Here is a 72089-nt window from a genome sequence, read left to right on the forward strand (position 1 = left end):
GACAGTTACCGTATTTTTTGCTCTATAAGACTCACTTTTTCCCTCCTAAAAAGTAAGGGGAAATGTGTGTGCATCTTATGGAGCGAATGCAGGCTGCACAGCTATCCCAGAAGCCAGAACAGCAAGAGGGATTGCTGCTTTCACTGTGCAGCGATCCCTCTTACTGTTCTGGCTTCTGGGATTCAGAATATTTTTTTCTTGTTTTTCTCCTCCAAAAACTAGGTGTGTCTTATGGTCTGGTGCGTTTTATAGAGCGAAAAATACGGTATATCTAAATGGTGTGCCAGGAGTGACTAGCTTCCAGCTCTGGTGGTGGATCAGGGAACCCAAGCAATTTTAGCTCCCCTGTTGCAGGCCACAAATAGTGGTGGCAGTGGCAAAAAAGAGAGAAAAGAACAGATGCAATCTTAGGGTGGGCAGAGAAGTTTGAACTCTCAGTCCAACATCCTGATGGGGATGAAATCTCCCCTTCCCCAGTCATCAGACTGACCAAGGTGAACCAGGATTTTTTAAAGCAAAGACAGGACTAGAATTCCAGTCCTTTTCGAAAGAACCCATTTCTTTTTTCACAGGAGCATTGCTAGTGTTCCTTCTTGGCTTGCTCCAATGATATAAGCAAACACTTCCTGTATCTAGATATATTATAGACACCCTGCCCTCTGGCAACATAATTTGATGAATGTGTAAATCATGTGCTCCAACAGGAAAAAGATGTGCAAAAAAATCTAACACTGTTAATAATGTGTCTAATTTATTAAATTGCTTATGTTTGCTTTTCTATCCTCTCCATGATTTTATGGCCATAGATGCCTATCAACTTCTTCTCAACTTCCTCCTTGGCCAAGTTAATAAGAAAGTATGAACCCTAAGGGTACAGTGGTACCTCGGGTTACAAACACTTTGGGTTACAAACTCTACTAACCCGGTAGTAGTACCTCGGGTTACAAACTTTGCCCCAGGATGAGAACGGAAATCGTGTGCTGGCAGCACAGCAGCAGTGGGAGGCCCCATTAGCAAAAGTGCACCTCAGGTTAAGAACGGTTTTGGGCTAAGAACAGACTTCCGGAACGAATTAAGTTTGTAACCCAAGGTACCACTGTATTGCGCTCAGATTCCCAATCTAGACTCAAGAACAAGGTGAAGAGAGACCATAAGAAGAGCCTTGCTGAATGGCCCATCTAGTCTAGCATCCTGTTCTCACAGTGGCCAGCCAGATTCCTCTGGGAAACCCACCACAACCAGAACCTGAGTGCAACAGCGCTCTCCCCACTTGTGAGTCCCAGTAGATGGTATTCCGAGGACATACTGCCACTTGATTACTCGTAAACTTGCTGTTTTATTCAACAGCATTGTCTGTGGATAGGGGGCTTGCTACATATGAAGGTGCAAATCTTCCACAGATGATTCAGAAAAGCAGGAAGAAGAACCAGCTATATTCAATTCTGTAGCCATATCAAGAGCCATCCTTGGGCCACTAAAAATACCACAAAATAGTGTGAAAGCTTTTGAGTTCTCCAGAACTCTTCATCAGGCTGAGGGAGCCTCAGGACCAGGGGTCAGATACAACCAAGTCTTCTCTGACTGGTCCTCAGAACTCTCTCTTTTCCCCCCGCCCCAAGGCTACACCTACCTGCTCCACATTCTCCTTGAGTACTCTTGCTTGGCTGGATTGTGTCCTTGAACTGTGATAATGTCTCTAACTTGCTGGATGGAAAGAGAAAGAGAAGAAACCTCTGATTTTTGCATGGCTCGAATGTAGCTTATTGGACATATCCGTTGCTCCACCACCGGCTAGGTGGTAGGCAAAGCCAGGACAGGGAGAGGAAAAGGTAGCAAATGGCAAAGTAATGGGAACTGCATCTGGTCATGGTTCCAAGATGGAATAGGGGAGGAAGTAGCAGAAGTTCAAATGAGGCTCTGTTAGGTTTCACATTGCACCAAGGGATGCTGGGAAGAAGGAACATGCAATCTAGTTGTTACCTAACTAAAGATGGGAGAGAAATTTGGTTTGGGCTGCATTTTGATGTGAACCTGTCCAATTCTTCAAAGTTTGTACTTCTTTGAATTTTGCAATGCAGGTCTCTCCCCAAATAAATCATGCAAAAAATGAATAGATGCATATACAGTATTGGAGAAAGGCTGCATAAAAATGCAAATATTGGTGAAAATGAAATACAAACATGCATTATACAGTGGGAATTTCTAGCAAAAATGTGTGTGTGTGTGTGTGTGTGTGTGTCACAATTGCAGACAAAAATGTCTGTATTAGGAGAACTATGCACCAAAATGCTGACAAATTTTCATGAGGACTAATAAAGAGAGAGAGAGAGAGAGATGCAAACAGATGCAGAAATGTGGAGGACTAAACATCATCCTCATTTTTCATTGGAAGAATGAGAAACTATGAGAAACCAAAATGGACAGGTTCGTCTTTTCCTATCCCTAACCCAGGTCAGTCTCAATGTCTGAGAGAATGAATTCAAAGCAAGGAAGCAACTTAAGAACCGTTCTACTGTGAAACAGACTCCCTTTCGGAAGGTGGTGGATTCTCCTTCAATGGAGGTTTTAAAGCAGAGGTTGGATGGCCATCTGTCATGGATGGATTAGTTGAGATTCCTACTGCAGAGGGTTGGACTAGATGACCCTTGGGGATCCCTTTCAACGCTATGATTCTGTGATTCTAACTTGGATTTTTGAAGCAAAGAAGAGCAGCTCATCTCTCAGAGATGAATTTTAAAGGACAAAAATTCCAGAGTCCTCTGGATAATATTATTAAGTGCTCTCACATGAATACAGGACTGGAATCTTGTTCATAAACACAGACCATAATTCAGAGGTAAATCTTCCAGCGTTCCATAAGGATTACTCCAAAATGAGTGTGGATAGGCTTAAAGCCATCCCATACCCTAGTATTTATGAAGACTCAAGTTAGATTTCAAGAGTACACAATATTAAAACCAAAACCTGAGCCTACTGGTCACTTTCAACCACAGTGACTCATCCATCTGATCAATATGTAAAAAAGTATCATGACATTGATTTATTTGGATTTTCATGTTGGGATATAAAATGCCAGCTTTTGTATTTGCTATATGAGCTGTAAATTAGATTACAGATGTGTATCTGCAGAAGCTGTTAATACTTGCAAATGGGGCGTCAAAAGGAAAAAAATGGGTGGGGGTGAAGATGGCAAGTCCTCAACTAGACTAGAAAATGAAATCATATTGAATGATATTAGAACCTGCAGAAGAAGTGATAATTTCTTAAGTGTATCAATATGTAACAGCAGCACAGCAAGGCAGCCACCTTCCCCTCATTTGTTCCTGACAAATCAGGTGCAATGTATGCTGATGTTAGAGGAAAATGAGAAGTTGGCAGGTTTCAGGAGGGGAAAATCTTCTTATGATAATATATTTTGAATCTTGCATGGTAAACCTGGCTACCCTTGCCCTGTTTCAACCAGTCCTAAACAGGTATTTGTTTCCATTGTGATTCCATTGAAATGTATGTGATGCACAGTGCAAGCCTAAGCATGTTTACTCAGCGGTAAGCCACTGAATTCTTTATGCCTAAGAGAGTGTACGTAGAAGTTCCTCCTTAGAGCAATATCTCTCTTTTTTGTGCCCATGGTTTCTGCCTGCTTGCAATCAGTGGATGATCTTGTTTGCTACAAGCACTGAACCTTTGCACACACTGGGCAGGGGGCACTATCCATTAACATGGTGTGCATTTGTTTGTTTTTCCAAGTAAATATATTGAGCACCAAAGCATTAGCCTAGTTGGCTAATCTTGTTTGAGTGTGGGATGGCATCATGCTGTGAAGGATCCGAAACTTTTACCTCTGTGTGCAACACAGCAAAGAATGGAAGTTATATGGAAAGTCATAGAATGGTACAGTTGGAAGGGACAACCAGGGTCATCTAGTCCAACCCCCTGCAATACAGGAATCTTTTGCTCAACAAGGGCCTCCAACCCACAGCCCTGAGATTAAGAGTATCAAGCTCTACCAAGCAATGGACCAGTTTCAACACCACTAAACTACACTACTTATATAGACATTGGCCTCATGCATTTCTTATTTCTCCTCTGCTGTAACTGCAAAGAAGAGTTCAGAAACACTGGCCTCAGCTTTTAAGTTCTCTATTACATGTGAGCTCTGGTTAGGCTAGGCTTAGTGAACAAGCCAAGAGAACAAACCATGGTTTGATCCTGATTCACTGATTGTTTAATGATTGTTTAAGCTGATTGTTTAAACTGGCCAGAGTTTCCCCAAGTTCAGATGTAACAAGGAACTCAGATAAGTTTTAAAGCTGAAGTGAAACTTTCCAATCTCCTCACGTTGGTGGTTCGAATCCGCACAACGGGGTGAACTCCTGTTGCTCTGTCCCAGCTTCTGCCTACCTAGCAGTTCAAAAGCATGCCAGTGTAAGTAGATAAATAGGTACCGCTGTGGTGGGAAGGTAAACGGCGTTTCTGTGTGCTCTGGTGTACATCACTGTGTTCAGGGACACGGACTTATAAAAAATATTGGGGGGGCCCGGGAAAGCTCATGAATAATAAATAAGCTCATGAATATGCAAATAAAGTGGCGCCGCCTCCTCGTGAGCCAATAGGGGAGAGCGTGCTGCGCCTATTAATCAGCTCCGGAGCGGAAATTGGGTGGAGCTTTTGCTCGGGAGGGAGGGCAGGAGGCATGCAGCCCGACCCTGTGCATTTTGGGCTGGGGGAGGGGCGGCGATGGCGCTCTGCTGGAGGGGCGCCAGAGATTATTGGGGGGGCGGAGCCCCCCAAACGAATTTTTGAGGGGGCTCGGGCCCCCTCAAGCCCCATGGAGTCGGCGCCTATGACTGTGTTCCATTGCTCCAGAAGCGGTTTAGTCATGCTGGCCACATGACCCAAAAGGCTGTCTGTGGACAAATGCTGGCTCCCTCGGCCTGAAAGCGAGATGATCGCTGCACCCCATAGTTGCCTTTGACTGGACTTTACCATCTAGGGGTCCTTTACCTTTTTACCTAAACCATAACTTGGTGCTGTGTCTGAAACTGGCGCAAGAGGACACAATGATGACAGCATATATCCAGCTAACCTACACTGGTTCTGTAGTGACTTCTCTCTCCTGAGCAGGTGGGGGATTAGTAGACCCATAGTCCCAAAGGGACTGTGTAGTCCTTGTTTCCTAGGTATAGGGAACAAGGCCAGCTAAGAGGGCAGGCATCTTGCAAAAGAGGGAAACTCAGCATGACAAGCTACAGCTATTAAAGGTTTGGGAGCCTTGTGTCCACTTTTGTGGTAGAATGTTCAGCTTTCTTTAAAAAAAGTAAATATGTAGCCCTTTTATTTGTGAATGAGTAAGGAAATGTATGTATGCAGTATCCCGCCCTGGCCAATAAGAAGTAATACAACACTAGCACGTATATTTGAAGGGGAAGGGTTGTAGCCCAGTGGTATAAGCATCTGCTTTGCATGCAGAAGGTTGCGGGTTCAATCCCTGGCATCCCCATGTAAGATTGAGAGAGGCCTTGGAGAGTCTTTTGCCAGTCAGTGTGGTCTGGACAATACAGAGCTAGATGGAGTGATTGACCAGGTACGAGGCAGTTTCCTACGTTCCTTTATTCACCTTACCTGTACACTCAAGCCGTTACGCAACTATTCCTCACCTTTTATGCCCTTTCATCACAAAATTGTTGGCTCCTGGCCAGGGAATAAGCAAGCCTGGAGGTTCTAGGAAGATGCCAACGATCTGGGCTTCATTGGTTATGCCTCTAACCCCTGTAAAAATGCCTTTGGTGTATACACCTAATAGTGTTTATATTTTTCATCTGTTTCTTTCTTGCAGTTTCAGACCCCAAACCTCAACGTATGCCAGAGGGTAGCAAGAGAGTGCTGAGCTTTCAAGGTGAGGAGGGGCAACGAGGGGCAGTCTGCTGAAATGTTGCTGTGGGCTGGAAGATAGTCTTAAGAAGCTTCTGATCAGATGTGATTTAATCTGTTTCTGTCAAGTGAGTAGAAATCTGATCTGGAGATTGGAGATTAACCCAGATTTCTGCTAGGAGGGTCATAGCACTTGACCCAATTACCTCATGCAGGTGGCACCTCTGGCACCATGACCATGAAGGAGGCTGGGAAGACCCAGTTTCACCTCTTCATCTTCCTTACACTTTGCTGTGTTGTTGGGGGCTTCCTGCTGAAGAAAGTCAATAATAATAATAATATGCATTGCAAGAAGCTTCCTAATGCAGGTTGCTGTCTGAGAGCACTTTTAGGAGTAAGTCCGTGGGACTTTTAAAACCCCTAAGGTGTGCTTCTTAAGTAAATGACACAGAAGAGCATGGGAGAGGGATGGAAATGGCACCGGGCTGCCTCTGCATCAGGAGTAGCCAACATCTCTCCAGATGTTGCACTCCAGCTGCCACCATCCCAGACACATTGGCCATATTGGTTGCTGCTCATGGGAGTTGTAGTCGGGAGAGCACCACCTTGGCGACGCAATCCAGAGGGTTATTAGATTGCACAATGAGCGCACGTGTGTTCACGCGCGTGCAACTTTATTATGAACATATCTGTTTGCCATCACACGCCTTGACGCGGCGCCGATGCTAACATAAAACTGCCCTAGAAGGAGAGGGAGAAAAGGCGCATTCAGACAGCTGGCCCATTTCCAGCTGTAAGCGACAGGCGGAGCCCTTTGCCTAAAGTTTCCATGCCAGAGGCTGCCTGCCGCCGCCGCCGCCGCCGTGGTATCGCGAAGACGATCGCTCGCCTGCCTGTGCCCGGCAGCGTCGCTTTCACCTGCTTTGTAAAGCAATCACCCCACCCGGGCCGAGGCTTGAGCCCCAAAGGGAAAAGGCGCCTGCCCTGCCCACAACAGCAGGTGAGCAAACTGCTGTTTCTACAAGCGCAGAGCCTTGGCATACTCTCTCCCCTGCCTCTCTTACCTAGCAGGTGTGATCGCAGCTCTGTCTGTGACGCAATATGTGCTCCTCCCCGCCAAGCCTGTCCCGGGAATGCCCTTTGAGTTATGGGCAACGTGTGTATGTGCGTGTGAGGAGAGAGAGTGTGTGTGTGGTATTTCTTCGGTGTCATCCTGCCTGTGCGTCCTTCCTGGCGCGTTGTGTTCTGTGGCGGCCTGTCCGAGGGAGGCGCTGCTGGTGATGCTGAAAACCGGAGCGCGCGCCAAACAGATCCAAGCGGCAAAATGAAATAGCCACGCGAGCGCTGTCTGACTCCGGATCAGCTAAAAGTCTCGAGACAATCCGAGGCATATTTACTTGGAAGTAAGTCCCCTCGAACTCAGTGGGGCTTGATTCTGAGTAAACGAGCTATGGGATTGCTCTGCAAGGCTCTTTCCCTAGGCACTGGACCCGGGAGAAAGCCCCATTGCGCTCAGTGGGCCCGTACTTCTGCGTTGACCCCATAGGACTCCGTGGCATGTCTGCTTCAAATCACAATGGTGGGAACACTTCTGAAAGGCGCATGGACGGAGCCAAATGATAAAGAACGACCGTAAAAGTTCCAGCACTTTGATTTAACTCACGTGCGTGGCTAGTTACAGGTAGCTTCCTCCGGCATGAGCGTAGCCAGGATTTTTGTAGGGGGGGGGGCAGAACCTCAGGCTTGTATTAATTTGTATTGATGGGGGGCAGCTGCTCCCTGCCCCTCCCCCGGCTATGCCCCCCGGTGCTAAAAGTGGCGATTATAATATCAGCCACCCAACTTCACTCCCCTAGAGCAGTGTTTCCCAACCTTTTTTGGGCAAAAGCACACTTGTTTCATGAAAAAAATCTCGAGGAACACCACCATTACAGCCCCGTGACGTCAGCGCGCAGCGTCACGCCGGGAGGGACATGAATTGCTAGCAAATTACATAATCACCTCCTTGAGGGCTGGCTCATCTTCTCCGAAGGCAGAACCCCATTAATTAACAGCACAGACTCACACCATAGCCAAGACGAGGGGGGAAAACCTCAGTCATGCACAGTCATGCACATGTGGGGGCTAAATGAGGACGAAGACCGGGCAGAGAGCAGGGTTCAAATCACCCCACCTGGCCAGGACAATCCCTGGGTGCTCCCTTGGGCCACTCGCCTGACCCACCTCGCAGGGCTGTTGTTGCGAGGATAACACGGGGAGAACCACGTGCCCCCCCGGGAGCTCCTTGGAGGAGAAAGCGGGTGATGAATGCAATGCACGAAATATATGAGAGGCGACCAGGTTTTGCAGGTGAGGGGCCCCCGCCAGCCTCCGCTTCCAACACCCGGCGCAAGGAAGCCGAAGTTTCCCCCCGGGCTCGGCTCGGGGAGCAGCGCTGCTCCCCCCCGGCTCCCCTTCGCCCTCCCCGCTCTCTCTGCCGCCCACTGGGGACCCCCCTCACCTGCCAAGTCCGGAGCGCCGGTGGAAGTTGCATGCATGCATGCAGGGCGCCGCGTTGCCATTGCATTGCACTGCACTCCATGCAACGCCTGCACGCATGCACTGCCTTGCACGCCCGCCAAGGGGTCTCCCCGCGGTCCGATGCATCCCCTCCGGCGCGGATGCAGCATTGCAAAAATAAAAAACCCCCGATGCAGCCCTACCTGGGGGGCAGCCTCCGCCGCTCCGCCTCTGCGGGGATCCCCGGGCTCCATCCTGCCGCCCGATCTCCACGGGGGCGCAGGCAGGTTGCGCGGGGTCTGCGCGGAAGAGCCCCTGCCCGCCCGGCCGCCGCCGCTGCGCTCATTCCATGGCCGGGAGAAGAGCGCTTCAAACAAAACGCCCGGCCCGCCAGGCCACGCTGGGAAACGTAGTTTGCGCACCCCGCGCGGGCGCGGAGCCCAAGGGCGAGGGGACTACGGATCCCGGCAGCCCCCGCGCCAGGGACGGAGGAGGAGAGGCCGGGTGCAGGGATGGAGGGACGGGTGGGCGAGCGAGTGAGTGAGTGGCAGCCGCCAAGCCTTGGCCGAGAGCCAGGAAGGGCCTCCCCGGAGGAAGAGGAGGGAGGCGCAGAGCGGGAGGGAGGGAGGGAACCCCAGGGGTCATCTAGTGACGGCACCCCAATCGAAAATTTGACTTTTAAAAAAAATCTTTCGAATTTTTTAATTTTTCCCGCGGCACACCAGGCAACATCTCGCGGCACACTAGTGTGCCGCGAAACAGTGGTTGGGAAACACTGCCCTAGAGAGACGGATGCCAACCATTCTACTAGCCAGAGTTGCCAACCGATCAGGTTTTGCATACTGCAGGGGAGGGGGAGCCTGTGCGTGCAATTGGGCTGACGTTGTGTTTAGGCTGTGCGCTCTTTTTGTTTTTATTGTGGCTCGTAAATGCTGCTTTGCCGGGAAGGACTTGGTGAGAGAAGCCCTGTTGGGGAAAGTAAACTGGAGGGGGAAGCGTGCTGAGGATGTGACGTTGCACCGTGTGTGTGTGTTCGTTTCTGGCCAGCGCTCTCTCTTCGCCTTCCGGGAGCGCTCGCCTTTGTGCGGTGTTTTGTGCGTGTTGGCTTCGTGCGCTCGCTGGGTGGGTGTTCGTTTCTTTTGGCTCGCTGTCGCCCGAGCTAAGGGCAAGATTCCCACTGGCGGTGCCAGGTGCAAGCGCAGCGCCGCCCCCCCTTCCCTGAGTTTCTCGGCTGCCCCCTCGAAGCTCGAGGCTGGCCATTAAGGATTCCGCTAGGCAAGCCAAAGGGACGCACAAGGCTGCACAGCCCAGCGCGCTGAGGCGGTGCCAGGCTGGGGGTGGGGTGCACAAGCAGGCCAACCCCTCCGCCCTCCGCATTAGATAGGGGGAGAAAAGGACCGGCGCTGGGTTCCAAGGAGGTGGGGGAAGCACGGCGGACAGTTGAGAAAAGCCAGGGATTTCCCCGAGGAGAGAGGAGCGGCTCAAGAGGCAGCGGCGACTGAAGCGAGAATGTCCCCAGAATATCAACAAGCAGAAAAAGCGCGCAGGGCACCAGTCAGCCCCTCGCCTTCTCTTTCTCTTCTCCCATTCTCCAGTCTTCCTCTCCACTTTTAGGAGCCTAGCAGTGGTTCCTCCCCACGCTTTCTCGTTGCATCTGGATAGGGAGGGATATCATTCTCGAGGTCAATTCTGTGAGCAAAAGCGACCAGAAAAAATGGTCCTCTGCAGGGAAAAACAAAACTTTGGCGACCCCTTTGCCCAGTGCCAGACCTCCGAGTAGCGGAGGATTAATTCCCACCCTGCTATTTTCCCATAGAAAGAGGCGGTATATATAGATCTCATGCTGAGCGCATCCACCCACGTGCAGTTGCGCCTTGTTGCACTTCCTACATACAGGCAGCCTCTGCGCACCTGCGTGCAACTCATGGGCGAGGCCTTCTTCGGACACTGGCGATGAGCTTTCCAGGCTTGTAATGCTCATCTCCAGTCAAGAAGGGTAGGGGACTGTTATTTCTATTTTGACATATGGGGAACAAGGCGGAGTGACGTGCTCCAGGCCACCCAAGCTGCCAGCCCCCGCACCCCGCTGCAATGGGATTTGCACCCAGGTCTCAGTCTCCACGTAACCATTGATAGCATGCCCGCCGACACACGGGTCCATAGACCGAAACATCATACTGAACATACTTCGGCTGGAACTGCACTTATCAGTATGGTGTGTGTGTGTGTGTGTGTGTGTGTGTGAGAGAGAGAGAGAGAGAGAGAGAGAGAGAGAGAGAGAGAGAGAGATTGATTGAGGGGCCGGCGGGCATGAATATGCTTGTTTAGAAGCAGGAATATACACTACATTTGAAACTGCTTTTGCCAAACATGCTCCAAAACAGACAAAAGCAGCGCTCCTAGAGAGAGGTCCCAGTCCTGAAAAACTCAAGGGGCAGCCGGATGATCCCCTCCAGATGTTTCTGGACTACATCTGCAATAAGCCCAAGGCAGCATGGCCCACGAGATCAGGGGGCTTGTATACCATAAGAAACTGTTTTAGGTTCTGAAAGTGCCACGGACCTCTTCCACGTTTTAGCCACCCCTTTGGGCATTAGCTCAACGATGGGAGCAATAAAACTGCTAGCACATTTGCAAAGCTAAGCAGCGTCCGGCATGGTTTCAAACTGGATGGGGAATCGCGTGTTGAGATTTCTTGGACTAGCTGACCCTCAGAGTCCCTTGCAACTCCACAATTACCTGATTCTATGATTTTGACAGCCCTGCAAGGTAGGCTAGTGCTGTTGCCATTCCCCATATCGCACAGAGAGGGCCCTGAAAGGGGAGGGCGAATGCGGCTTCCCCGAGACCACCTCGCTTCGACTGAGCTGGAGTTTCAGCCAGAGACATCGCAGCTCATGCTCTCAACCACCGCCCCATTCACCGGCTAATTAGTTTAATTGCGCTGCTGCTAACTTTATCCAGATTCCTCCTTTTCGCTGGCAATGAGTGTTGGACAAATGAGTGTTCCACGTAATATCCTTCTCTCCCTCTCAGTATTGAATGGCTGTCGCGGGGTGGGTGGGGGCGTAGTTAAAGGAACAAGCATAGTTAATATTTCCACATCAGGAAGTTGCTGCTGCAGAAGCCTGCAGGCGAAAATGCTTAATCTCGACAGTGCAGAGCCTGTGGCGCCTAGTCTGTTATAGGTTGGAGATCCCACGTGGTTTTAACTTCTGTATAAAAGTTTCTGTAGAAAAGTGGCCCAATGTTGTGATTTGGCAGGTCAAAAAGAAATAAAGAAAAGAAAAGAGAAAGAAAGAAAGAAAGAAAGAAAGAAAGAAAGAAAGAAAGAAAGAAAGAAAGGGGGGTTAAACCCGTCGCCAGGAGATTAGAGGCAGATAAGCGAGGAAGAACAAGGCGCTTCTCCAACCGAGACCTTCCACTTGGCGATCGGAGGCGGAACGTCAGGTTCAGGAGCTGGAGAGAGAGAGAGAATAAAACACAAGAAGGCACAGGCAAAGATCAACCGCGGCAGGAAGGCAGCGCGGTGGGTCTGCCTTTTTACTCACGAGAAGCCCAGTGCCAAATAACAAGAAGGGCGGGATTTGCTGAATGCGAAGGAAAGCCAGAACGGACGGCTACTTTTAAACAGAACCTGCTGACTTCGATTTCCAGTCGCTTCTGGAGCTTTTCTTGCCCGCTTGCTTCCGGGGCTTTAAACACTACTACTACTACCATTACTACTTGTATGTTTTTTTATTTAACTGTTTTAATGTGGACAGCTGCATGATCGCGGGATCTCCAGAAAGGGCCCCCATCGGCTGGGCTGGAGCCCCAACTTGACCCCCCTCCCGCAAAAGAGGGGAAAGTGTGGGGGAGAGGGAGTACCCGCCTTTGTGGATCGGACTGAGTGTCCCCCCCCCGCGCGCGCCGCCGCCTTCCCCTCCCCTCCTCCTCCTCCTGCGCGCTGCCCGCTCTTGGCTTTCAGGTTAACTTCGCTTTGCCAGAGGCGGGCGAACCGAGGCTGCGGCGGCGGGCGCAGAAGGGAGAGCGAGCGAGCTAGGGAGGGCGCCGCTCCCCGCGCCGAAGGAGACGCAGCCGCGGAGCGCAACGAGGGACCGCTCGCTTCGCGCGGACGGGAGTTGGCTTGCTTCCCCTTCTCTCTCTCCCCCCCCCCCAGCCTTGTGGCAAAGGGACAGAGGGAGGCACCGCTGCCGGGAGTGCGCCCAGCTCGCCGCGATAAATTGGATTGACTCTCTCAAGCTGCCCAGTTGATCCTCCGCGCCACCCCTCCCCCCTCCCCTCTGGCCTTCCGATGACTCTGGACTAAAAAAGATCGCCCTCCTCCCCACCCACCCCCGGTGTCCGCACTCCCCCCACCCCTCTTTTTCCTTTTTGGCTGGACTGCGCGAGCTGGAGGCGAACAAACTGAAACCATGAAGCAGGAGCTGTCGGCTTCGGAGATGCCCGCTGGCAACTGACCGCCGGGAGGCCGCCGGGGGACTCGGGCTCTCCGGGATCGCACCCTCTCCGCCCGCCCCCCGCCCTGCCGCTCTCGGCGGACCGGCTCCCAACTTGCCGCCTTGCCTCCCGCCGACCTGCTCCCTGGCTGGCCAGCCGAGGGGGACGCCCGGATCCGGCTCGCCGGCCTCCCCCCGTCCTCCCCAACATAGCGCCCCCTTGAGCGCCGCGCACCCCTCTCGGGCGCTCGCCGGCTCGGATCGCCGCGCCGGACCTGCCTGGAGCTCGGCATGGACGGGGCGGCTCGGAGGGGGGCCCTGGCCGCGCTGCTGCTGCTCCTGCTGCTGGCCGCCTGCTGGCTGGTGCTGGGCGCCGGTGCCTCGCCGACCCCTCCCGGAGCCGCCCCGCAGCAGGACACTTGCACCTCGTGCGGCTTCCGGCGGCCTCCCGAGGAGCGCGGGGCCGTGGACGGCGATTTCCTGGAGGCCGTCAAGCGGCACATCCTGAGCCGCCTGCAGATGCGAGAGCGGCCCAACATCACCCACGCCGTGCCCAAGGCGGCCATGGTCACGGCGCTGCGCAAGCTGCACGCCGGCAAGGTGCGCGACGACGGCCGCGTCGAGATCCCCAGCCTGGACGGCCAGGCCAGCGGCGGCCCCGCGGCGCACGAGCAGCTCTCCGAGATCATCAGCTTCGCCGAGACAGGTGGGCCGCCCGCGCGTCGACCTAGCCCGCTTTGACCTCTTTGCCCTCCGCACCCATCACCTAGCCTCCTCGGTCTGTATGCCCTAAGCATCCAGTCTTCCACCCCCAGCAGTTTCTCGACCTCCAGCAAACCCTTCTCGGCCTCCCACCCAGGCACATGTCCCCGCCCCGTACCTTACAACCTTGAAGTTAAACATTTCTGTTTTGGACGCAGTTTGTCCAATCCAGCACTGTCTACCCGCCCAACCTATCCTGTGCTATCCGTTTTCCTTCTTTTGCCGATTATTTTCTGTTAGCTCACTTCTTGTTGTTTAGTCGTGTCTGACGCTTCATGACCCCATGGACCAGAGCACGCCAGGCACTCCTGACTTCCACTGCCTCACGCAGCTTGGTTAAACTCATGTTGGTAGCTTCAAGAACCAACCAGCTTCAAGATGTCCAGCCATCTCGTCCTCTGTCGTCCCCTTCTCCTTGTGCCCTCCATCTTTCCCAACATCAGGGTCTTTTCCAGGGAATCTTCTCTTCTCATCAGGTGGCCAAAGTATTGGAGCCTCAGCTTCAGGATCTGTCCTTCCAGTGAGCACTCAGGGCTGATTTCCTTCAGAATGGATAGGTTTGATCTTCTTGCAGTCCATGGGACTCTCAAGAGTCTCCTCCAGCACCATAATTCAAAAGCATCAATTCTTTGGCGATCAGCCTTCTTTATGGTCCGGCTCTCACTTCCATACATCACTACTGGGGGAAACCCTAGCTTTAACTATACGGACCTTTGTTGGCAAGGTGATGTCTCTGCTTTGTTAGCTCACTAGCATCCCATTAATTTATTTGCCCTGCAGGCCGGATTCCTGCCTCACTGGTTTTTATGTAAATCTCATTCTTGCCTTCATCCCTTCATTTGTTAGCTTGTCATGCAGATCTAGTCATTGTCTCTTTGACGTGTACAGCACCCTTCTAGACCAGGGGCGCATCCCTCTCACTTACCTTGTTTATTCATCTGCATTAGCTGCTTCACTCTGTGCTCTCCTTCACTTTACTGGTCCTTATTCCAGCACATCTACTGTGCCAGCTCATTCACCCATCCAGCTAAGAAGAGCCTTTCCTTCCCCAGACTTATACATCCATGTAGGGTATTCTCAGGCACCTCTCCTATACTCACATGGGTATATCCTTCCCACGACCCATTCACTATCTCTCATGCCACCCATCTCTTCTTTTCCACCTCCTTATCTGTTCCTTATCCACACGCTCCATTTTCTAGTGTCCTATGGGATAGTTACCCTTCCATCCCTAACATTGTGTGACTTCTTCTCTTCATCCAGTAATCCACCCTCATACCTTTTTGCATCCATCCATCCTTTTTGCATCCATCCATCTGTGGATTCATCTCCTATGCTCACTTTCAATACCAGTCAGGTACCTGTCACACATAGGCATCATTTTATATGCCTGTTCAGTACACCCACTTATTTACCTTTCTACTAACATCCCACTCATTCAGTCATCTCCTTCCTCATCTCACTCAACCTCAGGTATATTCTTCTCTTCCTCCTTGCCATTCAAATCCTCTGCTGCACATACCTGTCCAACTCATGTCATCTAATCCCTTTTGTTGACCTACACTCTCCATGTATTCTAAATTTTATGATCTTGCATACAGTACCCACTTGGTGATCCCATCCATCCATCCATCCATCCATCCATCCATCCATCCATCCCACTATATATCATGTTGAGTTTTATATGCACCCCTCTATCCTTAAACCTATCACATACCTCTTTATTGTTTTCTATTTCCTTATTCCATACTCATCCATTCACACACACTTTCAAACCATGCATAGTAGTGAATTGGTACTGAACCAGCCTATTTATTTATTTCCCACAAATCTACTGTATACAGTCACCCCTGTTGTATTTTTCCATGCACTATAATTGCCACATATGACCCATTCATCAACAATATCTGTTCAACTTAATCTCAGTTTCTTGTAACATCCATTTTTCTACTTTTGGTACTACGCCTCTCCATGGTTCTTTAATGGTAATCTAGTCTTTATAGCATTGCCTCCATCCATCCACCATTCCTGGTTTAGTCAATCTAAGTTTGGTTCTGAAACAGTCATTTCATCATTCTCAGGCTGATTTTCACTCATCTATCTAAAATGCCATAAGTATCTGCTCTCCATCTTCTTTATCCACCCATCCTATCAACTTGAGCAAGATGCTCTTGCTCAGTAACCTACCCTATACCATATCTCCTTTGGTATCCCTAACTACAGAAGTGTAGATTTTCTTTTTAATGTATGCTTCTTCAGTTAGGTACTACAGCTTGTTAGCTAGTCTACCAGAATGCTTTAGTTTCTCTCTGTCTACCTCTAAGCTTCTCCACCAATGCATACAACAGATTGTCATTTTCAAAGTGTTTTACAATATAACTTGAGGGTTCATTGGAAACTTATCAGGGAATTATCAGCGAAGTTCAGCAGTGGTGAACAAGCTTTCATTCCTCACAGAATGCAGCCACAGTGTTTTAAGCTACACTCTCAGTTTGTCTAGGGCTGGGCTGGGAAAGCTTAGCTGGTCCAGAAGTTCCATCCTTTATGGCCCATCTGATGAGAGTTGGTATCAAACAGCATCAGGAGGGCCACTGATTCCCCATCCCTAACTGTGCCCACACGAGCTGAGTTTGTGCAAGGCATGTGCCTCTAAATTCATTTCCACGTGCTAGGAATCTATGGCAGATAGCCAGGAATCTTTTCAGCAGACCACGTGACATGGGAAAGGTTCCATTAAGGTAGAAAGTCCAAAAACCGCTGTAAGAGCTGCAGGTTCAGGGGAGGGGATAGCTGAATGGAAGAAGAGACGTGCTGCAAGAATAGATAGGTGGATGGTGGATGGCTCTATTAAACCTATTAGTTCTCTTTCTCTTTCTCCCTCTTTCACTTCATTTATTACTTTCTCTTTATCACCATCAAAAATACTTGGCTTGTGTGTTTTGCTTGTCCATTACTTGCTTACTATATTTACAAGTTTCCAAGCTGCAGGCAGGTCAAGAGCTACGCTTTGGGTGCCTAGAGGACAAGGAAGGTGGCTTTCCAGAGGCTGTTCAGCTCCAACTCCCAGCTCCTCCAGCCAGCATGGCCAGGAGTCCGAGAAGATGGGAGTTAGAGTCCAACAGCACCTGAAAGGTCACTAGTTCCCTATCCCTGCTATAGGGTGTAGGAAGCCTAGTGGTGTGGCGCTGAAACACATACAATAATTCATACGGTGTACAAGGTGTTCTTTCTGCCAGGGTCCCAGAAAGCACATGATAAGAATACATGCTCATTTGAAATGATAAAGTACTATGAGAAGATCACAAGAACTCAATGATTAGGAGCAGCTGAAGCTGCCTTATACTGAGTCAGACTATTAACTCACTATTGTTGATACTGGCAGTGGCTGTCTAGAGCTTCATGCAGGGGACATTCCCAGCCCCACCAGGAGATGCTGAGGACTGGACCTGATATCTTCTGTACGCAAAGTTCAACCGCCCAGCTAATTGTGCCTTCCCTTTTGGACCAGATTTAAATGGCACTGTAACAAGGATTCAGTAGTTCTAGATAACAATGGCAGTGCTGAGGTTTCTATTTCTGGTATACTGGATGAAATGGAATTGAATGAAGAATATTGGGTGAAGCCATGATTGGACCAATCCTGTGCATGCCTATTTAGAAATCAGTCCTGCTGAGTTCAATGGCACTTTCCTAGGTAAGTGTGCATAGGATTATAACCACAGGGGTCAGAAAGGTTTAGGTTAAGAGATGTCAGTGACATGTTTGACAGCTCCTCCCATTTATTGTTCATATTGTAGAAAATAAAAGTACAAATGAGAAGGTAGCAACCAAATGCTGTAGCATTTGTTTTTTGGCTTTTCATAGAATTGTAGAGTTGGCAGGGACCATGAGTGTCATCTAGTCCAACTCCTTGCAATGCAGGAATATTTCACCCCATGTGGGGCTTGAACCCACAACCCTGAGATTAAGAGTCTCATGCTCTACTGACTGAGCTATTTCTTCCATGAAGAGATACCAGGCACAAGTCAGCATTGCTTAGCTCACTGAGCAATATTAGTGGGATTTGTAGTAAGTCTTTATGCTTGGGGTGTACGCTTGGTACCTGTGGTAAACACACACACACACACACACACACACACACACACACACACACAACATTAACTTTTCCAGGAGCAGTAGAGGCTGACCCATTAGTTGAATGGGGCACTGCACCAATAGCCTCTATCTTCCCTCAGGCAGTGCCCACTTGCCTGCCAGTCCATGGATGGCATTGCATGTCAACTTTCTGGCTGCTGCTAGCTGGTGGTGGGTGCCTAGAACCTGTCCCCTGACACCTAGTTATGTATGTTCATGAAGTATGTTTGTATGGTATAGCATATCTCCACCTGCAGTTCAGTACGGGGCAGTCCAGATAGACACTGATTTATACTTCAGTAAGAAGGTGGCCTAGTGGGACGCGGGTGGCGCTGTGGGTTAAACCACAGAGCCTAGGACTTGCCAATCAGAAGGTCGGCGGTTCGAATCCCCATGACGGGGTGAGCTCCCGTTGCTCAGTCCCTGCTCCTGCCCTCCTAGCAGTTCGAAAGCACGTCAAAGTGCAAGTTGATAAATAGGTACCGCTCCGGCGGGAAGGTAAACGGTCTTGCTGTGCGCTGCTCTGGTTCGCCAGAAGTGGCTTAGTCAAGCTGGCCACATGACCCGGAAGCTGTACGCTGGCTCCCTCGGCCAATAAAGCGAGATGAGCGCCGCAACCCCAGAGTCGGTCATGACTGGACCTAATGGTCAGGGGTCCCTTTACCTTTACCTAAGAAGGTGGCCTTAGTTAACTGGACTAGTAAAGAGCCTTTATTTCCCAAGGATCATGGGGCTGCTGGGTGAGATTACAGCACATCTAAACTGTAACCAAATCCTTTCTCTGCAAAATGTTCTCTGATTGTTAGCAACCTGTGCTTTCTGGGAAAATTATACACGAAGGCTGCCTTTGCCAGGCCAACACTTTAAAAAATGTCATTAATTAGCACTTATCCAGGTGCTCACAGAGTTCCTTTCATGGCTCTCAATCTCTCTGACCTTAATTGCTGATTTCTAAGGATCTGGTATTTTTTTCACCTATAGCCTGATTAGTTTCTCTCTGGGAACTCACTCAGCAATGGGTTTATAAATACTGACTCAGCTGCCAAGCTCACTTTGCAATTTACACTTATCCATTTACCTTTGGTCATTTTATTTATTTACATTATTATTACCTTTTTTGGCATTTAGTAATTTGTTGCGGATATTTCCTTTAAAAACAAAGCAAAGCAACACACCTTTCTGAACTTAACGGCATTTCTTCCCCCTTGCATCTTAGATGACCTGGCTTCCTCTCGAGTGCGCCTCTATTTCTTCATTTCCAATGAAGGGAATCGGAACTTGTTTGTGGTTCAAGCCAACCTGTGGCTTTACTTGAAGCTGCTTCCATATGTCTTGGAGAAAGGCAGCCGGCGGAAAGTAAGAGTCAAAGTGTATTTCCAAGACCCGGACACTAGCAGCAAGTGGAATGTGGTTGAAAAGAAAGTTGATCTCAAAAGAAGTGGCTGGCACACATTTCCCATGACAGAACCAATCCAGGCTCTGTTTGAGAAAGGGGAAAGAAGACTGAACTTGGATGTTCAGTGCGAAGGCTGCGAAGAGTATTCAGTGCTGCCAATTTATGTGGACCCCGGGGACGAGTCTCACCGGCCTTTTTTAGTGGTGCAAGCCCGCTTGGCTGACAACAAGCACAGAATCCGGAAAAGAGGCCTGGAGTGTGATGGCAGGACCAATTTATGTTGCAGGCAACAGTTTTTCATTGACTTTAGACTCATTGGATGGAATGACTGGATCATAGCGCCACATGGTTACAATGGGAATTACTGTGAAGGGAGCTGCCCGGCCTATTTGGCTGGTGTCCCGGGCTCAGCTTCCTCTTTTCACACCGCAGTGGTGAATCAGTACCGCATGCGAGGGCTGAACCCAGGCACTGTGAACTCCTGTTGCATCCCGACCAAACTTAGCTCGATATCCATGCTGTACTTTGATGATGAATACAACATCGTGAAGAGGGACGTTCCCAATATGATTGTGGAAGAATGTGGTTGCGCCTGATTTGGGGAAGGGGTGTGTTTGACAAGGGACAGGAGGTCTAGGACATTCCCATACAGAAATGGAATTAGAAGGGTGGTTTTTGCTGAATATTCTTCCAGGCATGGATGTTTTATATATATATAAAAAATCACCGCAGAGAGGCAACAGCTGTAAGGAGCAGAGATTACAACAGCAGCAAAGATATGTGTATTGTTTCACTCTGTTGTCAGGGCCGTGGCAGTTCGTGGTTCTTGGACACTAAACTATGCTACCACTTATAGACTAATGCTATGAAGTACCTTAATCCCACCCACACACCCAAGGACACAAAGCACACACACACACACGCAGAGAGAGAGAGTGCGATACACACAAACACACACGGTTGCATGATGCAGATTGGAGGACAGAAGCAAGTTTAAACAAAGAAAGGAAAGGGAGTTAAATGTCTGCCAGTGATTAAAAAACAATACAGTGGGCCAATAGCCATTTCATCTGTCAGCCAGCCAGGCATGTGTTTAGAATGAAACCACAGGGAAGCACAAAAAGAGAAAACAGTCTAATATATTCGCATACGCAGGTATTTAAGTGACCAAACGACCAACCTTCACCTCTAAGGTCTAAAAAAAAGGGAAGGAGTAGCAGGCTACCTGATTTACAGCATGATGAGCCCTTCCTCTTGAGGTTAAACATAATGTGTATATATATATATTTTTAAAGAAATCACAAATGGCCTATAGCACTTCCAGAGTAGAATATTGCTACGAGAGAAATATACTTAAGCAAGTACCATGAGCTTAATATAATCACAGTTGCTGTATTCTTCTGAATGGTATGTTGGCATGATTTCATGCTTTTAACGGGCTATGAGATACTCCCATCCTCACCCCATGTGGGATCGGTATCCTGGCCGCATCATCTCAAAAAGGGCTTGGGTCCATCCTGTCCCCATTTTTTGTTCACTATTCATCTCAACAGTCTTCACCTTCTCAGAACATCGGCGACATCAAAAGTTGCAGCTTGTGTCCCGCGTCAGGGGAATCAGCAAGAGCAGGCTTGGAGCGGCTGGGGAGGAGTAACAGGGAGAAGAGGAAACGGATGGTGGTGGTGATGATTTATAGCCACACAGTGGATACATTTTGAGGGAGTGTATGCGGGTGTGGAAATGCAAGGCGTTTTGTAACGGTTGAGGAACATTGGAGAAGACTTACGGATGGGTGGGGGGGAACAAGAGTGGGGAGAGGGGTTTTTTAATTAAAAAAAACCCTTCCCAGAATATGTCAAGGATGGCTGCAGAGCTCAAACCCCACCCCCATGCTGCAGCATAGCACTCGCAAACTGCTTGAATGCACATTATTATAGCACTTGCAGATTTCAATGCCTTGAATGGTTGGGATTTGATGGTGCACTTCTCTTTGCTCACTTATCTCTAGGTTAAAAACAAGTGCCGCATGAGCTATGCAATTTTTAAAAAAGTGTTGACCCGTACTAGACGAAACTGGACTGAAATGAGATGACTTTTTAATATTTTTTTTATACTTGAAATTAAATCTTTTGCTTCTTTTTTTAAAAAGCGAATGATTGCTTTTCATGTTTGCACTGATGTAGTTGCACGACTTAGTCAAGAGAAAACTGCCATTTGAAGAAGAAGAAAAAAGGTTATTTTTATAGCAGCAATAATGATGATGATGATGATGATGATGATGATGAACACAGTGAAATGTATTATACATAAGATTTTGGAACCAAAGAGGCCAACATATTAATTGTAATTTTTATCAGATGGCAAGGTCATCATATATCTATATATCATGTAATGATACTGAATACTCTGCTGTGAGGCCTACCAATTTTTTTTCAGGGTACAAGATTGATTCTGTGACATTTGGGTCAGTGTCTTTTCTATACCAACAACACATAGCAGACGAGATGTGCATCCTTTAAACAAGAAGAAGAAAGAAAGAAAACCCCAGTTGTTGTTTATTTAATAAAGTCCCCTATAGGTTCTGTTCCATAATAATTTAAATACAAAACAACTTTCACTTAGATTTTGCTGTCAGAGTATTTTACATTTGTGTACAGTTTAAGTAAATAAAATGGAGCGAGAGAGAAAAAAAAGTTTGAGGGCTGCAGTTTTCCTGGACTGTTTCAGAAACCCCTTTGTAACGAAGTATATCCAAAGCTGGAGGGGACCAAAGCCTCATCGCTGAAGATGCTTACATGCCACTGAATGGGACCACGCATGCGTAACCGTTTGTTGGATAAGCCAAGGAGTGCAGGTGCAAGCCTCGTTCAATTCCACGCATGATTAAGGTTAGGCACACACAATCTGGGGGCAGGTGGGACACAGCCGAGGGCCAAGATTAACTGGGAAGGAGTTTGCTTTTTTGCTCTCACCCTCCCTTTCAGAATCTTCCTACAAATCATCTTGTACCAAGACAATGGCCTTCCTTTTTTTCCTGCAGGGGGTGGAATAGCCCATATGAGCTGGGCTGGTGGTTTTCAAGCTGGTTACGTACAGGGAATGTGTTCCACCTTGGCTTGTTTGCTGTGGGATGAGTGTCACCCACAGGATCTCTGCAGGGGATGGTATGTATGTAGTTTTAGAAAGCACAGTCAGTAGCTTAGCATGCTGGTCTCCCAATCACCTTGTGTAGCCTAAGTGAATGCTTGGTGACCTGACTAGGGTGGTCACTTACAGGTGAAAAAGAGGAAATGAATCCCCCCTCAAAAGAGGACAAAACAACCATCGCCACCACCCAGATTTGCAAAAAAAAAATCCAAATTCAATAGCTGCAAATGTATAAATAATTATGATAATTTCTAAGCAGAAATGCAGCACATGTCACCATAGCAGGGAAGGCTGTGTCCAGGTTACCTTTATGCCTACCTAGTCTGATGCCCACCTGCTGATGGGCAGCCTTAGGGTATCTGCTCGCCTCTTCTTACAGTTCTTCATCATGAAGCTTGACTTGGACCAGCTGGCATTCTGTTAAGTGGGACACAAGGCCACCCAAGACTCCTGCCATGATGCAAGTCAAGGTTGGTAAGACTGACACACTGTCTTCTAGGGGTGGTTGTGTGATATTGCAGTTATTCTTCCTGAGTTAGTCCTGAACACATTCAGGTCAAGCCTGGGGTCCCCTGGAAAATCAGTGGCCTATGCAATTTGTAGCCTTGAGACAGCAGCTAGGATTTGTTCAGACATGTCATGTCTTACAGAGAGAGGGAGAGCTGAAGGGTATAGTGTCCATTTCCAGACTAGTACTGTACTAGCTATGGTGCAATCCAATGCAGGGCATTGGGGGTTTTCTCCTTAGTCACATGAATGCTATTACTTAGGGCTTGATCACCGAGCAAAATGTGACCTCTGTTTCTGTCTGCACTGCACAATGTAGATAGTGGAACCGCTTGGCTTCTCCTCAGACTATCCCAATAGCCATGGAAGTCTGGCCTTCAGAACAGGGTGTAATCTTGCAGTTGTTTCCTGTTTTGCATTATAACAACTGACTGTGATGCAGAGTAGGTAATTCTGTTGGTGCTCTGCAGAATTAGGGCCTAACTGGACAAGGTAATGGGGACTCTTAATCTGGACCTCTCAGTTCTTTACAGTTTAGGAAACAGCCACATCAGTCAAACCCTCAATTTGCATATGGGATCACAAAACGGGGGCGGGGGGGCGGGTATTCCTTCCCTCCAGTGATATTTTCCCAATGAAAATTGCTTCCCCACTTTGTCTAAGTATATGAGAGTTTCTCCTGGTGGGACAAAGAGCAGCCTTGAGGTAGGGAAGTTTCATTGGGGAAATAAGGGGTAAGCTATTCCCTGGAGTCATGGTCCTGATCTGAATCTGCTTTCCTTGACCCCACCAAACAGCTGTTTCCTAAAATTTAAAGAGATAGGAAGTACAGTGACAGATCTCCGTTGTCCCATCTACTTAGGCCAGTAGAATAATAAAATAATAGAACTTGAGGGTCATCTAGTCCAATACTCCTATCTCAACATGTGGTCCCCCATCCAATTTGAAACTATCCCAGATCCTCCTCAGCTTTGCAAATGTGCTGGCAGTTTTATTACTGTACATGGTATTGTTAAATATCACTGTTTGCGCCATCAGGGCCTCAGTGGTGCAGTTAGGCCATTTTAGGCTCTGGACTTAATTATCTTGGGATCCTCTCCCCATTTTTAGATGGTCAGAAATAGTACTTTGCTTATTTCAAAATAGGCACTGCTGTGTTTGGGGCCCTTCTGCTTATTTTGCTGAGTGGATTTCTAACCCACAAATCTTGCCCTGATGGCACCACCGCCTTTAATTTGCATTTCCATTTATTTATTGCACTTATAGCCTCCTTTCCCCCAAAGAGCTCAAGGTGGTCACATGGTTCTCCCCATCTCATTTAATCCCCACAACAATCCTATGAGGTAGGCTAGGCTGAGGGACAGTGACAGGCCCAAATTGACCCAGTGAGCTTCATGAAGGCTGAGTGGGGATTTGAACCCTGGTCTCTTGGGTCCTAGCCCAATACTCAGACCACTAGACCACACTGACTCTCTTTTAGTGCAGGCAGCTATTGAGTTAAGGCAGGTCTGCCTCCCACCACTCCTCTGCATCTGGCCAATCCATGACAATATAGCAGAAAACTTACAGGTCCTACAGTGCATTAGCAACCATTCAAAATATACATTGGCAGCTGCAGTGTGTGAAATGCCAGGTAGAGCACGGCAAGATGCCTTAGTGTTCATATGCATGAATGTACATGAATATGTGCAAGGGATAGGATGTGCCCACACATTCAGATTTGAGACCTTGCACAACAATGTTAACCAGGGGTAGAATTCTAACTTAAGAAGATGATACTTCAGCTATTCACAGGCAATTATGTAGTGTTAAGGACACAAAGAGGACAAAAAAAGTTTGAATTTCACATATACGTTCAAGGGGTCTGAAATGGTGGTGAGGGACCCAGAACAAGACCTTGGAGTCATAGTAAATAGCTCATTGAAGATGTTGAAACAGTGTACAGCAGCTGTGAAAAATAAATAAATTCAAATTCCATGCTAGGGATCATTAGGAAAGGGATAATTAAGAGGTGGCATGATAGAGCAGGCTTCCTCAAACTCAGCCCTCCAGATGTTTTTGGTCCACAACTCCCATGATCCCTAGCTAGCAGGACCAGTGGTCAGGGATGATGGGAATTGTAGTCTCAAAACATCTGGAGGGCCGAGTTTGAGGAAGCCTGTGATTGAAATTCATCAAAGGATGCATGGTTTGGAGAAAGTGGCTAGAGATAATTTTTTAACACTAGAACGAAGCTGAATGCTGGAAAAATCAGGACACATAAAAGAAAGTACTTCTTCATGGATCACATTGTTAAACCACAGAAGTTGCTGCTACAGGATGCAGTGATGGCCACTGACCTAGACGGCTTTAAAAGGGGATTGGACAAATTCACAGAGGAGAGGGCTATCAATGCCTACTAGCTTTGATGGCTATGCTCTGGCTCCACAGCTGGAGGCAGCAATGCTTCTGAATATCAGTTGCTGAAAACAACAGGAGGGGAGAGTTGCTGTTCTGTTCAAATCCTGTTTATTGCATGCATCTGTTTATCCACTGTGAGAGTAGGATGCTGGTCTAGATGAGCCATGGGCCTGATCCACAGCTCTTCTAATGCTCTTATATGTTGTTGAGTTCCCAGCAGAGGTTTGTTCCATGGGAAATCCTTTTTTCCCCTTTCCTTCCTTCTCCTCTGCTACTTTGCCCTCCACACTGATGTCCTCTGCTCCTCTGTACATGGGGGGTTGGGGAGGTCGGAATTGTGCTGCCTCCCATTTGTATTAAAAACAAACCCCTGTGTTGCAATGAGAACCAGTCACAGAAATATAGACACAACACTTAGGCTAATAACTGTTCAAGCATATATAACAGAATAATGATATCATTGAAAAAGTAGAAATAAACCTATTAGAGACTAGTGGCGCAGAACGTCAGGCCATGTGTTCAAGATAGGCGTCAAAGGTCTGTCTCACAATGGTTATTCAAAGGTTTCAACAGAAGACGTCTCAAAAGTCTAAAAAGTAAAGTTTTCTCAATAGTTTTTCAAAAGTTTCAACGGAAGGCGTCCCAAAAGTCTCAAGGACAGTGTTTCCGGAATGATACTACTGTTTCGTGACAGTCTTCATCAGCTGAAAAAACAATACAAAGCATACAACCAATGAATGATAACAGAATTGAGCTACCTGCATACACATTTGTAACAGCCATTCAAAAAATTAACAAAGAGATGCCAAGTCATGCAAATTCTCCAACTCATGCTCCATAAAATGTTTATATTTTAATTTAAACACATTGTTTTTGTTTTATGAAACTACCTTAAGTAACTCTGGTTTCTTGCTCATGCAGTCATGGAAACCTCCCTAAGACATGCCAGCATTTTAATTTGCTCAAATGCTCTCTGTCCATTTCTGTCAACATGAAGACTCAGGGCCTAGAGATTTTCATTAAATATGAGATGCTGGGACAAACAGTAGTAAAGTGCTTCCTTCATGACCTGCTTATAAGCTTACCAGACACTTCTGACTGGCCATTGTTGCAAACAGAAGGCTGGACTAGGTGGCTTCTTTGCTCTTGACTTGCACTTGGCAATGGAAGTGAAGAGACCTGACTGGGTGAAGAAGGAGACTGGCTTCAGCACATTTTGGGGTCCTGAGGAAGGGGCAGCAGAAGGGAGAGGAAGACATACACACACAAAAATGAGTCAAAGGCCAAATAAAAGTCAAATTGGCAGGTCACACTTCTTTCACTAGTTTAGATCAACACTAGATAGCACAACAGACAAGAACAGTTATAATATCTATCCAAAGTTTTGATTGACCCAGTAGTGGTAGGAACATGGAAAGCTGCCTTATACACAGTCAGGCTGTTGGGCCATCTAGCTCAGTATTCCTACACTGACTGGCAGCTACTCTCCAGGGTTTCAGCAGTGAGTATTTTGCAGGTGTTTGTAGAGGTGCCAGGGATAAAACTTGAGATATGTACATGTACTGTCCTGTTGAGCTGTGATGCTCCTTCCCATGGGTGTAGCCAGGATTTTTGTGAGGGAGAGCAGGCCTTTTGTTGGGGGAGGGGGAGAACCTCAGTTTGCTATGTATTTTTACTGATCTTTATTGGGGGGGCAGCTGCCCCTCCCTGCCTCCCCCTTGGCTACGCCCATATCCCCTCCTGAGCTACTTTCCATTTGATACCAGACGGAATTGGAAAGTGGTGATACTGTTGTCTCCATCACAGAAAAAATTCAGCCCCACTTCACCCCAGGCACACACTCTTTATCTTTCATCATTTATATCACTGCTTCTCCAAGTCAGTAAATGCAAGCTCTGCAATTCAGCAGATGAGTTACAATGAATGCTATACCAGAGCCATTTCATTCACAATAGTGAATGATTGTTTTTAAAAAAGAGAGAGTTTGGAATTAAAGCGGGGCATACGCCTCAAATTGCCTACGTACATTACTTTCTCCAATAGCTCTCACACTTGTCTCCACTTGCCCAACTCAAAAAATCCATATATCTAAAGCAAGTAGCCATCTATCTGATTCTAGTCAAGCCCCTCTCAGAAGTGTAAGCTGAGGCTCTGTGCATTCAGTTAATATGTGCACAAGGCTAGTTGTATGCACATGGCTGAGTGGCCTTGGTACTTGCACAGGGCAGGGGCAGAACCTAAAGCTACTCCTTCCTCCCTGCCCTAAGGGCATTTCATGAGCAAACAAAGCCCTCAACTGCACTTCTGAAAGAGGCTGATCTATAACACATACAAATAGTGTCACAATACCTAAGACTTATACAACAAAGAGTCTTGTGGCATCTTGAACATATGGCTGCCATCCTAACCCCAGCCAGGACGTCCAATGGGCCAGGGAAGATGGGAGTTGGAGTTGAACAATATCTGGATTCCCCACCCCAGCTCCAGAGCTAGTGGGGTTCAGGAATGTATCTGATTCGTTATCGATCTTCCCAGCAACACCCAGTGAAGCCTCTCCTTTCTTCAGTGCCTTCTGTTTCAGCACTGTTGCAATACAACCTAGCCAGAAAGATACTTGCCCCTTATGAGATCAATGGGAAAACTCATATTAACTTCAGTCAGGCTGTGACTTCCTAAAAAGAATTTTAACAAGAATGTAACTAAATGTGATGACTGAGCCAAAGCAAACCAAAGCAGGCGGTTTTTTCCCATGCCCTGGAGTGTGGAATGGGTGTCATGGCTGATGTGAGCCTGAGCCCTTGACTTGTGGAGGGGGGGGGGAGAGAAACATGCTGTTTTTGCTCCCTCAGAACCAATATTTGAACATAGGACATTTTATTTTTGAGAGGTTCAGATCAATATATCGAAGAGGTGAAATGTCTGGCACATCCTGGAAGCAATGCTCTTCTTCTTCTTTTAATGCTTTGGGTCAGGGGCCTCATTTCAGATTTCAGTAGGAGAAAGACAAAGTGTATTGTATCAAAGGAGGGGGGCACCTACTGCAAGATTCAACACCCCCCCCACCTTTCAGACATAAGCACATACAAAGGATGCATGGTTTGCCTGGCTGCAAAGCTGGTAATTGAATCTTATGTCTGAGTACATTGTTTGAATCACGCTTCCTGTATTGGGGCGAACATGCATTGGCTGTTTAGAAGAGCAGCACTGTTTTCTACACATAGGCATTTACTCAACAGTGGACACCATTTTTTCCTGCAAAGCACTATGGGATATTTAATTCTAACTTAATGGTTAAGATTTCTGGGTAAAGAGGGGATGCCATTCATACAGGCTGCCTTTTTGCCCCAGTTCAACGTTAGTATAATTCCATTGTTTTCAATGGCATCATTCCTGACTTGTACCAGTGTAGATAGGAGTAAAAAAAACCACCAACAACAATCCATTTCTTTAATGTCATTCCAGCATAGATTTTGGAATAACTTCGTAAATGATTCTCTGTTTATGTAATTAGTATAATTACTCAAATTACATAATTGGGGCAATTATTTGGGATCACGTAACCACAGTGTGTAATATGCCATGGCAGAGAACTTTCTACTTGCCAAGCAAGCATGTATCCTGTGATCTGCTGCTCAGTTTCAAAATTATCCTACAATCCTCCCCACCTTCCCCAAAATAAGAAAATATCACAATCTGTGTGCAACCATTGCCACCTAATTATCTGATAGGTTTTGCCTTGGCTGTTCCTTAGAACAGGAGGATAAGGATTACTAGAGGAAAAAATGGTTTATGGTAGGTGGTGAAATATTGCCCCCCCCCAATAATTTATTCAGGTTGGCACCCCTGAAGGGCAGTGATATAAACTGCTTCCACACTGCCCAGGGTCCCTGCTTGTCACCAAGCAGCTTTGTGATTTATGAGGTGATACAAAGACAATTTGATATTCAACCAATGTAATGTGTTTGGGCCACACGCGTTATGTTCTTGTTGGAGAGTTACAATAAAGTTTTTGTCTAACTTTCTGCCTTCAGTGTTCTTAAAACCTTCCATGACAGGAAGACTGTTTCTGGAAATATTGATAAGCTGGAATCATTGCTTAATGTGACATAGAAGCCAATTCCTAGGGGCCGAGGTCTCTTCCCCCCTCCCAATAAAAATATTTGAGGGTGCTGAGCCCTGTCAAAGTTGATGGGCATTGCCATTCAAATGGTGTTTGTGTGCTGCATCTTGTGGTCAATTATGTGGGGCGAGGCTTACCTGTCCCCCATATTTTATTCAATTTGGCACCCCTGTGATCGGGGGGGGGGGAGGGTAATAAGGTTTGGTGTGCATTTGCATGTGAACCTGCCTAATCCACAGAGACCACAGCAACACGCAAGCTGAAACACACAACCATCCTTCAATCCTCTGTAATTTGTGAGGCAGTTCATGGACCAAAAAGTGTGCATAAAAATGAACATATTGATATAATATTCATAATATACAAAGGTGCATAATATGAGGGGAAGTTGTTTGCCAAAATGGGCAGGCGAGGGCCCACAGCCCAGCTCCCTAGCTGGCCAAGTGAGGCTCACCAGCTCTGGGAGGAGGTGTGTGGTTCCTCAGCTGGAGTAGGATTGGAACAGGTGATGGTCACATGCCTCATCAAGCCCAGATGCTGCAATCAGCAGGCAGAGTACAAAAGGGAAGCAGAGCTGAAGGGCTTTGCTTAAGTGCTCATGTTGATGGACCTTGATGCTCTTGGACCTCTACGGTGCTGTGCTTTGGGTTTGACTCTGGACTGTTTCCTGACTGCTGGACTTCAGACTTGGCTACTTGGATAGACCCTGGATTGTGTTCCCTGACCTTTGGACTTTGCTTGTGGGGACTGGCATACACACCCACCCCGGACTTTGAACTGTGGACTTGACTTACTGACTTGCCACCAGGTAGGCCAGAAGAGGGCAAGAATGTGCAATTATTTCAATTGCACATATTTTGGCTCAGGTACTGTGGGTCATTGGGAAAGGAAGTAGACCTGAATGACTGTGTAACCTGTGTAGATTGTCTGGTAAACCAAAATAAATAAATAAGGTGCCTGTGTTTACAGAGTCAAATACACTGGCATGATTTTGCTGCATAAATGTATTCTCCAAGGACTTGCTTACTACCTCTTCTGTTTGTTCTCTTCAGCTCTAATAAGGAAGTTTTGAAGCTCTCGCCAGGGCCAGTGCATTCGTAGAGCTGCACCAATTGAGTTTGCGGGGTTTGCTGTGAAATCAGGCAGGAGTACCTCATAGACAGGCCCTGTCTATCTTCCTTGAGGGAGAGAGAGGGAAGCATGTTGGCTTGCTGGCTGGGCAGCACTAGTTGATTTGTGCACCTTTATATTCTGAGACTTGCCTCTTTAGAGAGTGGTGGATAAGCTTTGGGCTAGTGGTGTGCTCAGAGCAGATGGGACTTACCATGTACATAGCTCCTTCTATAAGAGCCAACTCTTAGGGGCTGAGGTCCCTTTGGTCCCCTCAACAAAATATCTGAGGGGATTGCCCCCCCCCAGGTTGATGGGCATTGGCATTCAAATGGTGTGTGTGTCTTGTGATCGGTTATATGGGGTGGGGCTTACCTGCCCCCCATGTTTTTTTCAAGGTGGCACTCCTGGCTCCCTCTCCTACCACCTGATAGCTTACTTGTGGCCCCACAAACCATCATGATCGAAGGAGAGGTGGCATGATGGATTTAAATGAGAAGGAGGTTCGTCCTTTGGGGGTGAGTGGGTCTGAAGGGAAATAAACATTTTGAGGGAAGGGGAAATTGAAGAGGGTTTTTTTTGGGGGGGGGTTAATGTTGGGCTATCCTTGTGGGAAAAATGCTCCCTTGTTCCCAGCATCTGTATTGAGAGATATACTGCATCTGACCATGGAGGTTTCATTTAGGAATCCAGGTTGACAGGATAATCTTCAATGGGAGGAGCTGGCATAGAGCAAGTAAAAGCGACTTTGGGTTGGTGGAACTGATGAGGAAACATGTGATGGAGAGAGCAAGGCTCCAGGATTTATTCAGGGCAGGAGTGATGTCATATGCCCAAACAGTCAATGGACTGTCCTTGCTCTGGCAAGTGAATTAGGTGTTAAGAAGGCTTCCGCATGTTGTTTTTGGGGCGAGATTAGCACAGAAGTCAGAGGATAAGAACATAATCAAGTAGAGGTTAGTATTTTCTTTGATGGTGTTCCTACTTCACACTAGCACTTTAAATGGTAACACTTCTTAGCATTTCAAACTAAAAACTAAATGTTGCATTTCAGCTAGCTAAGGCTTAATGCTTTTTACAGGCTGAACCTAATGTGGTCAGAAGTACGCATCACTGAGCTCAATGAGGCTTTCCCCAGTAAACTATGCACAGGATTGCAGTCATTCTGGTCCTCATAAACTGGGCTATATGTTATGTACTGTTGCTCTTTGGTGTGTATGTACATATACATGTGTGGACACACAAGCATATGCATACATATGCACATTCTGTGATGAGAGTGGTTTGGCAGGATATATGGGACTTGTCATCACCCTCATTCCTGGAGTGCCCCAGTGATTTTATATAATTAAGATTCAGATACTGCCAGTGCTTTAGTACTTTTTTTGGTGATAACACTCGCCAGCATGGAGTACTGTCACTTTTTTTTTGTTTTGCTTCTCATGGCAGCCATTTTGTGGGGATGCCCTTGGTCCTTTTATCAAGATAGGAGTACCAGTGCCTCATTTTTCACCCATCCTGGAAGCACTGGATACTGCTTTCCTAGAGTTGAGATCAGAACTGCTGTCGACATGAGCAAAGAGTCCTAGGACGTCTCAGCCACACATTCTTGCTGACCACTTTGATTCATTCATTAGTCTTTTCTCTTGAAGGCAGCAAAGATTCACCAGAAATAGCAACCTTGAGATGAAAACTTGGTGAGTCAAAATCCTTCATCTTGGAAGAGACAACTGATTCTCTTTCAACTCACTCCCAGCTCTGAACCACCCCTGGATGTGGTAAATATATATATGAGGCTGAAGGGAGTTCAGAGGTTTCAGTTCAGCATCACAGATCATGAAAATAGAATGGTTTAGTGTTAATATGGTTTAGCATTATTTGAATGAGACTCTCAGGCTCACCAGAACCTCCCCCACCCACCTCTGGCACACCTGTGAGAAGTTTGAAAGCTTTCAACTCCACTTTCAACTAAAAATTATGGTTATGTTTGAATAAGAAACTTTGGTTAGTCTTAACTATGGTTCATTGAACCAAGCCAATTTCAAACCATGGTTTATGAAGCTGGCTTGTTTCCTTAAACCTTAGTTATGATTAACCACATTTCAAGCTTCAGGTGACTGGATGTAAACAATCAACTACAGTTAAGTGAAAAGAGAAATGAAAGCTTCCAATCTCTTCTTTTCCCCTTTCCACACGGGAGGAGGAGTCGTCAGAAGGAAGAAGACAGAAGCTCAAGGCTTGTGCACATCATGCTGGACTATAGTTTATCTTTATGTCTGAACCAGGCCATTGTGAAAGCAACAACCATTTGAGAAGACCATATAAAAGACAATTTCATTTGCTAGATACACTTGGACAAACACCCTACCTCCTGTGCTGTAATGAGTACCCCTGGTGCCTAATACAAAGTGAGATGATTCCTAGCTAAATCCTCCAAGAAGCCAAGAGGCCACAATAAAGGTGCTTGATTAAGACTCATTTGCCAAGATTTATTAAATAAAATAGCAATGCAGTTTGGGGAGGTGAGAAGGAGCTGATAGAGAAGTGTCATGAGCCAGCCTACATGTTGAGACACTCTCTAATTATATATTTATCCAACTTGGTGCTACACAGCTTGCAGGGTGGGGGTGGGGGGCAGGAAGATAATTAGAGGTTATGAAAATGTCTACGTAGTGATATCATGATACCTAAATATAGTGATTTTTTTCTGAAGCATTTTGTGTTGTTTAAGATAGAACTGAAGATAAAATTTGATGCTGTTCATTCCTCAACACAGTACCTGTTTCTTTGATACAAGGGTGGGTTGGATGTAATGAAGTGTAGCTCTCCTATAGCAATTTCTGATGCGGTACAGCTTGAAATCTCCCCTTTTCTGTGCTTTTCTAGATTACACCACCAATAGCCAGTCAAATAGTACATGAGCTTGTCCACTCCATTTCCCAGTTCTAGGTTTTGGTGCATAATGGCCAATAATCAGGGAAGACCACTAAGTATTATCTTACAAGCTTTTAAAGTACTATCGTGGTTGAAATTCCAAATACTCACATCACACTCCTTGCTCCTCCCCGCAAAAATCCCCCAAACTGATAAAAAGAGGTATTATAAATGGAACCACATTTTGACATATTTTTCTGCTTCCCATCAAAATGAGATCCGACCTTGAAACTTAATTCCGAACTGTGTTTCAGATGACAGGAGATGGACATACATCTAAGCTTGGTGTACCAAGTCAGTCACATCAATACCATCCATTTAGAAGACTTTTATAATACTTTAAGAGTCTTGGCTCCCTTCCCCTGCCAAGAATACTGGGAACTGTCATTTGTTAAGGGTGCTGGGAACTGGAGCTCTCTGAGGGGTCTCCTAACAACTCCCAGAACCCTTAACAAACTACATTTCCAGCATTATTATTTTTTGAGGGAAGCCATGGCTGCTGATGGGTGCTTGAAATGTATGTGTGGATGTGTTTAATGAAAGGCAGGCAACCTGTGAGGAAGTTCTCTTGTGAGGCTTGTCTTCATTTGAATGGAGAATGTCATGGCAGATTGCGACCATTGCTGGCCAAAGGAGATAGTTCATCCAGGGAAGATGCCTGGGTGCATGTATTAATTGCTGCTTGCAGGACAATTAGGTTAACTGAGGGCAGGACATTTGTCCAGATAACCAAGCTTATCTCTGAATTCCCTGGATTTTATGGGTTTCAGTCTGATTCAGAGCAGGCCTACAGGGTGTTTTCTGGGAGGATTAGCTGGACCTCCACTGGAACAATTCCATCCCTGGTACCAACTGGACAGGAGGCCTTTTAAATTATTATTCCCCGCCCCCTCCGTGTGCTTCTAATTCCTCTTATCTACTTGCCTCTGCTAAGCCAAATAGCTCTGAAATGGGAATTAGCATTGGGTACATGACAGGATGGGTGGAGAACATACTTCTTGGAGGGGATTTGAAAGGCTCATGGACATGTCATAAACTGACTTTGAAAACCACTCCTCAGAGTGTGCTCAGCAGAGGGATGGTTTGTGTCATCTCTCTCTTTCTCTCTCTCCACCCCTCAACTTCATTTTATCAGGGGTATTAGTTTGGGAAAACAGGAATGTACACAGGCCAGCATTAACAAGACAATGAACTTACATGACCTAATGTCTTATCCATCTTAAAACCTGACTCTGTATATTGGTGTTCAACCTCCAGAACTCACCGGATTTGTACCGGCACAAGAGTACAACGTGTTCCTTCGTTCTGGTATCACCAGCTCCTGGCACTGCTACCCTCTCAGGTGCCTTGAATCAGGGCAATTTTGCCTAGCTTTCTTCCTTATGTGCTAAATTTTCTATGCACACACAGAGGGGTTTTCCTGTGGGGAACATTCCAGGATTTTATTCCTGCTCACACAGCGTGAAGTGATGCAATTCAGGAACCGCTTCATCATTTTATTCTACAGACTCCTTACAACACACTGGTTCTGGAGAAAGGCCACTGCCGTACGCAGGGAGCCTGACTGCAAGAATTTGCAGAATGGTGTAGCACAAATGAAACAGCTGGCTCAAATTTAAAGCTTCCTGAAATGTCTGGGGCATTGGAAATGATTTCATTTGTTGCTGTCCTGTGACATTGGCTATGATAAATCCCATGCATGCCTGGTAAGGAGGATTTCAAGGTCTTCTGTTCTTGCTTCTGCAAAGCACCTGGCATTGTCTTCACCATAAAGGGGAGTGAGATGCCACCCCATTGATTTTTAGGGAAACCTAAAGTCATCCTACTTACGTTCAGCAGATGCAAAACCATACGGGAATGCTGCACAGAGCAGAGTTGCACCAGTAATGCAAAAAGTTGCTTGACTTAGGAGAGCTGAGAGGGGCAAGCAATTGCAAAGGCAGCTCCATCTTCCTCCAGCTACTGAAGCCATATTAAGCTTTGAAGGAAGAGGGAGCTGTCTATCCAAGTGCCTGCTTGCAGCCTCTCCAGCTCCTCAGCTCTGACCCAGTCAAGGATAGAAGATGGAAGTAGCCCTTGTAATGACACCAGAGCAGAGGTGCCGAACAATTCCGCAGGCTGTTTCTGTTAAATTCAATGGCCACCATCGTGGGTGGCTTATAGGGGCTCTGTCCCTGATCCCATCCATTCTCTTTGCTATTTGTAGACCTGCTTTATGCTTTCTGGTGCCTGGTAGGATTGGTGCTGCAGACGAACTGAATTTAGTAAGAGCCTTTTCAGGCATCTGTGTTTAACATGTGCCAAAGTGGGTGGCAAAGCACCATCTGGTGTTTCAGTAACATCACTAGTGGGCCGGATTTTATTTTCTTGATGGGGTTTTCTGCTCATAGCTGCTTAGGTTTTCTTTTAGACTGTAACCTTTCACAGTGGATTGTTTTATGTATGTACGCAGGCACTTGTGAGGTGCAGCTGAATGCTCATTTCACTGCGGAACACAGGCTTCCTAAGATCTGTATACCACAGCAAGAACAGCAGCAACAGCAAAAAAACAGATTTTTAAAACCACACTGCAAGTGTTACCAATGCCAGGATATCTGTGCTCTGTTTCTTGTGAATAGTTCCCAGCTCGTCTGCAGCTGTGAATACATCGCCTGACTGCTACTGTTAAATGTTAAAGGTGTGCCTTTATTATTTTTCATTAAATTTGTATGCCATCCTATACTCATAGATCTCAGCTCCAGTTATCACTGACTACAATTTTCATATCTCATTGCCATTTAGCTCCTACATTATAATTTCCTCTTCTATATGCTTCTAAATAGTTCATTTCATGCATCGAATGAAGTGGACGTAAGTGCACGAAAGCTTATGACACAATAAATTTGTTAGTCTTTAAGGTTCCATAAGACTCTTTGATTGTGTCTGCCGCAAGAGCTCAATGCAGCTCCCCGCTCCCCCCGAGGGTGGGGTGGGAATGAATAACATTGCATACTGTACATATTTTCTTCAGGGATTACCAGGTACACATGCTTATGCCCTGTTGAAAGCAGTCGGGGATCAACAAAGAAGCATAAATGAAATTAAGTGGTTTTTAGCTGTAATACTATAAGGGAATATGAAAAATGGATTACTAATAGGTAAAAATTTAAGGTCACAATATTTTAAGATTAAAGACTAGGATAAACAAAGAGGGGAAGGATTTGCTGAACCAACAAACTGAACTGGAATACAAAAAAGGGAGGCGCGAGGAGGTCCGGGAAACAAGCTAATGAAAAATAAGTAATGGAAAGATTGAGTTGTTTTCAACTATTTTTATTTTGTATTTTTCTTTTTTCATTTTGTAATATTTTGAAAATTTTAATAAATATCTTTAAAACAAAAACAAAGAAGCATAAATGGGCACTGACTGCAAGAATGTAGCTTACTGTGATGCTAGCATAGTGATACTGCTACGTTCTACCTGCACAGGCTAAAAAAACCTCCCTATAATTAGAAAGACCTGTAGCTCAGTGGCAGAGCACATGTTCTGAAAACACAGGACACAGACCTAGTCTTTGACACCACCAGTCTTTTCTAGACGTATTCTCCATGGATTTCTCTTTCCACCTTTTAAAATAATTCAAGCTAGCAGCCATCACTATATCTGATGGTAGTGCATCTCAAAGCTCAGCAACAAACTATGTGAATAAATGTTCGTGTTTTTTTGTCCTGGCTCTCCTGCCAGTTTCTCTGCAGTGCCTTCTAAGCTCTACAAGCATTTTAAAAAATACTTTTTTAAAGTAAATTTTATTGGTTTTATAGCTAGCTCTCACTCAGGTTTTCACACACACACACACACACACACACACACACACACACACACACACCCCTGTAGCAAAGGGAGCCATCATAAAATGGAATTAGTGTTGGATGTAAGAATGTTGGGCACTTTTGCACATCCATTGTGGGAGTGTTGCAGGAGTTGTTCTCCTGGTGGAGTGGAGCTGCAGCTCTCCCAGCAGCAGTGTTGTGTCTCCTTACCTGGAGGAAAGACTGCGGCCTATGCAGATGTACCAGTGGAAGCACCTGGTTGGCTCAGCCCATGCGCCAGTGTAATGCCACCAAAAAACTTCCACCCTCCAAGGCACTTTCTAATCTGCACATTTGCTGCTCTTAAGAAATAAGCAGTCAGTGGTGTCTGGGGCTCATAGGGCAGAAGGCAGGAAGATCAACTATGGGTGGAGCCAGAGCCAGTGATAGGTGGGGCCAAGTATTTCTAGTTTTGTCCCTCCCCCCCTCTTGAGTTCCACAAAGGCAGTGCTATCTTCTAATCAAGATACAAGAGATGGGAGGAGGAGGAGGTCATGGAAAGAAGGTAATGGAAATTGGAGAATTTGAAAAGGATGGTTTTATTTTTTTTTCTTCTTATGTTTTTTCCTTTTTCTCTTTTTTGTAATTTTGTCTTTTTTTCTTGTGTAATTTAAAAAAATTCTTTTGTTTTAATAAATACCATTTTTTAAAAAAAAACAATTATGAGGAAGCTGGCAAGTGGTGCCACACCCTGGGCTGGATGTGAATAAAAACGCAGTCAGGTGGGGGCTGGCTGAGGTCGGACTTGAGGTTGGAGGATCAACAACTCATGTGCCCAAATGGACCAGCCTCCACAATAAACAAAAATGCCACACTTCAAAAATAGTCAGGTGACTCACATGAAGATTTCCAGCTTTATTAGCAATCAGGTTGCTTGTTTGCATGGTTAACAAATTGCAAGTGAATGTGGAATCCAAGCTCAACCTGATGGTGGAGGGATGCATGATGATTTATCATTTTGACCACATCCACACTATACATCTTAGGTACCTAAGAATTCTGGGAGCTGTTGTTTGTTAAAAGTGTGGAGAGTTGAAAGGAGGTCCCTTTTCCCCTCCCAGAGCTAAAATCCAGAGTGGTTTGACAGTCAAGCCCTCTCCACAGGGAACTCTGAAAGTTGTAGCTCTGGGTGGTGCTTTGGGATGTTCCAGCCCTGCTATTCCAAAGCTGAAATAATACTGAAGCTCAATCATATAGAGACTTCTTGAAGGCATTCTCGATTAGGCATGAGAATTGCATGCCCAAGTACCTCTCAACGAGGTACTGTACTTTAAAATACAAAGCCTGCTTGGGAGAGGCGAACAACAATGGACAGGGACCGTCATTACCAACAGTTTCCTTCTGCTTTTCTGCCTTGCTTTACTATTTGGCTTTTCAAAGACACAAGAGAAGTTTTTAGGCATCTGTTGCCACAAAAATAAATGGGGAGTTTTCTCATTAGCTTCTAACAATCTCAGCAAATATGTGCAATTCTGAGGACATATTCAAGATGTCCTGCTGGTTACACTGAGACATTAGAGTCCCATGTTGCTGTCCCTTGTTTGAGTTCAGACACAATGCCACTAGTATGTTGGTTATCTTTGTTGTGTCTTGGCTGCTTCTGTTCTGGTTTGGACACAAGCTTTAGATCATCACTCCCCTCCCCCAAACTCTTAAACAACACTGAGTATTTTTTCTGATGGAAATAAGTAATAATTGCGGCTTTTAGTAGACTAACCAGCTGTGCATGTGTGAGTGTTTGAGGAACATAGAGCTGTCAGCTGTTTTCCTCAGCAGAAATCCGGCTAACCTTTATGAGCTCTGTGGTGGGGGAAAGAATGTGTCTTATCAGGTAGTCTTTGTCCTTGCTTTTACTCTATCCTCCTGTTCCCAGCAGCCCATCTTCCCCCTACGGAAGTGTGGAACTAGTTATAAACATATCACAGTTGGGTGAAGGTGCTCGGATGACAGTGTGGAATTGGAGTGGATGAATCCATCTAGTTTGAGTTCTCTCACTTCCTCATTTGCCCAATCTTAAGTGCAGTTGCCCACATTTCTAAATCAGTTTGTGATTTAGATTCTCATGAAAATTTGTCAGCATCTTAGTTCACATTTCTTCTAGTATATATATTTTATTGTATACAACTTTGCCCAATATAGATTCTACTATAACATAGATTCTAAGTGCCAAGTCAATGGTCTGAGGGGAAAACTCTGTGATAGGAGCTTCCCCGTCCTCCTGTCCTGGACACCTGTTCCGCTCCTAGTTGGGGGAAACAGTGCCTCTGCAGAGGGCATGGCAGCCATAAATGCCACTGTTACCAGATGTAACCTTAAAAACCTGTAACACAAAGAACTAGTGCTTCATCTTGTTTTCCCCTCCTCCCTCACATTCTTTTTCCCCTCATGTGTTAGGTCTTTTAGATTGTGAGCCTGAGGTCAAGGACCATCTTAGAACTGATTTTTGTAAGCTGAGAGCATTTTTGGCTATAGGACAGGGTATAAATAAGTGCTGAAAATAAACAGCTAAGTAATATAACACACGTTTGTATGCTATGTTCTCTTATATATACATTTTAATGCACACTTTCCTGAATAGATGAATTTCTGTACGCATTATTTGGTTGGAGGACTTCATTGCAAAATTCAGAAGAGTGTGCATTTTGAAAGTAGGTGCATTTCAGTTTGTGTATTGCTTCAGGAACTTTGAGTTAGTTAGGTACGCATGAAAATGTGAACCAAACTGAATTTTGCAGTTAAGTTCTGTCGCACCGGAGGAAGCACCTTGGGTTAATGGGACGACTTTATTGGATGCTACCCAGTGACTCAGATTGGCAAAAGGATCAGGAATGCAAAGTGAAAAATTAAACTTCCTTTAAATTTGAAAATATATCTAATGGTGGCATTGGACATTTCAAATATGACAGACAATATTAATTCTCAATATTTGTTTTAAAAAGTCAAAATCTCAAGCAATTATCTGCACATTAAGTCCCAGTTTGATTAATGGGAATGTGAAGTCTCCCAGACACACAATCCAATGTGATAAAAATGATGATGATAATTTGGGAAAATACCTAAATACAGCAGATGCTATTCCATAGAGTTGAAATGGTATTCATAACTCAGCAGGGCAAGCTCCTTTCTGAATAATGTTGCCTAAAGGTACTGTATGACATAAGATACCTGGGGTTGGTGGCAATGCATGCTGGGTCATAGATTAAGACTAACTTGAGGTCAAGCTATGCAACTGGATAGTGATGACTGCTGAAATGTAGAGGACTATTTCATCAGAAACTACAACTTGTCCCAAGGTGAAAGCCATCCTTTTTGTTTTGATTTTCATTCCGATGCATAATGCAAACATTTACTTGCACTGTACATTGTCAGGCCCTGCTGATTTCTTATCTGGGGGTTTTGTTGTCACAAGAAAACAAATGCCTTTTGTATTTTATTAATATCATGAGGTCCTCCTGTTAACAAGCCAGCCACGGGACGCAGCTGGAAACATGATGCTCTGCAAACCATGTGTTTTTAAGATGCCAATCACTCTAGAGGCTAATTGCTGTAAGTAAAGTTTGTCTATTTTCTGAGATTTCTAATGGACGACATTCCCAGTCTTTTACTCAGATAGTGTAAGAACATAAGAAGAGCCCTGCTGGATCAGACCAAAGGCCTATCTAAAATAGCATCCTGTCTTCCACAGTGACCAGCAAGATGCCAATGGGAAGCCGGCTTGCAGGAGATGAGTGTCATAATGCTCTCCTGCTGATGTCCCCCAGCAATTAGTATTAAGAGGCAAGCAGCCTTTGATCTTGGAGGTGGTAGCCATTCATAGTAGACTCTGAATGTCCCTAATCTCCATTTAAAGCTAAGCTGATAGCAAATCATTCTCTGCCTTTACCAGCCAGTATGCAAGCAGGGTATGGTTTTGTGCAACCACAAATGATGCTTATGATATAGCATGTGCCATCAATATAGGCAGAAACCAGATCCTCAGTCAAATAATTCCTCTCTTCCTCCACACAGTGGGAATTTGTTTAATCAGAGGATGATAAATAGGATAAATTCATAGGCACTGTTATATTGTAACTTCTTTGTACTTCCAAATTATACTTGCATCTACTCCACTTTTTTTTTTTTAAGACTCCATACCTTTTGGCCAAAATTTGCTCAGCACAGATATAAAACTGATTGTTATCTAACTATGAAGCTAACATATTCAAATATGTTATATTGTTCTCCAGACTTCTTTGATCATGTCACTAAGAATAAGAAAACCAATCCCCAACATTCTGTTTGGAAATGTTAATCAAGCTGTAATTATTAGACAGATTATAGTTCCCAGTCTAAGGCCCAGATGGTGAAATAGTCCTATGATTGCTTCATTGGGCACCTAAGGCCTGACTTATTATTTAATGTCTTCATTTACTCTAATTCCATTCTCAATTTTCCTTGATGACAGAGAAATGAACAGTGATTACAGCAAATCCAGACTGCCTGTAGGAAAGGTGGTTACTGTAAAAACAACAGAGTCTTGGAGCAATTTAAAGACTGAGATTTATTGTGGCTGGGGACGGAGGATAAATTCAGTTCAGTTCTCATTGAAAGACAAACTTACCACTTCTCACTTCCCCAAACAATATGCGAGCCAAAGCACAGCGTCCTTTGAATTTGCACTTTTCCAAATTTTACAATGCAGTTCTCTAGTCGAGCAAGGTATACGAAAATGCATATTATTAAACAAGGTATACAAAAATACATAATATCGGGAAATAGCATACAGAAATGTATTATATTAGGGGAAATTGCTTGCAAAGATATATTTGGCAAAAATCTCACTCAAATGCTGATTAATTTTCATAGGGTTTTTTTTAATCCAATTTGAGATGCATTTAGGAAAGGAAAACTTAGAAATGGAGAGTATCAGAAATTGACAGATTTGTCCATCCCTTATGCTGGCATATGTTTTTGTGGACTAGAGGACACAAAAGCTTATGTTACCATACATCAATTTGTCTTTAAGGTGCCACAAGACACTTTTGTTTTTTTGCTGCAACATAAGATGCTTCCCACCCTCTCAATAATGCAGCAAAATATTTGCTAGATGTTTGCATGTACATTTGCTATGTACCTGAGAAATTAGTTTTGAATCATCTACCAATTCCTTTACTTTTTTCCAAAAAAGAAAAGAGGGGGCGACACTTAGAATTGCAGATGGGTAGCCCAATTCTCCCATTGCAAAAATGGACTTTGGAAATCCCCTCCTGCCTTATACTAAGGCCACACTCATACCATACATTTAAAACACTGTGGTGTCATTTTAAACAGTCATGGCTCCTCTCAAAGAGTTCTGGGAGCTGCAATTTGTAAAGGTGTTGAGAGTTGTTAGGATATATTCCATTTGGAAGTAATTGTTTTGAATGCAAAAGCAGAAGAAGACCTGCCACTGCATCTGTCTGGTAGATAGAAGTGCAATCCACAAAGGACTACACCTGCCCCATTCTACCCACTCTTCCAGGAAGAACAAAAAAATCAAAATTGAGATTGGTGTGTGAAAATTCAGGTATGAATCCTTGGCCCTTGGAGATGTAATTGCCACTTTATTTTACATCTTAATATTGTTTAGGACAGATTTCATTTCCCCCGTGTAATCATGGCATTTATTTACTCACTTTTGACCTGATATGCTTTTCCTTATGTTTCCCTTCCATGAGATTGGTATGTGTATGAAGTGCTTTTGGTTTTCTTAAAATGTCCTGTGCCGTACCTGTCAAACAAAAATGCATTTCATCAGTGTCACCTTTTAAATCCATCTCAGTTGGTGGCAATCACTGTGACTTGTGGAGTTGATTTCCATAGTTCAACTTTGTGCTGTGTGAGTAAGGACTTTCACTTGATTCTTTGACCATTCAGCTTCACTAGATCTCCGGTTTTAAAATAACTTCTCCCTATCCGCATTTTCCACATTAGGCATAATTTTACACACCTCTAGCATGATGGCCGCCTTCATTGCCTTTTTCCCCAATGCACAAGCCCCCTGAGCTGTAACCCTTCCACACAGGGGAGTTGCTTGAGGCCCTTGTTCATTTTGACTACTCATTTCTGCACCTTCCCCAGCTCCACAATATCCTTTTATGAGATGCAGCCGCTGGAACTGACTGCAGCGCAAGTAGGGGTCGCACCACATCGACTTACAACACTGCTCAGAGACCCTTCCAGAGAACGTAATGCAGCTTCTTCCTCCCACTACAGCCTCCTTGTCTCCACACAAGACTGACGCAGGAAGATTTATGCCAGCCTGGAGGAATGGGCTGTTACTCAATTAATGTAAACAATGTAAGGCATATAATTTTCTTGTAATTAGAGCCCACAGAATACAAACTTCAAAAATGTGCATCTAAAAGTGCCATTGTTTCCAGCCTGGGCTGTTTTTTATTGTGCAATGCACTCCATGTGCACCTAACCCATGGCTTCTCTTGACTAGGAACAGAAGCATGTGACTTCTATTACGACAAGCGTATTTAAGAAGGTAGTGGCAAAGCAGCTGCCCATGTATGTCTGAGTGTTTTATTGGTTGCAAGCAGGGCTTTTCCCCCATCCGGAACTTGATGGAACTCAGTTCCAGCACCTCTCAGGCCACTGCCATTCTAAGAGACTGAGGGAGGTGTTCATGGTGCGTTCTGGCACCTCTTTTTCTAGAAAAATAGCACTTAAAGTAAACATAAGTTGTCATTTTGGCTGCAGATTTTCCCCATGTGTGTACCCATTAAACTTTCTAAAATGTTGCAATAAACCATTAAAACTTCTCACCTCTTAAGGATAAAACAACATTCAGGTTCTTGCTGTGACATCTCCATGCCTATTCTCTGCAAGTACTACCAGCCACAACTTTTGATTCCTGTAAGTCAAAATGTTGCACTTCGGAAGTGAATTAACAAAATGGCTGTTTGTCCAGGGTTCACAGAGCAGCTTCCTTTCTTTGAGGGGTGTCTCGTGTGTGAGACAGAGATCTGGATGCACAAACTCTGAAGCTCTTTGATTCAAAAGAACCTATACCAAAAACATACATCTTTCATAAGCACATCACTCTCACAAATGGACACCTTCATCTGTTCCACCTGCAGCAAAACATGTCTTTCCTATATCGGTCTCTACAGCCAGAGCAGTAGATTCTGTAATTCTCCAAGGGTTTGACCTCACCCCTGAAGGTGCACTCTTCTTTTGTTTCCCGAAACAGATGCATGACAAGCAACCAACCAACTCCCTGCAGAGAATGCTGGGAACTGTAGCTCTGTGGCAGGCAAACTACAGTTCCCAGGATTCTCTGGGGAAAGCCATGTGCTTTAAATGTATGGGGTGTACACAGTTCACTACTGATATAAAGGGTTTTCACATCCGGGTTCCCAATGCCTTCCCCCTAACCTAAAGATTTTTTATGGCATTCAACTAAGTTTGGACCTGATTTAGTCATTTTTCACTGTGTGTACTCTAAATAAAACTTAGTTGAATATCACCCTCGGTTGCTTCCCCCCCCCCAGGGGGGCACACGGGAGGCAAGGGGTCCATGCACACTGAGGATTGAGCTTGCAGTAGTTTCAATGCAGTGTGCCCCCAGGTGTCTGGGTGGGCAGTCTTGCCAAATGAGAAGGGAACATCGTCCTAGCTGCTGCCCGTCACTGCTGTTGGCTGGCTGGTTACAGCGGCATGAGAAATGGCTACATTCAGCTACAACACTGGGATAACAATGGCCTTTTTCAGACTCTGGACTTTTAAAGTCTCCCATGTGAAGTGGAGCAAGAAATTAGACAAAACAAAATACTAAAGAATAAACTGCGAGGTACAAAGTAGATGCCCCACTGGGTCTTTTCTATAGCTGCTTTCTGTAAGTCAGCGAAATCCAAGGCAGGAGGGAAAGGGGAACGTTCCGTTTAGAGATGAAAAGATTCAGGAGGAAAGCTAGAGCGGGCCACCAAATGCTGTAAAGGCTGCTAGAAGGAAGAGGGAAAACAAGCTTTTGCCAGGTCCACCGATGGAAGGGCAAGAAGCGATGAGTTCAAATTGCTGCAAAGCAGATTCTGGCTGGACATCAGAAAAAGCCTTCCTGGGCTAGAGTCAGGCTTGGGCTGTAATTCTAGCCACATCCACTCAGAAGTCAGTCTTGTTGGATTCAGTGGGACTTCCTCTCACGCAGGTGGGGTTAGGACTGCAGCCATGCTTGGAACAGAGCCACTGAAAGGGAGAATGTGCCTACTCTAAGTATGACTAAGCCCCTCTCCTGCAACCAAAAGAAGGGTTTTCTAATGGAGCAGGAAAACCCGGGAAGTGCTAGCATCTCCAGAACGGACTTCCCCTGCCTTTGGAACATTGTCCTATTTTACACATTGCGGTGTTTTATACACCGTGCTGATATTTAGCTGTGATTCCTGCACTGCAGTGGGGTCGACTAGATGACCCTTGGGGCCCCTTCCAGCTTTATAATTCCATGGTTTTGTTTAGAACCTGTGTCACTACATATGTTCCCATAATATCTGGCCATTGGCCACGCTGGCTGTGGCTGATAGGTAAAGGTAAAGGAACCCCTGACCGTTAGGTCCAGTCGTGACCGACTCTGGGGTTGCGGTGCTCATCTCGCTTTATTGGCCGAGGGAGCCGGCATACAGCTTCTGGGTCATGTGGCCAGCATGACTAAGCCGCTTCTGGCGAACCAGAGCTGCGCACGGAAACGCCGTTTACCTTCCCGCTGGAGTGGTACCTATTTATCTACTTGCACTTTGACGTGCTTTCAAACTGCTAGGTTGGCAGGAGCAGGGACCGAGCAACGGGAGCTCACCCCGTCATGGGGTTTCGAACCGCCGACCTTCTGATCAGCAAGTCCTAGGCTCTGGGGCTGATAGCTGTAGTCCAAAACAACAACTAGCAGGACACAGGTTTCCCACTCTTGGAGCATCTTATTAGCCATACTGTTCACCATAGAAAAACACCACCTTTTCAAAACTTTAAAAATAGAGTTTCAGTCCTTCTTCCCAACCCTTGTCTTTTGCCACCTTGCCATGCCTCATTGAGGCTATTGCTGAAGGCTGAGAAGGATGTGGATTCAGGTATTGTTTTTTTAAATGTGACCCCAACCCCTGTTCCTCCAAGCTGAACATGCCCCCCCAACCCCTCATCCCTGGGACTTAAAGTTCTATGCCCAGCTTTCACAGGGTGAGTGACTCTCTAGCTGCTTCTTCCTTCTCATGGTCTGAGTCACAGTGCTGAGTCCCACGCAGTTCCCAGTGAGAGCAGCACTCACGGCAAGGGCTTGAACTTTAATTCATAGCTCTCCCTGGAACAAACTTCAGTCATGCCCTGGACGAGCTGGAACAAAGGATTTCCAAAGGTGAACAATGTGGTTGTGGTGCCACCGTCTTCCTTGCCTTGCTGTCTTGCTGGTTCCAGCCAGTGAAGGTCTGTCAGGCTTTTAACAGGCCATGGAAAAAATATTTTTCACAGAACATAACTTTTACAGAACACATAATAGTGCCGGACCTAAAACCCAGCCTTTAGGGGACGGCAATTGGTGGAAGAATTTGGACCCTTAGAGTTCAAATAAGAGGCTTGATTCAGGTCCCTTAAAAGCAACCCCGAAACAACATGCATGACCCATTTTTCCCAAGTGCCAGTTTCTAAGGTTTCTGAAGGTACTTCTATGCTCTGTGTTCCAAAAAAAAGTTTTCAATTTGGAGTGCTGACATTTAATGCATGGACAGATCCTGGCTATTTCATTCCATTTCATTATTACGTTTGCATCCTGCTTCTGTAGAATTCAAGGCAACCCAGGCAGGAGTTCCCAGGCAGTCATGACAGGCTGTTTCCTTCCAGGTATTCTTAAAAAGCAGTATCAGAGTGACACAATCTTTCATTTGCCTGGATGAACTGAATCTCCTGTTGGGGAACTGAAGCAATGCAGTCATGCAGCACACCACACGAAGGAATTATGCACCTCATAGACCAGAGATTTACATAGGATTGCAACCGAACATTGTGGAACAATGAAGCATGGTGTTGTTTTGCACAAGCTCCCTCAAAAGTGGTATTGCTCCATGTAAGATATTAAGGAGCCATAAAGACTCTTTGACTTCAGGGATCATATTTAGCAATGGAAGTAATATTATTAGATGCAAACTCTTTGCTTATCTGTATATTTATTGTTGTTGTTTAGTCATGTCCGACTCTTCGTGACCCCATGGACCAGAGCACGCCAAGCACTCCTGTCTTCCACTGCCTCCCCCAGTTTGGTCAAACTCATGTTGGTAGCTTCGAGAACACTGTCCAGCCATCTCGTCCTCTGTCGTCCCCTTCTCCTTGTGCCCTCCATCTTTCCCAACATCAGGGTCTTTTCCAGGGAGTCTTCTCTTCTCATGAGGTGGCCAAAGTATTAGAGCCTCAGCTACTACTTTAAACCATCATAGCTTCTTCCAAAGAATTCTGGGAGCTGAAGTTTGTTAAGCATGCTGAGAGTTGATAGGAGACCCCTATTTCACTCACAGATTTCTCTGAGAGACGTAGCTTTGTGAGGGGAATAGGGGCCAGAACAAATACTCTTAAGTCCAGTTGCACCATAGATTTGTATAATGGCATTACATAACTATATTACTCTTGAGCCCTCACTAAGGGTTCCTGCACCAGCTAGCCACCAGCACTATCCAAGAGGCAAGCAAGGGGAGGCATTGGCTGTGCTGCCAAAGGTATAAACCATGTGCTTCACTACTTTGTGGCATTTTAGCTCCAGATAACACTAGTGAAAGAGAACACTTAACCCTTTCCTGCCAGCTCTGGGGATTACTTGCAGCCAATGCAGAAGTAAGAGCCCCAATTCGGCACCCTCTGGACCATTAGCAGTGGTGATCAAGGATACTTCAATAGTACGTGCCCCCTAAAGTAAATAGGCAAGTAGCAGATACTGCTGCTATTTCTACCAAGGCTGAAATATACAAAACTGGGTCATTTGACAGCTAATGTACAAAGCACGTTGGGCTTCATCTGAAAGCATAAGTTGTCTGGGCTACAGGCTGTGGGTATAAAAGCTTCTTTCAGTGAACAGATGTAGGGCTCTGCTGGGGAGATTGTGAAACTTCTTTGAAGCCTGGTTTGCAGACGCAGTAGAGTCACCATCTCCCCATCACATGTGCTTCTCTTGGGGACATAAGTAAATATTGACATTTGTTCTTATCTGCAAAATTAAAGAATGATAAGAAATGAAATGTCTTCAGTCTAGGATGTAAACAGAAACATCTGAGTCTGGCATTAAGTCACCACTATGAAGCCCATGGATCATTGGAACCTAGGAATTGTTATTCTGATTCCATTCTTTTAATACATTGTTGACAAGCCAAAACTAAAGCAAAGGGGGGGGGGGGATTCTGTATTTTAACTAAGAGTTAAGTTGGGTGGTTAATGTTTTTAATTTTCCATAACTGGCTATTCTATTCTAAAAAGACAGGAAGTTTAAATTTTAAGGTTAAAAAGAAAAATTCAAAAGATTGTGCATCCATGACATCTTACTTCTTTGTCCTCCTAAAGCATCTCCCCCTTTTCCCACCTGAGGCAATGGGGGAAAAGATTCGAGCTCATCTAGAAGTATAGCAATGTTAACTATTTTAAATTATGAAATATGTTTCGCTATCAGTTAGCTGTCCTGTAATTAACTGTACAATATGGTGCTCAGAAGTTAGCTCCACTGAGTTCAATGAAAGATACTTCTGGGTAAGTGGGTATAGGATTAGTAGTAGATGGCATGAAGCCATCGAAGTAGTGTACCTGGTGAAAATAGAATAAAACACCAAAACACAAGCTCTAAGAATAATAAAATCAATTCAACAAACTCTAAAACAATAAAACCACTCATACAGACTCTGAAAGCAACTAGTTCTCATCTTGCCTCCATCCTTTCTGCCCTACCTACAAGGCTAAAAGCGAGGAAGCTGATGGCCACTGCCAATCCCCTGCACTGATTGTTTAAGTAGAAGGCTGGCTGAGGTTGGCACTGCCTCCTAATGAGCCAGCCTCCACTGTTAGCAGCTGTTTATTTGCTCTGATGCAGGAAGTTCATTGAATCTCTTCCTCAGAGAGATCTACTTCTCAACTTTCCACATTTCCACTTTCCACATTCCACATTTTTGTGTGCTATCTTTTATGGACTGGATGGAGCAGATGACACCATCTGATGGACCGCCAAGGGAATTGACAGACTCACTTAGGGTTTGTCACTGGGAAATGAATAACAAGGGTTTCAAGTTTGTTTGTGACAGACTAGCACAGAGAAAGAGAATGAGGGAAAGTTATCAGGCGGGGATCGAATACTTTCCCCCCTTTTCTTCAGTGGGGTTCCTACTTCACGTTTGCAGTTTCACTTGTAACAATTCTTTGTTAGATAATTTGAATTTTTTTAATTCAAAGCTGAAAGCCTTTCAGCTGGCCAAAGATATATAATTAAAGCTTGACGTGTTTCACTAGCCACAATGATGCAGTCAGAAGCAAACAGCCCCGTGTTCATTGGAGCTTAACCCCAGGAAGCTATGCAGAGGATTGCAGTCATATTGATCCTAGTAATCTGGGTATTATGGGAAGTGCTACTGTTCTTTGCGTGTGTATACAGTATATAGAGCACTTCCAAAATGTACCCCTGCTTGTACCTGAATATGTAAGTGTATCCACTGGACAGCCAGAAGTACCAAACACAAGAAAGCAACAAAGTCACCCAGCAGGCTCTTTTTTTCTTGGGACCTCTACCACTGAAACAAGGCCTGTGGGCCATATTTCTTGCCAAGAGCTATGTATAGGGTGAATTTTATTTATTTATTTTTTTATAAAATTTTTATTGGTTTTACAAACTTTTTTAAAGACAAACAAACACTTAAAAAGACAAACATACACATATAATGTCATAACATATTTTCCTAAACCTCTTTTCTAGGACTTCCCCATACCCCCCCCTTTCTGCATCCCAATGTCCAAAATTTTTAGCAACTCCCAATTGTTACTTTCAATCTCTGTCATCCTAATCCTCTCTGTATTCTAATCTTATATCGCTGTATCCTTTTGTTTCTATAAACCACAACACTTTAACATTCATTAAGTTTATGATAGTCCTTGAGATAGCTTTTAAATTTTTGCCATTCTTCTTCCACCGTCTCTTTGCGTTGGTCGCGGATTCTGCCTGTCATCTCAGCCAATGTCATATAGTCCATCACTTTCATCTGCCATTCTTCCAGAGTGGGTAGATCTTGTGTCTTCCAATACTTTGCGATGAGTATTCTTGCTGCTGTTGTAGCGTACATAAAGAAAGTTCTATCCCTCTTTGACACCAATTGGCCGACAATGCCCAAGAGAAAGGCCTCTGGTTTTTTAGGAAACGTACATTTAAGTACCTTTTTCATTTCGTTATAGATCATTTCCCAGAAAGCCTTAATCTTCGGGCACGTCCACCAAAGGTGATAGAAGGTACCTTCAGTCTCTTTACATTTCCAACATTTATTATCGGGCAAATGATAAATTTTTGCCAGCTTGACTGGGGTCATGTACCACCTGTAAACCATTTTCATAATGTTTTCCTTTAAGGCATTACATGCCGTGAATTTGATACCGGTGTTCCATAACCATTCCCAGTCAGCAGACATAATGTTATGACCAATATCTTGTGCCCACTTAATCATAACCGATTTGACTGTTTCATCCTGTGTATTCCATTTCAGCAACAAGTTGTACATTCTAGATAAATTCTTAGTATTGGGTTCTAGCAATTCAGTTTCTAGTTTTGATTTTTCCACCTGGAAGCCAATTTTCCTGTCCTGTTTAAAAAACTCCATTATTTGGTGATATTGAAACCAATTTTCTACTTTATGTTTCAATTTCTCATGACTTTGTAATTTGAACTTATCTCCATCCTGTTCCAGAATTTCCCAATACTTCGGCCATCCGACCTCCATATTGAGTTTCTTCACTGCCTTGGCCTCCACTGGTGAAACCCATCTAGGGGTTTTATTTTCCAACAGATCTTTATATCTTATCCAAACATTGAACAATGCTTTCCTGACAATGTGATTTTTGAAAGCACTATTCAGTTTGATTTTGTCATACCATAAATATGCATGCCAACCAAAAGCATTGTTAAAACCTTCCAGATCTAAGATATCTGTATTCTCGAGGAGCATCCATTCTTTCAGCCAGCAAAATGCTGCTGCCTCATAATACAGTTTTAAGTCCGGCAGGGCAAACCCCCCTCTTTCTTTGGCATCTGTCAGTATTTTGAATTTGATTCTGGGCTTTTTGCCCTGCCAGACAAATTTCGAAATATCTTTCTGCCACCTCTTGAAACATTCCATCTTATCAAGTATCTGCAAGGTTTGAAACAAGAATAACATTCTAGGCAATACATTCATTTTAATCACTGCAATTCGGCCTAGCATTGACAATTTCAAATTTGACCATATTTCTAGATCTTTTTTAATCTCTGACCAACATTTTTCATAGTTATCCTTATACAAATTCACATTTTTAGATGTCAAGTAGGGTGAATTTTATCCCTTAACCCCTTTGCCTTCTATGGAGGTCTATAGAGTTTCAGCTGTGTCCCCACTAAGGAAGATATCTCTTGTCCCATCCAGAACGGGGGCGTGAAATAGAACCCTAGAATTTTAGCTCTGTTTTCCTGATCTGTTTCCACACGTCTCACTCCAAGATAATTCATACTGTGCATGGTGACAGGGCTGAAGGGTTTGATTTGTTGGAGCAACAGAAGTATGTAACCTTCCACCCTGGAGAATTGTACACATTTGCTTCATATCCACGGACATCTCGGGTCTACCGAGCTCAGCAAGTTATATTTTTGCAAAGGTATTTTGCACCATATGTAACAGAAAATGGCAACCTGGACAATGGCAAAAGGGAATTAAGAACAGTTTTAAATGAAAAAAGAATCTGGGAATGGTCTCTGTGGGAAGAAACAATGCCTTTCCCAGGGACAGTTTAAGAGCCGCCAGCCTTGCAAAAAGGACCAAAGTTCTACAGCTAGCATGTTGGTGGATCAAAGGTACAACGCACCTTTCAAGGGCCTTTTGTACCCCATGGAATGGGACCCTAGAGCTATAACCTCTGAGCAGAAGTCTTAATGAAATGTCATCTTCCCACCAGATGGAAGCAAGTGACAACTGCTATAAACCGTCAAGCTGGAGAAATAGACATACACATACAAAAGAAATCCATGACAACGCTGTGAGTGTGTCACACATACCCAGTCAACGGCTATCCCTTTAAAAACTCAGTTATATGCTACCATTCCCCAAGCACCAACTGATTTAAAAAACAAAACCATAGAGAGTTCAGTAAGATTTCATAGCCAATTCATATGGTGCCAAAGTGACTTTTCTTGGCAACACTGTTTTGCCAAGGTAGGGCTGGGAGAGATCCCTGTCTGAAATCCTGGAAAGTTGCTGCCAGTCAGTGTAGACAGTGCTGAGCTAGATGGACCAAAGATACACTGAGCCAACGTTGATGAGAGTGTTGGATTAGGACCTGGGAAACCAGGGTTCAAATGCCCACCCAATCATGAAGCTCATTGGGTAGCCTTAGGCCACTCACTATCATTCAGGAAAAGATGGGGAGAAGGAAACCATGTATGACGCCATCTCAAGCTCCTTGGAAGAAAGGAGGGATAAAATAAAACTAAAACTAAAAATGTATACCCAAGTTCTGGGGTTGGCTAGTGGGTCCCCTTCGAAATGCAGACTCAGGCAGGATGAGCTTCATAAATCTGGTTCTGTACCTGGTAGGTCACACTTCCAGATTTCGGACCAATTTCAATTTCATAACATTGTGCACAGAATTCTAAAACTCTTTAATATGCTCCAAAAATACGCAGGCCTGATAACACCCAGAAAACAGGTATATCTTAGGGAAAGGTGAACTTATTAGTATTTTAGTAGTAAACTCTTCAAGCTAAGCAGACTCAACATTAGGAGCATAGCCATAATTTCCTGATAGTAGTGAACCTAAAGTGAGATGCCCCAAGGTTTTATTGATGATCAGCTGCACTGCGAATACTGATATGGAGCACTTTTCTTCTTAAGTTGCTTGTTTCGCCATGAATGTCTGGCCTGGCACATTGCAACCATCTTTTATATCTGTTGTGTTACAGCACTGGGACAGGTTTCAGCATCCATTGGAGCAAAACATCCAACAGTGCTGTAAAAGACTGGCTTTCTTTTCAGGAAACGGTCCAATATGTTTCAAGCTTTACAGCTCTTTTCCAAAAGTGTCTTTTTTCCATTTGCAACTCTCTCTTTCCACTCACTCCATTTACTCTTGCTTGATTGACCATCCTCTGGATGGGCAAATCTATCAATCTTGGTTTGTCCCAGTTTTGTCACATTTCCAGTCTTCAGCCAAGTTCTCTGCATTTCCACATCATTGTGAATATTCGTTTATTTATTTCATAAAACTTATATACCTCTTGATTGTAGAAAAAAAACCCCTCAAACCTCATCAAAATTCATCCACAAATTTCTCTGAATATGTTTGCATTTAGTTTTGCCTTTCACACATTTTTCTAAAGAAACTTCCCCAAATCGAATGCATTTTTTGCATGTTGCTTTCACTAATATAAGCATTTGAATGCACACTTTACTCCAGGGGATGTATTTTTAAAAAGATTGCTGGAGATCTGCACAGCTAAATTCAGAGAAGTGCAAATTTTGAAGGACAAGTCAGCTTCGGTTTGTGCATTGTTTCAGAAAGTGCAAATTCAACAGGTTCATCTTTAAATGTGAACTGAATCAAACCTCTCCCCCAGCCCTACCTCAGTGAGCCATATGCCCAGAGAGATGTGCATAGACTTGCATCCTGAGGTCTTTTCCAACAAAAGGTAACTGAGGTCTATGCAGTCCGCTTAGGAACCCCTAATCACAGCTTCACATCTTCTGTCGCTTCCTTCACTTTAATAGCTGAGTTGCAACCACACCCAGCCCAGCAGCTGAAGCTTTCTTTGCCTTCAGTTTTCCTGCTGGAGCACCTTCCTCATCTATATTAACAATAGATAACTGGTAAAAAAAAAACCAGAGGGGACTGCAACAGACAAAAAACAACAACCCACCCCTGAGATGAAACACCTCCTGCAGCTTCCAAGATGGTCTTTACAAATGCAGTATTTCATCCAGTGTTTGATCAGGAACATTATCAGTGCATAATCAAGTGAATACAAGTAAAAACCACATTCAGACCTCCCTTGCACAATATGGGACTGACTGGGAACAGAGATATTTGGGATGGGATTTATGCACACTTTGAGCATTTGCCTGTTCAAGTGTATGCATGAGCAGGCCTCAAGTGACTGCAATATTCTGACCTTTATATATTGATCTTTAGCTCTGGCTGTGTTTAAAAGACAAGGAAAAGTGAAAAGGTGGCAGTCTTATAGTCTCTGAACAAGACACAGCCCTGTCAGAATGCCTAAAATTTTTAAGGGTAGCCCAGTGGCTACTAGTATCTCAAATGAGAAAACCACATGGTGGAAAAGTCTGATCTTGGGATAGTAACAATAAACCCTACGACCTCTCTGGGCTGCAAACCTAAGGAGCAGGTGCTTGTATATGTGTGCCTGTTTGTATAGCAAAACCAGGTGAACAGTAAATATCACAAGGAATTTCACTTTCTCAGGAGTCTCTTCTTGAGGCCTATCTGAGTCTCCATTAGAAAGATTGTTAAATCTGGATGTGTGGGATTGTACATGGAAGAAGACAGATTTATGGCCCTATGCTCAGGCAAGGTCAGAGCTTGTGTGCTGTTGGGAACAAAGGGACCGGGCAACCTTGGAATGAGTCACTGCACACCTGGTCAGCTAGAGGCCACGGCTTGCAATACCCTGCCCACAGCATCCCTGAAGAACTGTCTAGCCCTTTAGAGATGCAGAGATTTCTGTATACAATATACATTGGATCTAGCTTCCTATACAATGTGGCCAGCTTGGGATGGGCAGTGTTTGAAAAACCATCCCCAAACAAACCATCTTCCTTCTGGGCAATCATTGAAGGTATTGAGAGTCCTGCTTTGTATTGAAGGTGGCAACAGCCAGGAAGATAAGTGGACCACACACAATTGTGTGACCAAGCTAACCACACATTTAATATGACAGAGCAGGAGGAATCTGTCATTTTTTTCAAGCAGCCTATGTTCCTCTGCTTCTTCAAAGCAAGGCGTTGTGGATGAGTTGACCCTGGAGAGGAGCTGCACTGCTGCCACTTTCCAGTGGCAAATGCTCTTTGATGTTTCAGAGCTTAATAGTAGTAAGTGTGAAATTTCACCATCCCTCCCTCCTGCCAGTAGCACTCCTGGAGTCCTAAGCAATGGCCACCCGGTGGTGGAGCTTCATGCTCCGGCACTGGGGGGTGGAGAGCAGGCTGGGGCAGGGCTGGCGCACACCCCGCATTCCTCTTCCTCTGCCAGTGTGGCCACCAAGCCAAGGTGGCAGCTGATTGATTGATAGCCACTGCCATAATAGTAGCCAGCATGTGAAATGGTCATGGGGAACATCTGTGGGCATTTCTATAGGTAGGCACAAACCCACCTGGAATAACAGCTCTCAATGTTGCATTAAGTCTTCACTTCATTTGAGCTTTTCCAATCCTCCTCCTCCTGTACATTTGAAAGACCCTTAGGGTGTATGCACCACCCTTGGCTGTTCTGGCTGAGCATTGCAGAAGTTCATTAGGCAAATGCAGTTGCTTAATTCCAGTATCCCATCTCCTTGCTTCCTCCTCCTTTTGTCTTCTGATCCTGTGTTCACTTCTTCTGCTTCCAAGTGGGGATCAGTATTCCTCATTCTTGAGTTATTACTCAAACAATTATAGCTGAGTTGCTACAGAGTAAACATTTTTGTTGGCTCGGTCCTTAACACAATGAAATGTTTCACAACCACCTCTTATTTTATATTTTAATTACCTCCGGTTGCTATCAAGTTTCAGTTCCTTCCTTAATAATGAGACATCTAAGTGCAGTTACCACAAACTCCTGTGGTAGAATGCTAGAAGCCATAACTCTGTTTGCTTTGTTAATCAGCCTCTTCTAAAATAAAAAAGGGTATTCTTATGTGAATTTGCCACACCTACAGAGATAACAATACTATTGTTCTTCATCCCTGTTTTTCATGGAAATGACCATTTTTCTTTTCTTGCAGTAACCAAATTTGTCACTCCCTTGGTTTTGGCTGATTATCAGAACTTCAGCAGAACAAGTTTCTTCTTGGAAGGACTTCCCATTGGAATCAGTGCTTCTGGGTAAATATCTAAGCTATCACCTCTGGAAAAGATTCTGTTGCTAATTAAATAAAATTCCGTAACTTTAAATCTCTAAATGCATACCTCCCCTTTTTTTGAGGATGTTGGCACAGGAAGGAAGGGCTCAGATTTTCTGAAGTTTGAACTTGTGGGCAGAAAGCTAAGAGCATTAGGTAGGGAGGGGAAAACCCTTCTTCAACCTTTCCCTTTTCATTACTTTGGAAATATGGAATGTAAAGCAACCTCTTACTTGGATATTGTTACAGCAACGGACCAGAGCAAAAATGACTTTGGAATCAGATGAGCTCAAATGGTGAAGGGAGTGTAGATGGTTCAGATTTTGCCATAACATGCATTGCAATGAGCACTTGATTGCTGTAGAGCAAGAGTGGGGAATCTTTTCCAGACCATGAGTCACATACCTCTAAGGACAACCCTCCAGGGGCCAGAAGTGGGCAGGATAAGGGGCAAAATGCTGGCATAGGTAAAAGCAACACATGTGGCTCTTACCTTTGTGCAGGAGGATACATTCCAGGCACACAAAATCCAGAGCTTCTATATACGCATGCACTTCTCTCTTGCTCTGCACAGGCAAGTGAAATACATCATCACAGCTCTAGGATGAGACAAAAAGACTCCTGGAAGTCACAGAACAGAACTGGCAAGGGGCTGGTCCTAGGGGAGACTGAAATGCAAACTAACCACTACCTTTGGAGGAAGCAAACTGGAAGGAAAAGTCCTCTCTATGTTTCATCACCCAACCAGGCATGTCTATACAGACTGCCTATCAGAGTGCCTTTCATTTTCAGCCACACCAGTTAATTAAGTAAGAAAAGTTTAACCGCAATTAAAGCTTTAGTTATTTAATCTACTAATTAAATCAATTAACCATGCAATTGAAGGATATATGATAAGGACTGGGGTACTGGCTGATGACTAATATGTTCTCTATAAATGCTATATGGGGCTGTCTTGCGATGATGACTTGATGAGCAGAGAATGACACTCTGCACATGCTCTAGAGACCTTGGACAGTTAATCTTCTCATAAGAATCCAGATGGATGATTGAAAGCCTGGCTGTGCAGACAAAACTCCCAAGACCAGGGCTGAAGATTCTAGTATGCCAGAAGGACCTTCCCCAGGTCTGCCTCTATAGGATGTCCTGGAAGGATATTTAGGGTGGGTTCCTGGCCTCACCTCCACCAGAGCAGCCTCCAGCTAAGTCAAAGGCTAAGTCACACCTCCCAAACCCTTGAGAGTGTTGAAGTCAGAAGGCCCAAGCCCTGGAAGCTAGTCGATGACAGAGCGAACACCTGAGAACCCAATGTCACAAAGCAACTTTAGAGTAAAGGCTTCCTTGAGAGTAATGGTACAGGGATCTTAGCACAGACTTCAGTACCTTCAGCTGGTATTGGATATGATCTGGGAGGCCAGGCTAATGAGCCTTCAGCTGGAATCTGTCGTTTGCTGAAGCAATGTGTGCCATTCAGATCCCTACATGACTCCTTTGCTTCCTTGCTCACTTGTTATTGGATCTTCTCAGTTGCTTCTGGACCTCTGCTTATTAATGCTGGATTTTGCTTTGACTTGGATCTCTCTCATGCCTGATCCTGGCTTGACATTAACCTTGCTTTCCAGACTTCTCTTGCTACTTTGTGTGGCCCAAGTCTGCAGTTTAAACAGAGGTTGGATGGCCTGTGATTCTTGCATTGTAGGAAGTTGGACTAGATGACTCTTGAGGTCAATTCCACCTCTACGATTCCATGATTCATCTTTGGGAGCAATGTTGCATTGCAGTACATTGCTCCCAAGGCACTGTGGGAAGAGTGGTTGGTAAGACATGGTGTGAGGCTATTTCCGTAGCATTCTACTGGCTGCCCCTTCTGGTAGCAACCTCCTGAAAATATTGGAGAAATGTCTCCCCCAGCTTCAGAAAGCAGCCGAAAATTAGTTTCTGTTTTCATGGTAGGAATAATGCTTTGGGGAAACTATGATATCTATATACTGCTTAATGCCAAAATAGGTTTCTAAGAGAGTTGCAAAATATAAAAACTAGCAATGCAAAGATTAAAATATAAACAACCATAATTAAAATGGCCAATAAAAGAATCCCGATAAGCTAAATAAATCTGTAATTAAAATAGACAATGAAACAATCCCATTTAAGCAACAAAGTAATTGAAGCAAGAGACTCAGAAAGAGAGATCAAAAGAAAGCCTGTATAGATGAGATTTCAACCCAGCTGCACCCACTTGCATCCATGCGTTCTGCAATATAGAATGGCATATGTTCTTTCATTAGAGTAAGAGAGACTAGAAAAGAAACATAATTGTCCTAAAATAGCTTATCAACAGCACAAAATAGCTCAAGAATAAGGACTACTGATCCCCAGTTGGGAGCAGCTGCCATGTGTGAAATGGCAAGCTGTGAATACACTCTTGTGTCCTGGTGTTCATATGTGTGCATTTACATGCATGTGCTTAGAGACAGGATGTGGACCTGTTCTCCACTCTCACATTTAGCTCCTAGAAATTTTACGGGAGGTGCAGAAAGCCTGAAGAATTAGCAACTCAAAATGCTAACAATGAACACCCAATAGGCAAGAACAGACAGAAAACGGAGTAAATGATATACCAAAGAGAGGGACTAGGAAATGGAGACTCTGGTAAATTGGGAGAGTGGGAGATGATTGTATATGCATGTTCTGGGAGTGTGCTTCACTTTCCACCTCTGACACACCTTGCTGTTGTCATCCAGTCATCTCTTTGAGCAAAGATCCTGGCAGTCATGTTGAATTGTAGAGCAGCTTTTTGATGTGGCTAAATATAGTCTCCAAAGTAGACTGAGCCCACCCAAATGCATCCAAGTTGAAATTTTGCCAGAGGCTACTAGGGGCTTCTCTACTTAGTGAGTTTGGGAGGACCCTTTAGTATCTGTCATGAGGTAATGAAGGAATAAGTGGAAAGTGGCCCTTCAATGTGCTCCAGCACTTGGTCTCAGACATGGAACCAAAGTTCCTAAAAGGGGAAACAGATGACATTTGTTTAATTTTTTGCTTCTACATTATTTGGAGCATGACAGCTCCCCTGCAAATGGCTCACACTAAGGTACACTTAAAATAAGTAGTTTGGGTTGAATCTTGCATTAAAAAGCACATAAATCTAGGGTAAAATCCACATGTGATTATATGACTAATGCATCTCTTTCCTCAGACAAATAAATATTCCATAACTGAGCTCAACGAGGTCCCCCCCTCCAAGATTACACATTTATATTTAACCACTTGTGATTTTCTTACCTTACAGGTGCACTTTTGATGAGGCTTTTAAAGTGTGATCTAAAGGCGCATAATTTGGTAACTGGTTATGTAATAGTTCTTCAGGGAATATTCAGAAAGAATATTTTCTGGATCCAGTTAGGATCTTATAGGACAAAGCTTTAGTCCTCTTCACAGGCTGGATAAGAATGCTGCATCATTTTTAAATGTCCAGGACTGAGCCAGTTCAATTCACTTCTCACTTGAACAAAAGAAGCCAAACTGGTACACTCTGAGTTTGCTGTGATACTAAAGAGAGAGAGAAACTCACCACCTTCTGTTTGTCTTCTGATACACTTCTTCAAAAAACACAGATCCTGAACCATATATAAATATATATAAATCCAGCCATTAAATCCTCGACTATTTGCAGATTCAGGAGTCACTCCAAAGGAGCAGGATTACAGAAGTTGCATGTAGTTTTCTTTATAGCTGTGTTGGTTTAATGGCAGTTTTATTAGGGTTTACTTCCCTCCTCCTTGAGATTATAATTAAGCTTTATATAGGAAGCTGAGAAAGATCCTTCCCATAAGTGGCTTGCTGCGCGGGGCAGGGCCACTACATTATCTTGCTGATGGGTAGGTTGTACTTGCTTACCGGGAGGGAGAGGAGGAAGGTCAAGGTGGTGGGGAGGTTGGCAGGGTGCAAACACCCCACCAGGAGTGCCAGATAGGCTCTGCCAGTGCTTTTGCACCACACAGTCCTCCTTAGCACCTTGTCCCTCACAGTAAACAAGAGCAACCCACCTGCCAGGCAGCTAGCATAGCAGCTCCATGCCACCTGGAGAACCACTTCTGATCACTCTGGAGTACTTTGTACCTCAGTGGTAGAGCAAGTGGCCACTGGTTCAATCTCTGTCATCTCCATGTAAAGCTGAGGGGAGACCCCAGCCTAAAATCCCGGAGAGCCTCTGATAGTCAATGTGAACAGTACAAAGCTAGATGGACCATTAATCTCATTTGGTCTGTGACTGGTGAAGTTTTATCCTGAAAACAGGGAGGGACAAATCTGTCACATTTTGATTTCTTGCAGTTTCTCCCTTTCTCCGCTCCCCACATTTCTGCCTCACTTTATGAATGTTGTTGCTGTTAAACGAGGATGTAAAAATAGTTAAGAGATTTTGTGTCACATAAGGTTTCCTTGAGATGGAGTTGTCTTGGCATGCAGACTTTTCCAAAGTCACAAATTGTTGGGCTCCTGTTGCTAAAAATAAGGTCCTGAATTATTTATTAAACATTACATTTAGGATTTGCAGCTAAAACACACAAGAGTGTAAAAGTTCAAAGGCGGCACGTTCCTTCCCATTGAAAGGAGAAATACTTTAAAAAGTTGGATGATTCATTTTTGATCACCCTGTCTTGTAGTCTTTGAAGGGCTGATTTGCCGTTTGAAAATGAAATGTGATTTTTGAGAAAGAAGAAGAAAAAAGTGTGTGTGTGTTTTAATGTTCCAAAGGAGGCAGCAGCAATGGTTACAGCTGTTTAGCAGGAACATCTTTTCTTTGCAAAGGAAGGCATTTCATACCTTTGACCATGTTGCCTCCAAGGAAGATGGGCTCAGGACTTAGTGCTGGGTCAGAGCCTGGTCAAGTTGTAACGCTTCATGGTTCTTGACACAGCTCTGATATAAGAAGCTCTGGAAATGCCAGAGAAGAGACAAGTGAGCTCTATTATTTATATCTCAAAGCAAAAAAGGATGTCTGGGTTTTTTCCCCCTTGTACTGCTTCAACTGGTAAGAGAGAGCATTGGATTTACAGAGCAGCTTAATTTAATCATTTGCAGGAAATATATATTTATATAAAATGTGTATCTCTCTCCGCACCCCACCCTACCCTATCACAACAGCATCATTCTAAATAGGCTTGGTCAGTGCTTTTTTCCTAAAACAATGTTTAGGGGTACTCTCATTTTCCTACTCATATTGAAATACTGCCCCTCAATGAGGTCAAACTTAGACTCACAAAATGTTTAGGCGTACCCCTGCGTATCACACCCCCTGCCCAGAAAATAAGCACTGGGCTTGGTGGTGGGAAAAAGGCAGGCTCAGATTGGGGTGAATCTCCAGGGCAAGAGAGTTCAAGGGTAGAGAGCATGTATCTTCCAACCATTGATGCAGTAATGGAAATAGCTCACTTGGTGGGGCAGAGCTGCAATGCTAGCCTCCCAACAGGCACGTCACTGATGCTTACTGGGAGGAGAGGAGGAGACAAAGGTGTGGTGAGGTTGTGGCTGTGCAGGCATACTGGTGGAACCAATGCCTATCAGATGAGTTGCTTTTGTAGAGAAAGATTTTAGGAAGCAACCCTCTCTGACATGTTACTTAAAACTAGACTTCCAGCTCAGGTGTTATTGGGACAAATTCACATTTAAAGAGTCAGATGTACCATCTTGGAGATGGTGCTTGGCTGATTAGCTGAGGTAAGATAGTTAACAATAGAGAACATGTTTTAGACCTCAGATTTAATCTCTGCCATTACCAGTCAAAGCAGTGTTCTTCAACCCAGGGTCTCCAGATGCTGATAGATTACAGTTCCCATGATCCATGATCATTGGCTGAGATGGCTGTGGATGATGGGACTTCTTATCCAACAACATTTGAAGAACCTATGTAGAAAAGCACTGAATTAAGGCATCTTGGGTAGCAGGTCTGGGGAAAGTTCTCTTATTGATATCTTGGCACTGAGTTGCTACCAGTCAGAGTGGACAGTACTGGATATGTGGACCTGACTTGGTTACTGCAGCTTCATTTTCTTATAACAGAGATAACAAGTGCATTGCTCAGCACTTGTAATCTCACCTAACATTTGTTTGTTTCCCTCTGTTCTTTTCACAGTTCTGCCCTTCTTCTCATCAAGGTCATTTCCAAGTTTATACTTGGAAATACTGCTCCTGCAACTCATAAAGGGTTAATCTATGCCTAACGTACGAGTCAGGCACAAGTAAGTCACTCCACTTTGTATTCTCAGTGAACCCTTGTCCAACTTGTTAAGTGTTGGAAAATTGACTTCTGGCCAGTCAGAGGAGAAGCACAACCCTATGATGTCTGCTCAGAAGATTGTCCTATTCAGTTCAATGGGGTTTATTCTCAGGTAAATGGGTATAGGCTTGCAGGCTTAGATGTTTTGAAGTTTCCCTGCCACCTGCTCACATGATCTGAAGGGACATTCCTCCTCCATTCCCATCCTCTTGTCATCAAGTCTGTCTTCTTTTATGAAGTTTATTTGACTTCATCTATCCGGCCAGGTATTGTGTTCCTGACCACCACTCTGCCAAAAACACAACTTTGTTAATATTACATAGTAGGCAGAAGTAGAGATGTAAGGCTGCAATCCTAACCCCATTTATCTGGGAGTAAGCTCACTTAATGCAATGGAACTGACATGGTTAGGATTGCAGCCTAAATGGTTAGGTTTTGAAGCACAGTCAAGTGACCGATGCCTCTTGAGTACATGAGGATTGCCTTGCTGGATCCAAACAAAGGTCCATCACTAGGCCAAACAATGGCAAGATAGTTGTTTCTGGGAAGCATCACAAGCAGGGCGCAAAGGTGGTGGTGACAGACTTTGCCCCAGCATCTGTTAACCCAAAATATGTTGTATATGAACATGGAGGTTTAATTTGCAGCACATTGTTACAGCCATAACTTGGGTGACTGGTGAGAAATTTCCACAATTAAATCTGGTTAACATTCAGGAGACAATTACGATATGGAAGGGCGTCATAGTTCATTGGTAGACCACTTGCTTTGAATGCATAAGATCTCAAGCTCAGTTCCAGTTAAAGGGGGGGGGGGGTGAAGCAAGCAAGCATTGCAGGACACATCCAGGAATAGTGTTCTGGCAACTAACTCATCCTTCCTGTATTACTGTACTTCCTGATGTCCCAGAAGCAACAGAAAAACCATTGTTCATATGTTCACCATGATCATTCTTATACTGAAAAAGCCATAGATAAGAAATGGAAGAAGGTGGACAACCAAGCATCTGGAATGAGCTCCATCCTTTGAAAGGACAGTTGCTGGCCACCCAAGGGACAGATTCACCCATGAGAGTTCAGTGATTGGCCAGTCATCTATGGTGCAGAGTTGTTGTTACGAATATGAATGGGGCAAGAACATTTTAAATACTCAAATAGTGTCTGGAAGCAATGACAAAAGAGGAAATTAGAAATCCTCTGTTTTGGTGTAATCGTGCCTTTTAAGTTTCAAAAATGTTATTGTCAACAGAGCGAATGTGTTCATTAGTTTAGTCGCAGTTGTTCAGCACTTTCCAAAATGAAAGGCGCTGCTGCAAATGCTAGGGCATTATGTTGTCTGACAACCCAATGCTTTAAGACTACTGTGTTTTGCATATGAGCTAAGGAAGAGGTGAAGGGAAGGTTAGTTTGAAATGGCATCATGCCTTGGTTAGGTGCAGTCAAATCAGTTGTCAGATTAATTGCATTACGGTGTGAATGCAAACAAACTTTGCAGAGAGATTGAGGGAAGGTTAAACCATTAGCTGTGGAAAACCTCAGGATCAATGTTTATCAGAGTCAGGTGAATTGTACTGTGTGCTTACCAGAAGTTGACATCTTATCCCCAGATATAATTCACTTTTGTCCTCGAGTATGTAATTATGTCACATGCTGAAGCCTGGTGAACAATGAAATGTGGATGACTGAATAGGCAAACAGGAATATCAAAGACTTAAGAGACAGCACGTTGGCAGCATATACTTTTTCAAATGTCGTCTTGTTTTCTCTTCTTCAGTAAAACAGAATTAGTGCCAGGTGATAATAGGTTTTCCAACTTTCTGCCTTCAGAAAAGCCATGGCATATTGACCAGTATTGCCAAGGAAAACCTGTCCATCCAACACAGAACTCCAGCACATTGCCAAGAATTGAGGGGGTTGTTTTCAAGGGTGCAACCTGAATTTATGCAGGTCCAGGGAGGCCTGTGGACTTTACCATGCTCCCCAAGTGAGCAAAGAGCATAACCTGACTCAGAACAGGTATAGGACTTCCTGATGTTATTGGACTCCAAATCATATCAACCCCAGCTAGCATGGTCAAAGGTGATGGGAATTGTAGCCTGGCAACAGCTGGGGGGCTGCATGTTCCCTATGCCTGACTTAAAAACATACCCAGTGCTCTCTTGTGACCTGCACCCTATAGGATGAAATCCATAATGATAGCATAGTGGTCCTTCAGGGACTCTTGTTTGCCACTACTAATCTATTCACTGAGGAAATTTTGAGAAGCAAACAAGGACCACTTGGGTTCTCTGGAACACAATTGGAAAACCACTGACCTAGGTAGCTATCAAGCTATCTCTCAGCTACCACTGCCAAGAAGAAAATGAAAAGACTCCCTGCATCTACTGGCTGCTACCAATGGAAAGCAAGTAAGATGGAAAGCAGGAAACAGGTCCAGTCATTCCATACAGATAGGGCATTGTCACATTAGTCCAGAGATCAGAAGTTATATTTATGTGCAAGAGCATTTTCATTCATTTTAATGCAGAGAACATCAACATGCACAAACAGGAGCACACACTGAGTTGGCCCCTCCAATGAAGAACCTCACTAATGAGGTTGAGGCCATGGGTTCAATGTTCTTCTCAAAGCTGTGCTCCAGACTGTTCTTCATAGATTTAGGTGCATGTGGAAGTGAGTACAGGCCAGCAACTTGAATGGCTTTGAAAAAGGATTAAACAAATTCATGGAGTATGTGGCAGCATGACTATTAGTTGCTGGAAAACCAAATGCGGAGAATGCTGTTGAATTCTGGGTCTGCTTGCAAACTTCCTACGGGTACCTAGTTGACCACTGTGAGAATATGATGCTGATGCTGGGCTGATGCTTAGACCCTGATCCACCAGGGCTCTTCTTAGGTTCCCACTGTCGACATGCCCAGGAATTCTGAAGGCAGCTAACACAAAGTGAATTTCAACAACAGGGTTATATATACAACAGAATTAAAGCACAACTTTTTAAGATGTCTACTTATGGCAACAATAGGTCCAGCTTTCTTTCTTTTTTTACCCACACACCAAGGCCTTTTGCCAGCTAGTCTCCTGTCTTTTGCCTGTTCTAAGAGCCTTGCAGACAAATGCAGCCTGTCTAAGACCAAGGATTCCACCCCATGCCCCTTCTCAGGAGCCGCCCTCCTTCAGCATTTGCCATCTGCCGTGCCAGTAGGACCTGGTGAATCAGCAGAGCACAAAAGAACGTTGCTGTGGCACCTGCTGAATATTCATGATATATGAATATTCATTAAATTAGCATCTGTATGACCAGGCCTCCAGATTCACAACTGGCATTGCAGGAAAAGGGCCTATTGTATTTTAATTAAATGCCAGCTTGATTTCTAAACAGCTATACTTACCAGGATTTAATCAACTGAGAAGGATAGCAACACATTTCCAAACCCTGGGGATGCAACCCCTCCTCTCCCCCTTTGCACGTTTAATACGAGTGGGAGTTATGTGTTTGCAAGGAAAGGAAAAAAGACCTCTCTGAGCAACCAAAATAGCATCAGATTATCTTTATAATAGATTCACACTGTGTGGGATCCATCAACATTTTCCCTGAGGCACAATCAGACAAGAATAGTAAAGTGGTTAATATATCTTCAGGGAAAGGAGGGACATTTTCATATGGAGTGGCGCAGAGCTTAAGCATCGCCATAATGTACAGATCAAGAAGCAGAGGAAAAGAAAGCAATACAAGGAGCAGGAGAGAGAAATTTGGCTAGCTTTCTTTACATCTCTCAATAGAGTCAGGTGTTTAAGGGGAGAAAGAATAAACATTGGCCATTGCCTAGTACCAGGGCTAAACTGAAAGAAGGAAATCTAAGAGGTAAACATTCACACTCAAATCTGTGACCATCTTATTTAATGAAACAAATGAGTAGCTGTACCAGTCCCCCTTTATTGGGATAGGGAAAAGGCAACTTTATATGAAAGTGAAATGTAACAGTATTATGAAATTCACCAAATAACAGCATTATTAATTCATTGACACAATTCAGTGTTTATGGTTTACAGTTTCACAAATAAGATCCCCAATCCAGGGAACTAAGTATTTACACTTTGATTCTATGATTCTATGATTCTATGATTCTATGACAGTAACATAGGGAGAGAGGAGAAAGACAGGCAAAGGTAATCAGAGATGAAAGTGAGCAAACCCAGTTTCAAAGTTGTAGACATACTTATTTTCATATGGAGATGAAATTCCATCTTTCTCCAGAGGAGTTCAGGATGGCATCCAGGTGGTCGTCTGTTAACCTACCGCCTAAATTCATAACCGCAAAGCTTCAGCAAGGTTTCTGTAGCATGTGCCTTGAGATCATGATTTGCCCGTTTCTTAAAAACACTTCTGGATAGTAATCTATTGTTCTGTTAATATGCATTTTAAAAAACAAAACAAAAAATACCATAAGATTCCTCTCATTCTACAGAGCAGAAAGGAACCATGTCTATTCTCTGTTATTTGATAAATGTGTGGCATCCATATATACTTTGGTTGCATCCAATTTATTGAATTTAAAACCCATCTACTGAAAAGAAAGATGCATCTATAAACATTCCGTGGTCTTGTTTCTGAGAAGCATCACCCCACAGCTAGGACACATTACCACATGTGGTATCTGATATGGCAATGGGATAATGTTGAAGGTTCCACATTTCTCACTGCTTTTTCTTTGTTTGGGAGAAAGCAGCAAACTGCTTTCCAGGAACTGTGCGGTCCTTTGTAGTAGATTTCACAATTTGTTTGGGTGGCCATGGACGGATCTATCTCTTTTCCTATGCAGTGTGGTTCAGATGAGATATGGGTAACTTGCCCTAATTCCTCCCTTTTACGTAGAATCCTAATACCCTAATATTGACTGAGCCAGAGAGAGAAAATGATGCATTCACACACACACATGCACGTGCAAATCGGGTTGTTTTCAGCTGTTCCAGAGAACTGACACCAGCAGCACAATGAAACAGAAATGAGCTGGAAGAGCATTGTGGGTATTGACATGCTAATGAGCACGCTAAGTCCTTTCTGAAGGGAAACTGCACACTGGGTCGCTTAAAGCCATAGACCCACCGAAACAGTTTGCAGCCCCTTAATTGAGTCAAAACCTCATGCGCACACATCAGTGTCAGATTTGCAAGAACTTAGTCTGTGATCATATAGATACAGGTACCCTAAAAGAAATAATTTATTATTATTAATAATAATACTTTTAGACTGTTTTGGGGGAAGATGCCCATCTTCCCCCAAAGTGACTTACAGTTAAAAAGAAAAAAAGCAGAAGATGAAAAGAACAATAATGCAAAATTTTAAAACTTAAATATCTACCATGCAACAACACCCCACATTGAACAAGCAACTCTTTAACAGAGCTGGAAAGAACATAATCCAATCATACCATAACCAAGTTAATAAATGCCCTGCTTTGAAGGGCAATTGAGAAAAGAAAAATAGGCGTTCAAGGCCTGTGATGTAGAAATTTGATGCAGTTCCAACTGAAGGGAAATGACTATGGCATAATCATTCTAAACATGAATATTGCTGTGCCAGTGTGGTGTAGTGGTTAAGAGCGGTAGTCACGTAATCTGGGGAACTGGGTTCGCGTCTCCGCTCCTCCACCTGCAGCTGCTGGGTGACCTTGGGCCAGTCACACTTCTGTGAAGTCTCTCAGCCCCACTCACCTCACAGAGTGTTTGTTGTGGGGGAGGAAGGGAAAGGAGATTGTTAGCCGCTTTGAGACTCCTGAAGGGGAGTGAAAGGCGGGATATCAAATCCAAACTCTTCTTCTTCTTCTTCTGCCATACTTAACAGTATAAACCAAGACACATTTGGTCTTTCCACCAAGAATTCCCTTCCTCTCTCGCCCCATTTGACAAGCTCTCTTTCAGCAATCCAGATGTTGGGTGGAATTCCAGAAACAAAAGTGCTGCTCCAACTTCCAGAGCTCTTTGCCCAGTGAGGAGTTCCCTCTCTTTCTAAGGCTGTCCTCTGCTTGGTCAGATGTCACAATTGTTGTCTTTCTTCTCTCTCTCTCCTTCCCTCCATGCTCTCAAAACATACATGGTCTCTACCCCACTCACAGAAACACATTTACATACATACCCATCTTGCCCATGCACAACTGTAATAAGAGAACAGGAAGTCCACTAGCACTTCTAGAGATAAGGGGGGTAATTCTTGCACTGATGGAGCACATTAAAGGTAAAGGTAAAGGTACCCCTGCCCGAACGGGCCAGTCTTGACAGACTCTGGGGTTTGTGCGCCCATCTCACATCTATAGGCCGGGGGCCAGCGCTGTCCGGAGACACTTCCGGGTCACGTGGCCAGCGTGACAAAGCTGCATCTGGCGAGCCAGCGCAGCACACGGAACGCCGTTTACCTTCCCGCTGGTAAGCGGTACCTATTTATCTACTTGCACCCAGGGGTGCTTTCGAACTGCTAGGTTGGCAGGCGCTGGGACCGAGCAGCGGGAGCGCACCCCGCCGCGGGGATTCGAACTGCCGACCTTTCGATCGGCAAGCCCTAGGCGCTGAGGCTTTAACCCACAGCGCCACCCGCGTCCCACATTAGCTAAATGCAAACCAATGGGACTTCAGAATGGGAACCAAATTTCTTACAAAGCATTACCTAAAAGACTGTTCTTTAGTAGATTAAAGGTTGAAGAGTGGAGAAGCAAGCCAGTGTGTAATAAAATGAATTACTTTTATATTTGCAAATAATATTAATTGGCCACTTGTTGCTTAGGTGGAACTACTTTTTTTGTAAGCTGAAATTCTCTGGGTTTGTTGTCATCATCAAAGTATTCAACTTCACTGAGCCTCCATACACACCCTTTCTCCTTGACTGATTGCTCTTTCTATTCCCTAGCATTTTCTAAGTGCTGCAGAGTCCCTGCCTGCAGGCTCCGAATCCAACACGCACAGTGCAAAGGGGAAAAGAAACGGGGAAAGAAGATGCAAACAATCATGGAAGCGCCTCCTCCTCCTCTGGCTAATTGATGGAGACAGGTTGGTGTCGTCCTTGCCATGATGCTCTCCATGGGAGGCAAATGGTTGTATCCAGCACTCAGTTAAAGTCACTTAGCGGTGTCGACCACAGCAAACTATGCAAGTTCTTAAAGAAATGGGAGTGCCTAATCACCTCATCTGTCCCCTGAGAAATCTCTATGTGGGACAAGAAGCTACAGTTAGAACTGGATATGGAATAACAGACTGGTTCAAAATTGGGAAAGGAGTACAACAAGGCTGTATATTGTCTCCCTGCTTATTTAACATATGCAGAATTCATCATGCGAAAGGCTGGGCTGGATGAATCCCAAGCTGGAATTAAGATCGCCGGAAGAAATATGAACAACCTCAGATATGCAGATGACACAACCTTGATGGCAGAAAGTGAGGAGGAATTAAAGAACCTTTTAATGAGGGTGAAAGAGGAGAGCGCAAAATATGGTCTGAAGCTCAACATCAAAAAAACTTAGATCATGGCCACTGGTCCCATCACCTCCTGGCAAATAGAAAGGGAAGAAATGGAGGCAGTGAGAGATTTTACTTTCTTGGGCTCCATGATCACTGCAGATGGTGACAGCAGTCACAAAATTAAAAGACGCCTGCTTCTTGGAAGAAAAGCAATGACAAACCTAGACAGTATCTTAAAAAGCAGAGACATCACCTTGCCGACAAAGGTCCGTACAGTAAAAGCTATGGTTTCCCCCAGTAGTGATGTATGGAAATGAGAGTTGGATCATAAAGAAGTCTGATCGCTGAAGAATTGATGCTTTTGAGTTATGGTGCTGGAGGAGACTCTTGAGAGTCCCATGGACTGCAAGAAGATCAAACCTATCCATTCTGAAGGAAATCAGCCCCGAGTGCATACTGGGAGGACAGATCCTGAAGCTGAGGCTCTAATACTTTGGCCACCTAATGAGAAGAGAAGACTCCCTGGAAAAGTGGAAAAGACCCTGATGTTGGGAAAGATGGAGGGCACAAGGAGAAGGGGATGACAGAGGATGAGATGGTTGGACAGTGTTCTCGAAGCTACCAACATGAGTTTGACCAAGCTGCAGGAGGCAGTGGAAGACAGGAGTGCCTGGCGTGCTCTGGTCCATGGGGTCACAAAGAATTGGACACGACTAAACGACTAAACAACAACAAGCGGTATACTTGCTCCACTGGTGTAATTAAGGTTTTGTGTCAAAGGGACATTGTTGCACTACCAGCAGCTTGCTGGTAACTTTGTACAATATATTGCACTGGATTCCTCTGTTGTGCAACATTTAAGCCTGCAAGGACTGGTGCAGCCTCCCAGTGGCTCTTGGTCTCCCAGCTGGTAGCTGGAGATGGGAGAGAAAATGACTGATTTTCTTCACCATCTTTCAGGCAGGCACAGAGAAAAGTTGGGAATACTATCAAGCACATCTTCAGCTTACATGGGATGATAACTAGTTCCAAGTGTCCTGACTGGTGCCCCTAAGCAGGTGGGACAGAGTCACAACGCAAGCTTTACTATTTACCAAGATGAAGCAGGATGAGGGCAGGGCTATGAGGGCACATGGGCAGAGTGACACCCCAGAATCCTTTGCCACTGGAATCCTTGCCTATTATATAAATACAAAGGCCCCCCAGGAAATAAATCAAAATAGATTTTTTTCCCCTTTATGGTGGAAAGTTTGAATACCACTGATCAGAAAACTACATTTCTGAGCTGTCAGGCATAGGATTATGCTGTAACTCCAACTGAAGAAAAGGTGGGTGGGGGATCGTCATGAGTAATGGGACTGAACTGGGTATTTCATGCTCTTGCCAAGAGTACACCATAACGAAATGAAAAAGTGCAGTGTTAGCTGACATCATTCAACAAAAATGAGATTCACGTACAGTTTTAGGGATTAAATGTACACATAACTGAGCTGGAAAGTGAAATCTGGCCACAGAATGATACTTTGTTTTCATAAACAGAACATTCATAACAGTCAATTCTTCAAAACACACACAAAGATATGTCCAGGCTGCTGCCCCTGGGCCCTGGCCGATTCATCTTCAGTTGTGAACATTCCGGAACTTGCTGAGTGAAGGATTTCATTATTTTTTTTAACCTCATGATTCCTTACAGATAGAGAATCCCATGATGAAGGGGAACTCTTAAGAGGAAATCCCTGGAGATAGCAAGGGAGATATTTGTCACGTCACAAATACTATGAGTTTCAAGCATGCCTGTGGACAAGGGCCTGGAAGTGGTTTCTACATGGATTCCCTGATGTGAAAGCAAATGCCCCAGAATGCAGTCGCTCTGCAGTGATGTTCTGGG

General features: G+C 44.7%; 1 protein-coding gene and 1 long non-coding RNA gene across 2 annotated transcripts; both read left to right on the forward strand.

Annotated features, from left to right (window-relative positions):
• The first annotated feature begins 11486 nt into the window (after window positions 1–11486).
• Window positions 11487–21725, forward strand: INHBB (inhibin subunit beta B). Its single transcript, XM_081190744.1, has 2 exons — window positions 11487–13518; window positions 18925–21725. The coding sequence occupies exons 1-2, from the start codon at window positions 13104–13106 to the stop codon at window positions 19698–19700; spliced, it is 1191 nt and encodes a 396-aa protein (XP_081046870.1). The 5' UTR covers window positions 11487–13103; the 3' UTR covers window positions 19701–21725.
• Window positions 21726–56388: 34663 nt separating this feature from the next.
• LOC308593919 lies at window positions 56389–70535 on the forward strand. Its single transcript, XR_014011081.1, has 3 exons — window positions 56389–56460; window positions 62611–62716; window positions 69654–70535. It is a non-coding gene; the product is annotated as an uncharacterized lncRNA (long non-coding RNA).
• The last annotated feature ends 1554 nt before the right edge of the window (window positions 70536–72089 follow it).

Source organism: Podarcis bocagei, assembly GCF_964188305.1.
Source record: "Podarcis bocagei genome assembly, chromosome: 1".
Lineage (NCBI taxonomy): Eukaryota > Metazoa > Chordata > Lepidosauria > Squamata > Lacertidae > Podarcis > Podarcis bocagei.

Excerpts from the sequence above, each read along its gene's own strand:
- INHBB (XM_081190744.1), top strand. The coding sequence starts at position 13,104 with ATGGACGGGGCGGCTCGGAGGGGGGCCCTGGCCGCGCTGCTGCTGCTC. Across the intron at positions 13,519-18,924 it reads CATCAGCTTCGCCGAGACAG|ATGACCTGGCTTCCTCTCGA; the intron begins GTGGGCCGCCCG and ends CTTGCATCTTAG.